Source organism: Pantherophis guttatus, chromosome 2 (genome assembly GCF_059756535.1).
Source record: "Pantherophis guttatus breed Tessera chromosome 2, ASM5975653v1, whole genome shotgun sequence".
Classification (NCBI taxonomy): Eukaryota; Metazoa; Chordata; class Lepidosauria; order Squamata; family Colubridae; genus Pantherophis; species Pantherophis guttatus.
This window is the reverse complement of record NC_142064.1, coordinates 123488466-123559523: the sequence shown is the minus strand read 5'-3', so window position 1 is coordinate 123559523 and position 71058 is coordinate 123488466. Positions and strand designations below refer to the sequence as shown.

At 38.8% G+C, this 71058-nt stretch overlaps 1 protein-coding gene and 2 long non-coding RNA genes across 4 annotated transcripts; 2 read left to right on the top strand and 1 right to left on the bottom strand.

Moving 5' to 3' along the window:
- Window positions 1-33016: 33016 nt before the first annotated feature.
- On the bottom strand, window positions 33017-67488 carry LPAR2 (lysophosphatidic acid receptor 2). Of its 2 annotated transcripts, none has more exons than XM_034419366.3 (4): window positions 67003-67488; window positions 47343-47421; window positions 46122-46873; window positions 33017-35030 (listed from the first exon to the last, which is right to left on the bottom strand). In XM_034419366.3, exons 3-4 carry the CDS (start codon window positions 46852-46854, stop codon window positions 34729-34731), a joined length of 1035 nt encoding a protein of 344 aa, XP_034275257.1. In that variant the 5' UTR covers window positions 46855-46873; window positions 47343-47421; window positions 67003-67488; the 3' UTR covers window positions 33017-34728. The 2 variants fall into 2 exon arrangements, with proteins under 2 accessions (XP_034275257.1, XP_034275256.1); XM_034419365.3 differs by having other exon boundaries at window positions 46122-46915; window positions 67003-67331.
- LOC132711039 (uncharacterized) lies at window positions 56603-63989 on the top strand. Its single transcript, XR_015732370.1, has 3 exons — window positions 56603-56659; window positions 56750-56805; window positions 63835-63989. It is a non-coding gene; the product is annotated as an uncharacterized LOC132711039 (long non-coding RNA).
- LOC148115307 (uncharacterized) lies at window positions 65888-68924 on the top strand. Its single transcript, XR_009621814.2, has 2 exons — window positions 65888-66016; window positions 68873-68924. It is a non-coding gene; the product is annotated as an uncharacterized LOC148115307 (long non-coding RNA).
- Window positions 68925-71058: the final 2134 nt, after the last annotated feature.

The following is a 71058-nucleotide window of genomic DNA, read 5'->3' as shown; positions in this document are numbered from 1 at the left end:
ATCTGGCACATTAGCATAGTAGTTATTTGCTTATATAGTAATGTCTTTAGCTTCTAATGGTAAAGAGTCACTTGAGCGTATGTAATGTTTTTTCTTTGACAACAATGTGGAATTGAGTTTTAACTTTCAGGATTTTTAAAATTCTTTTAATGTGATTTTTTTCCCCTTTTGTTAAAAGTCTTGATACATTGTATTTCAATACAGTAAAGTTTATATGACATTCAAGATTATAGTACTGACATTTTATTATTTAAATAAAGTATTGAAAATACAGGGGAGAAAAAAATAAGATATTCTGTCAAAATTAGTTACAATTTGTGATATCAATATGTCAAGCATTTATTTATTTATTTGTTTATTTGTTTGTTTCAATTTGTATACCGCCCTTCTCCAATAGGACTCAGGGCGGTGAACAGCCAGAATAAAAACAAAACATACAAAATTTAAAAACAGTTTAAAATAATTAAATATATTTGGCCGCAATTTAAAACAAACCCAATTTAAAATCAGTTAAAATTTAACCCAAAACTGTGGGATCAAGCCAGCCCGGCTAGTTGAAATAAATAAGTTTTCAGGGCCCGACGAAAAATCCGGAGGTCTGATATTACATTAAAATTGTAATAACATTATTTAGGTTTTTTATTTAAAGTTAAAGGAAAGTCAGCTTCCCAGTATAGCCAAAAATCCTGCGGTTTCCTGGTGGTCTTTCATCAAAGTACTAATTAGGACTAACTTTTGTTTAGCTATTTCAAGATAGGCTAGGGGAAGCCTGGTGCTGTTACCTTCTCAAATTGTACTTCTATTATATAATATACTTCTGTTAATGACAGTTATTAATATATAGTGGTCGCGTTTCTGCACAAAGATCAGCTATGGAATTGTGACTTTTGGCCTGTTATTTTCTTTGAGACCAATATGTGTCATTAACAGGCTTGCAGCAGGCTTCAAATTGGGGACAATAGGAAGGACATACTAAAGAAAAGGAATCCTTCTGGACAGCACCACATTTAAAGGAACAAGAAAATTGGAGAGAGTAGGGAACCTTAGTCTCATTCCTGGCTGCATTCTGCTCTCACAGGGTAGTTATTGGGATAAAATTAGACAAAGTACTATAAATGTCAGTGAACTCCAGAAAATAAAATGACTAAATCTAACAATTATAACTAGGATCTCCAGGTTTCCTATGGTTATTATTAGATACAGGAAAAAATCAGGAAAGGATATGACTCTTAGTGTCTTGATCTGTTCATAATTGATGCATGATGAGACTAGCACTAAATAAACTCATTTTCCAGAGCACTGCTCCTGCAGTCCATGGACTGCAGTCGCAGTGCTTCGAAAAGGAACATTCAGGTAAGACAATGTTCGTTTTAACTACTGTGTTTATATTTCTTGTTTTATTTGAAAGTTTGACTTGTTTTATAGTTTACCTACAAAGTGGAACTAGTAAAATAAAATGTGATATCTTCTTAGTAATCCAGTCAAAATACTGTATCCTCATTCCATTTGTCTCCCTTTAACTTTAGATTTTTTTTCCCCCAACAATCAATATTCCACTTTGGGATCCTTTGCTCTTTTTTTTCTACCATATTTACTGAATTAAGACCAGCCTGCTAATACATCTTTTTTATTTTTGTACCAGCATTTATGCGTGAGCCTCAGAATAAATAAAAAATAATAAGAGTCCTGCCCTGTTTGAATAAAAGGCATTTTGTTTCTCTAGCCTCCAAGCAGAATAAGAGGGCAAGAGCTGGCTACTACTAGTCTTATATCACCAATAACTAGTGTTCCAATTTTTCATCTATAGTTCTAGAAATAATACACAACCATCAGATCTAGCAAATGCTTGGTGAATTCATGTTAGTAATCATTGTGTAATTCTTTTTCATTCTTAATTATTGATGTTCATTTAATTTTTAAAATCTCTTTTAAAACCATTAATATAGTGAGTATTAATACATTATGTACTAAATTCCATAGTTGTTTCTATGGAATTTGTTTCCTAGCTTTTTAGTCAAAAGGATTCCCAAAATCACTTATATAGGATAGTATTGTCATTATGAGTGACCACGCTGTTAGGCTAACTAACTAAAAGACACATAACACACAAGGAAGGATCCAGGAGAGGGGGAAAGTTGCAAGACACCCAATTTTAGATTATGGGCAAATGACAAACTAGATTACATACTACAAGTAGTCCTCAATTTACAATAATTTGTTTAGTGACCATTCAAAGTTACAATAGCATTGAAAAAAGTGACTTATGTTTTTCACATTTATGAACGTTGCAGCATCCCCATGGTCATGGGTTCAAAATTCAGATTCAAAATTCAGCTTGAGAACTGGCATGTATTTATGATGGTTGCAGTGTTATAAGATCATGTGCTTACCTTTTGCAACCTTCTGACAAGCAAAATCAATGGGGAAGCCAAATTCATTTAACTGTGGCAAGAAAGGTTGTAAAATACGGCAAAACTCAACAACTGTCTTGCTTAGCAACAGAAATTTTGGGCTCAATTGTGGTCATAAGTTCAGGACTACCTATAGTCAATCATATTTAGCAGATTGTATGAATCCACCCCATGTGACTAGTTTATTATTCAGTGTGGTATGAATATTTTTAAAAACTACGGTTAAATTAATCACAAATAACTAAGTTATCTTTGAAAATTACATGAAACTTCAGATGATATGAAATGTAGCAGATAAAAGTTATCACAAGCACATAGCACCGGTTCTATGAGCTCTATACAGACTCGTAATACATTTCTGGATGCAGTTAAAATCTTGTTTTAATCTATTAAGTCAAGTGAAGCTGATATCTCTGATATGTTTTTCATTGGAGAAGCTATTGGTGCAGTTAAGTGATTGCCTCTGTCCTATAGAACCGCCTGCCCCAAAGCCAGGCTGGGACATTCTGATGGTAAACTAAAAGTTGTTTTAAGATTAAAGGGTTTCATTAGAACTTTTTGACAATAATGGAGTGGATGCCTTTTTATTGTAGTTTGTTAGATTGGTTACGAGTTTTATGTTAATGTAAATTGTGATGTTATGGCTCATGAAGTTAGCACCAGGAATCTATTATGTGATTATAAAGGTAGACAAAAATTGCAAACAAATAACTCATTCAGATGAGAGAAACAGTTCAAAGAGTCTAATGGAATTATTGCCACTAGTTGAGAGATGGTGAAAGATAGCTGATGTTACAGCAGAATCATGGAATTGCAAACTGTACTTTCCTTTGTACTTTGTTAAAATATCATTTTATTAGACTAAATATATGTCTCCCTTCACAGGACAGTTTGATTTCATCAAGGAAGACAATAAAAGCATATACAGTTTCTTTATAAACTACTGCATAAAGTATTAAGAAATCTATGTAACCATACAGGGCCCCTGAGGACCAAGAAAGAGATATCAGCATTCTTGAAATAATCCCAAGGATTACAAATGTAAAAGAAGAGACCTAATATGGTTATTGAACAGATTTTAGAAAATGATATGACATTGGGCCACTGAAGGGCAGCCTTCCATACTATAAGATTATGAAGTAAGTCTCACGTGTGACATATAAAAATATAGATATGTATTTATAAACACATTAGACTTTTTAAAGACTCACTGAAGTTTCCTGATTTTGCCTGTTCTTTAAAATATTCACTTTTTCCTTTTGTAATTTGTTTTACTTTAAACTTTATTTTTACAAAATATGATGTGTTTTCTGGCCTATTTTACTTTTTGAATTATGTGTCACATTTTCTAAATGCTTCTTGAAAGTACTGGCTCATTTGCCAAAGCCTAGTCAAACGCAGGGTAAAAATACAATATTAATTGTGACTTTCCAAGTTCTTTTAGAACAGTGGTTCTCAACTTTCCTAATGCCGCGACCCTTTAATACAGTTCCTCATGTTGGGGTGACCCCCAACCAGGGGTGGGTTCTAATTTTTTTTACTACCGGTTCTGTGGGCGTGGCTTATTTTGTGGGCATGGCTTGGAGGTCATGTGACTGGGTGGGTGTGGCTAGCTGGTCATGTGACCGGGTGGCCATGGCTATGTGTATAGGGACTACTCAGAGGGCTGAAAAAAGTCATTTCTGACAGGTCCTCGCACTTATGACTGGTCCTCACACTTATGACCATCCTCACATTTATGCCCGTGCAGCATTCTTAACAACCATGTCACTCATTTCACAACTGCTTCTCTTCACCATGGTGACAAGATAGGGCAAAAACGTAAAATGTGAGGACAGTCGTAAGTTCGAGGACTGGTCAAAAGTGCGAGGACCAGTCAAAAATAACTTTTTCAGCCCTCTGAGTAGTCCATATGCACAAAAGGACTACCCAGAGGGCTGAAAAAAGTGATTTCTGACAGGTCCTCGCACTTTTGACCGGTCTTCGCACTTATGACTGGTCATCATTTATGCCCATTGTAGCATTCTTAACAATGTGTCACTCATTTCACAACTGCTTCTCTTCACCATGGTGACAAGATAGGGCAAAAACGTAAAATGTGAGGACAGTCGTAAGTTCGAAGACTGGTCAAAAGTGCGAGGACCAGTCAGAAATAACTTTTTCAGCCCTCTGAGTAGTCCATATGCATAAAAGGATACAGCAATAGAGAGGGATAAAGGAAGGGAAGGGAAATTAGAGTAGGAGTGAGGGTAAGAGAGGGAGGAAGAGAGGAGGAGAAGGAGAAAGGAAGAGGAAGTAGGGAGGAGAAGAAGAGGGTGAGGAAGAGAAAGTAAGAAGGAAAGAAAAGAGAGAGGTGGTAGGTTTGAGGAGAAAGATTGCTGTACAATAAAAAAGATGAAAGGGAAGAAAGCCAACCCCAAACAAATATAAAGATATTAAGATAAAGAATGAATTGTTAAAGTTTAAAGAATAAAAGAGAACAAATATGAATAAATAACAATAATTAGAAACACACATACAAACATACAATGTATTTTCTTTGAACAGAGTATTTGGCCGGTTCATAAATTTAAACAGTGTTTAGTCATTTCAATTAAATTTACAATTTCTATATTTCCTTTTTGCCATATTTATTCCTCATCTATTTTGGTAAAAAACCAATATTACCCTTCATCCTCATCTCTAATCTTAATCAAATTCAATTTTTCCCTTCTATTCTATATTATACCCCTTCCCATTGTCAATCTATTTTTATATCCATCCTCACATTGGTTAATTATGTAATATTACAGTTGTTTAATATGAATTCAACATTTTAATATAAATCTATTAGTTATATAACTACCTTTTTTGTATATTAATCAATATGAACATGAATATTCCAATTATTTCCATGCAATCTAATTTCTTACAAATCAATTAATTATATTTACCAATAATAATAAACCAAATAATTTCCCCCATATATTCCTCCAAACCACAACTTAACCATTTCTGCTTTCAACACAATATACAATTAATAGTATCTCAATTATTACAATTCCCTAGTTAAATAGAGCTTTTTTTCTTTTGTGTTTTAAAATCTCCTCCTTTTCCCTAAATTTCCCATTGTTTCCACCTACATTTTTTGGTGAGGAAAAAGAAAAGAAATCTGCCTGCCTAATTTTCCAACGTGCAAAGCCAACAGCCTGCTTTACTTTCTGTTTCGTTTTTCAGTATAGCTAGGGGGAAAAAAATCAGCACTCTTTGCAAGCAAGGAGCAGAGCCCTGAGCAAAACAGCTGAGAGCAAATCAGCTGGGGGTCGGGAGCCGATCTAAGCAAGGGCTAATTAGCCTCTGCTGAAGCTCCGGGGGCCAATAAAATTACAAAAAAACACCGAACCCTTTGTTAAATTGCTGGCTCCCCCGCCCCTCGCCCACCACTATTGATTGGCAATAAGTAGTGGTGCGGAGGGGCAGGGCAAGCCAGCAATTTAACAAAGGGTTCGGCTGCACCACTGGCTCTAGGGCGGCCCTTTGAAGCCCCGTGGCAAGAATTTAAACAGTTTTTTTTCCTCTAGCCATCGGAGGCAGCAATAGATTGGGAGTGGGTGGGGTAAACGAACGGCCGGCGATCCAACAGAGCAGAGAGTGAGGGTGAGTGAAGGCGTGGGGGGGGGGCAAGAGAGGGCTTTGGCGACCCCTGTGAAATGGCCGTTCGACCCCCAAAGGGGTCGCGACCCCCAGGTTGAGAACCGCTGTCTTAGAACATTGCAACCAGATTTTTAAAAACTTTAAAATGCAAGAAAGAAAAATGATTTGATTTTTAGTAACAAATCTAATATTTTAAGATAGGACTGAAAACATTAATTCAATTCAACAGAAAAAACTGTTGGGAAAATGTAAAATTGGTTACATACATTAATAAGATTTCAAGCTGCTGATGTTTCTATGTTGAGATAGAATTTAAGTTACTTGATACAAAATATTCCTCAGTCTAATTTGTTTTCAGTAATGGGTAGCAAATTTCAGATAAAGCTGGGAAATATACTTGTCTTACAAATAGAATAAAAACATAATTTTACCAAAATGTAATAAGCATCAAAATGAATTTTTATAAGGGGATGACAACAAAGTATAATTCCATTACTATAGAAGACTTAACATACATCTTTTTGCTTGTACTATAATATTTTGAGCATGCTAATATTTTAATGTTTTTCTTTATTACTTTATTTCCTTATTGTATACTATTATTCTAATATACATGCAATAAAATATTTGGACAAAAAAGATAGAAATCATATCCTACAAATAATCTGCAGTAAGATATTTCCAAAGATTATCAAATACAACCATTACATTCCTATGTATGATTTCTTCATGTTCTCCATTCTTTAACAGGAAAGTGCCAGTACTTACTGAGTCCAATAAAATGTATTTTCTTGCTTACTCTCTTTTATTACTCCTTTTCATTTACAGTATCTTCAATAGATATGTTAGAACAGATCATACTATCAGCTGTGGAACTCATGCTTCTTACATTTCCACATTCCCCCCAAATTTGGGAGATCTCTCATTTAAACCACATTTTTCTAATGTCTCAAATTGTATCTATTACTTGCATTTGCTTGGCACAGATATATAAGAGTTAAATGTTGCATATTTCTATGAAGTTCACTAAATTCATATTTTTAATATAAACAATATTTTTGAATTACAAGGGAACACAGTTCTATTCATTCACATTAGCCCAGGTCCAATTATTATGGTGAGAACAGAGAAAGCTAACTGCTATAAACATGAAGGCTTGATTGATTGAGAACATTACTCGTGGTTATTGTTTTCCCTATAGATTTGAAGCTTGAGTCAGTTCAATCAATAAATGCACCAATATTAATAGGAAGGTACAGCACTCTGCCTGGAAACCAAACATTATCCTCTGCAGGGAAGCCTGGAGTGTGCTGGGAACTCACTCAGCAACTACTTCTGCTGATTCCATGAAATTTACTACATATGAATATTAACAGACCTCTAGCTCAAAAAGGTAACAGGAACTGCAGTTTTTCCACTTAGGCTACTGAAATCCTGTTAAAAAAATGAAAATGAAAATATTATTAATTAAACAAAGTAGGTGCAGGTCATATTCATATATGCTGTAAGGTCCATCAAGTCCAGATGTAGCTATGGAAAATTTATGATACCTTGAAAAAATAAAGCATTTTGAATTGTTACATGTATATGGAGTAGGAGAGAATAGCAACCATAGTTTCAAGCTAAATACATAGCTTCAGTTGTTGAATTCACTTACTAGATTTTAAACAGAACCTGTCAACTCTCCACATGTACATCACTTCATATTAAATCAACTGTAGTAGTAGCAACAGCAATAATATTTATGAAGCAGTTGTGAATTAGATTAGAATTTGGCACAAGGTTTAGGAATGAGAAAGTTTAACCGGGATGAAAGCAGGTGAGGTGGATTTTCTGTCAAATCTAAGGTTACAAAACCTTTTCAATCATATGTTTAAAGTCATTTAGTTACCTTGGTAACATGCTGAAAAACTAGAGAGTACAAGGCTATCAAAAAATTCTGATGGAATAGTAATAATAGTACAGTTCAGTTGAACTGCTAAAAGTAGAGAATAGTACGGTGTAAAAACAGGGCTAAGCAACGAATGGTAGTGCCAGTATAATAAAGAGGGGAGGGAGAACTAACATGACTAATGGATGAATGATAGTGAACAGGTGTGTGGAGAAAATGAATGTTTGTCAATTACCAAAGAAGAGCAATAGCACTGGTTGAAGCTGTTCCTAGTAACATGTTTTGCATCTACCTGGGTGATTGATGGCTGCAGTGGACAAACTACTATGGCAAGCTGTAGAACATGTCTGCGAATCCAAAAATGGTAGCCAGAAAAATTGAACCATTCAAGTTGGTAATGCTCAAGGAAATGTATAGGTTGTTGTCAGATTATCAGTGGACCACAGTTAACCTACCTATAATTTCTAATGATGGAGATGCAGCAGTTGCTAACTACAGAATTGAAAATGCATCCAACAAAAAATATTAATAAAATATATTATTAATCAGAAATCCCAAGAAATGTGCCCAATTTCATCAACTATTGAGACTGCAGTAAAAATAAAACTACAGTAATATTGTTCTAACAACACCAATATACCCCACTGAAATTTGGAAGATAACAACACATGGATAGCACACACAAAAAATCAATATATTCCATTGGTGCTGCTTATGAAAGGTTCTTGGAATTGGCTACTTTGATTTAATAATGATATTGTGCAAAAAAATAGCCTGCATATGCTACAGGATATTTTCATAGGCAGCTAGATATACTTTTAATAGCCACATTCAGCACTGTCCCAAGATACCTATGTATTGGATGCCACCTAAAGAGAAAACAAAGGGAGGCAGACCTTCCAAAAAGCAGCAAAAAATGCTACAGAAGATCTGCAAAACATAAGAACTGTCCGGGAAGAAATAGAAACTGGTGCAGCTGATCAAATGGTTGGAGAGCAATCATTGCCCAAACTGCTCTACAGCACAGGCAGATCTGGATGGACAATTCATGAGTCAGGGACTGCCTACAAGTTACCATTAAAGCATGACTTCATGGTGCAACAGAAATAGGATTTGTTTCCAGAATTTTGGGTAGATGGACATACATTATGTAAAATAATTTTATCACTCCTTTTATTTCATTTTATAATAAGGACCACTTCTTAAACTCAAAAAAGTTAATCTGCAATAGTCACCAATTTCTATCTTAAAACCAGGAAAATAGACAACATGCCAGAATATGAACTGGGTCTTCCCAGCATATATCCTCTACTTGAAACAGTTTGTTTAGTGATCAAAGTTACAACAGCACTGAAAAAAGTTGAGTTATAATCATTTTTTACATTTACCACCATTGCAGCATCCCCATGGCCATTTGATCAAAATTCTAACACTTGACAACTGACTTATATTTATGATGGTTGCAGTATTCCTTGGTCATGTTATCACTTTTTGTGATCTTCTGACAAGCAAAGATCAATGGGGAAGCCAGAATTGCATCACAACCATGTCGCTAAGTTGACAACTGCAGTGGTTTATTTAATAAGTGTTTTATTAGATACTAATTTCCATAATTTTCTACCTCAAATTATGAGTTTTAGTATATGTTTGGATCAGTGATGAAATGTAAAATTTGTTACTACCGGTTCTGTGGGCGTGGCTTGGTGGGGGATAATGTGACTGGGTGGGCATGGCCAACTTTTTTTTTACTTTTAAAAGCATTTTTTCTACAAACTTAAGAGGTTGAAGAAAAAAATGCTTTTAAAAGCCTCTGACGATCCCAGCTAAGCCGCGCAATCATCAGAGGCTTTTTTAAAAAACTTTTAAAAGCATTTTTCATCCGAAGAGGTTGTAGAAAAAATGCTTTTAAAAGTAAAAAAAAAAGCCTCTGATGATCGCGCGGCTCAGCTGGGCATGGGGTGGGGAGCAGGGATTTTTGCTACCGGTTCTCCGAACCACCCTTCACCATCGTTACCGGATTGGGTGATCTGCTCCAAACTGGGAGCATTTCACTCCTGGTTTGGATCCTGATACTGTCCATCAAACCAAAGGTGCTATATATGTTTTTTCGAAAATTCTCAAATTGGAAACTTAATGCCAATTGTTTCCAGTTTTTAGTACTTGACAATAGGCAGGTATGATGATATAACTTCAGATTCAGAAAATTGAATTCTCCCTTGCTTATCAGTAATTGAATTTTTGATAAAGATATTCTTATAATTGAAGAACTCCATAGATATTTTCTAAACAAAGAATGTATGTTTTGAAAATATTTTCTAGAAATATAAACTGGATTTATAAATTAATCTGGGAATAATATTCATTTTTAGAATGTTCACTTTTTCCTCAAAGGTTAAGGTTTAATAACCCCCATCAATTGATATCTGGGGGGAAAAATTTCTATATTTTATTACATGCTACTGAGTTATACCGTTTGGTATACACATACTTAGACTTTTAATGGATTTTATCACTTGCATTTAATTAGACTTATATTACAGTTATACCAAAAACATAAAGATAACACTCAGTGTGCTAATTGTCCTATTTCATTGATTAATGCTGGTACAAAGATTTTAATAGCACTTTTAGGAAATAGATTACAGCAAGTGATACATTTCCCAACTAGTGTATATATTTATTTTGTACTGTTTTTAGTTGTTTTAGAATAGTTCACCACCCAAAGTCAGTTGTTTGAGATAGGCAGCTATAAGAGCAGTGGTTAGAATACAGTATTACAGGCTAACTCTGTTAACTGCTAGGAGATCTAACACTGAAGGCTAACACTGATCACATTGCCAGGAGTTTGATTCCTTCAATTCTAACTGTCTCAAGATTGACTCAGCCTTCCATCCTTCCAAGATAAGTAAAAGGAGGAGCCAGATTGTTGGGGGCAATATGCTGACTCTGTAAACCGCTTAGAGAGGGCTGAAAAGCACTGTGGAGTGGTCTACAAGTGCTATTGCTATTGCTATAGAATTCAAATGAAATAAAATGAATGAATGAATGAATGAATGAATGAATGAATGAATGAATGAATGAATAAATAAATAAATAAATAAATAAATAAATAAGGCAAAAAGTTGAAAAGCCAAGATTGGCAGGAGTTCCTACCAGTGGGAAAAATTACCTATCCCTGCTTCACAGGGAGGCAATATCAAGTTGTGTTCAAACACAATTGAGCTAAAAGTAAAGCAACTGAGCTAACCAGTTTAATGATGATATGAGCTCATAGGGACTTGGTACCAATCTGGGAGCACTGCCAAAGCCCTATGGCCTCACTCTGTTCTGCACAAGGATCAAAACAGGGCAATATGGGCTGCTCTCCAGCAGATAATAGCATTTTTAAGCAGCAACTAATAACATTTGTTTATGTACCATGGAATTGCATGTATTTTTGTAAACGATACCCCTCATTTTGCAGAGTAAAGGAATTAAATCTACTTTACCGTACTTCACTTTGCACATACTGTACAGTGAATAGATCTAATTTGTTTAGATATGACCCCAATTACAGAGTAAATACACTTTTTAGCCAGTTAAATCTAATCTCCTTTGAGTATGAACAATAATAATATTGGAAAATCTCTGAATATATATTGGCATTAAAAAAAATCACTGGGAAATTTGAAAAAGCTTATCATTTATATGGAATTTACTTTAAACGATAGAAAATAGAGTTGATGGGATGGTGATACTGACTCATTGTGAAAGTCTTATTTTATTTTTATTGACTTTTTAAAAACAGCCATTTGTAGGGGGATAATAACAGAATAACAGAGTTGGAAGGGACTTCTAGTTCAACACCCTGCTCAGGAAGGAAGCCCTATACCATTTTAGACAAATGGATGTCCAATCTCTTCTTAAAAACCTCCAATGTTGGAGTACCTACAACTTCTGGAGGCAAGTTGTTCCACTAATTAATTGTTCGTCAGGAAAATTCTCCTTAGTTTTAGATTGCTTGTCAGGATAGTTGACAAGAATTAAAACCAATAGAAAATTGAAATGATCTTTTAAAAAGAAACAAAGCAAACAGGTTAAGCTTGTGACAAAAATATTACCACAAGCAATTGAGTTGTTTTCCTCAGCTTTCTTTGGTCCTTGAAGAAAATGATATTTTACAACCAAGAATAGCTGAGACTCGGTAGATTCAATAGTAATACTAAAGTGCAAAGCCATAATGGTCTGAATAACAACTGGAATATCCCTCAGTGTTCCCTACAGCCTTTAAAAAAACCCAAGAGGCAACTGACTCTATTTCCCTATCCCACAGAGTAACCAGGGCTTTGATAGAATCTTTAGTTTCATGATAGAAAAAAGAATCCATACTTCTTTAAGCAAACATCAAACCATGTCCTGTTTAGCCTAGCATTATCCTGATTAGTGACAGGAAGACTAGGAAGCCCCAATTCATTCACAGAATGGCTACTAATGATTGTTGAAGTCTTCCAGAACAGCTAATCTTGGGTACCATGTTTTAAGGTTTCTTGGCTAACTCATTTGACCAACAGCATGGATAGTATACAAGAGAATCCACATTCTGTCCCAGTTAGCTACCCTTACCCCAAACTGGCAGATTGAACAGAACCTGTAGGAAGGATGATAGAAGTACAATAAACATTAGCAACTCTATCTAGTGTTCCCTCGTCCTACCGTGTCTTTGTTCATGCATTTGGAGAGAATTCTAGTTAACAGTGCAGGAAAAAATTAACTCTATCATGTTAATGTGTATTTTGATAATATATGTTGAACCATCTTTCTCCTAAATAATTAAATCTGGGAGTCTCGGTTGCTGATCTGGCATTCAAAGGGAGTAACAACACTTACATGTTGATCATTAAATTCTTTGATAACTGACCTTTCAATTTATTTTTCACAGCAGTTTTGTCAATATTATTCTTGTAGTATAAACGAGATGTTTTACATTATTTTTCCCTTTTTGATTATTTATGATACTTGCAATTTCAGAGAATTTGCCAGATTCTTCTGCCTAGCATAATTACTTTTTTTTTAAAGCAAAAAAATCTATTGATAAATGCCATTAAAAGCTGGTTGCAAGCTATTCTACTATTGGATTCAACTGATAGAAATGATGTAATCAGAGCCCATATGGGTTTACTCAACCAACTGTTCTCCCAATTTGACTCTCCCAAAATGAAAGCTTCTGTCAATTAACTTTGGCTGGATTATTGCTATTTTATTTTTTAACAATGTGTATAAATTATGAGGCAGCTGATGTTGGGTTAGAAACAGGATTTATAAACTGAACTGAAATACAAAATCTGTGCTGCATTCAGAACATCTTTTCCATTCCAGCTGTGAAACAAAAGACATGTTGTATGACTGCGAGATATATTTATATATATATACTTATAGTATATTTCATCAAATTTGTCATCTCTGAATTAGGAATCAGAGGGAATAAAAATGTTGGATATATATTAAAGATTACACAGCTACCCCAGATCATCCTCTAAACAATCTGCTGGGCTTAAAATCAACATGAACAGAGACTGGAAAAAAAAAAAGAAAGGCATTTTTCCATCTTTTTTATTGCTGCCTCACAAGTTTATTTTGAAGTAGCAATTCTCACTTCTTTGTAAGACTAGCAATAAGTTATATAGTAATTGTTCTTTCTATTAATTTCTGTTAGAAATCATAGCATATTCTCCTCAGCACTGGCTTTCTAGAAGTTTTTTTTTTCTCTCCTCCCCCACCCCACCCCCCACCCCCTTTGGAAGACTATAGTAAGACAAGCTTTACAGAACCAAGAAATAAATGCAATGGAACCCAGAAGGAGGCAAAAAAACCCCAGTTTTCAAAGGGACATAATATATGCCATCTATTGTAGCTGCCAAATCTAATCTAGTTCTTAGTTAAATAATAGCTTTCATATACTTTCCCCGTTTCAGGTTATTCTCTAGGTGTTTTACACTATATTCCCTTTGCATGGAGTAGATTAAAATGGCTATACCTAAACCATCTTTTTCCTTCCTCATAGATAATCATGTATTAGCTGGATAATGAAATGAAGAAGAGTTAAATTGTAGGGCAATAGTTCACACTGATAGTGCTGAGAGAGCAGAGGGGAATCATTTTCTAGCTTGTGATGAATTACCAGCGCTCATAGGAAATGGACAAGGGCATAATTAACAAGAGAATTCTTGCAGGTCAGCATAAAGGGAGGCATTTTATTTTCAGGTGGAAGCTGGAAGCCTGCAACTGACCAAAGGACAAAGACCTGTATTTTTATCTTGTAGATTCACTCTTTTCTTTATGGTCTTATCTCCAGGAGTTTCTATCATTTGAATAAGTTTTGGAATAACAGGATTAGGGCTTTGACACTGACATGAAAATGATTGTATATCATTTTGATGCAACTGACCCATGCAATTTGTTAGAATTTCCATTATGGATAATTACTGCTATCATGAGAAATGATGCGATACACTATTTCAATAAAGCACATCTTGCTCCATGCTTGCTTGTGCAGTTTGGGGATGTGTTTGGATTATTATTATTTTTCCTGTCCTAGAAAAAGACTCAGGAACTTCTAATGCAGACCTGCAGGGTATATAACTTTAATTAATTGAATGTGAAATAAAAATTTGATGTGAGTTTTAATTCCTCATTTAAGGCCACATCTGCATAAAACAAAAGGCAAATGGAACTGAATTGGACATTGTCAGAGTTGTCCCTACAGTCCTCTTGCCCTAGCTCTGTCCTCACATCAGAGCCTCCATCTTGAGATCAGCCAGGCACTGAGGCAGGCTGAGGCTACATCAAAGAATCCAGGAGGAACCTAATAATTTACAGTTTAAAACAGAGCAAGTCCTCTATATAAATATGCCATATGACAAGAAAGAGAGTGAGGAAGTTTGATGAGTTGGGGGGGTCCACGGCAGGACCACAGAAGCCTTTGTTCTCACCTAGTTTGAATCTTGTTGAGGCAGAGACAGAAGAGGCAGGGTCCTGTGACTTCATTGCCATTTCTGCTTTGGCTGCCAGAGAACAGAACCATGTCCAGCAGCCAAAGCCTTCTTATTTTGGGTCCAGTCGGAATATTCCACAAGGTCAGTATCTCCAGTAATCTCCACCATAGTGGTAAAGGTCATCACAGTGAGAAATGGTGGCAAGGAATCCACACCTAAGCCTCCTATTCCCTGCTTGCTACCCCAGCAGCAACCACTGAAACCATTGCCCTTGCTTTTGTGTGAAAGTAGCAACTCTGTCAGAAGAGGGAGAATAAATAGCCAAGAGAGATATTCATGGAAGGAGGAACCCTTATCTTACCATGAATGTCCATCAAGTCTAGGGATGCAGAACTGCTGGCTTTCAGATAACATACAGCATTCCCCAAACTATTTTGCCAATTCTAAGGACTTCTGCCAAAATTTCTGCTGAAATAAGAGATACTATTTCCCACAGTATTTCTGTTTTCTACTGTTTTTTATATCCCCTTTCCACTTCTATTCAGAGATTTTATATGTTTAATATTTTGCATCTGCAGTCCTTGACTGAGAAAAAAAAATCACCATCTCTAGATCAATCCCATTGAAAGAATTTTAAGGCTATGGGTTTTCACTATGGCAATCTCAACTCTGAACTGAGAGTTATGTTAAACATTACACACACACACACACACACACACACACACACACACACACACACACTAAATCAGAATATATGACCACCTAATAACAATTTTTCTCCAGTTTCAGTCTGCAGTTTTTTGTATTTGTTGTTCTTCATACTTAGTGATGCTTCAGCCTTTGATCTTATCTGTGCACATTGCTCTTAAAGGGGGGGGGGGGGAAGGCCACTGTCACCACAGTAACATTCCTCCAGATTTTATTATGCATGTTTTAATCACAATAATAGTATAAAAGGAAATGTCTTTTTCAATGTGGAAAGATAACTCATTGCACAGAATTTAAATCATACCAGTTTTGATGTTTAGACACAAAAATGAAAGACTGCATCTTTGCAATGGACAGAGTAAAAGGTATAGCTAAACCACATATAAAATCCCCTCACCAATTACTGGATGACAATCCATTATAAGCAGAAAAATAATATTGTTCAGCTGCCCTTCTAGTTTATGTAAGATGGCTATTGAAATGAAAACAACTAACGTGAAAGTTTTGCTCATTTTTTTCAGAAAAAAAAAGTACCATATGTGCAACAGATTTTACCCTGCTTTTTAGTGGCAAATGGGAAGAAGGAATAGGTTTTGGATCAATCTGTTTAGGCTGCATCTTAAAATAAAATTAAGTGCAGGAAGGAATGTTATGTAGAAATTATCATATTACCCGTAAAATAGTGAAATAAAGTGAAGGTAGGGTTGCAGAGACCCGTGGAGTAAAATTCTAGCACAACTTATCAAGTCAGAGTACAGTTTGTTGGAATTTACTTATTTTCAAACTCAAATACAATTTACCACCAAGGTTCAGGTAAAATATTGTCAGGTTTATACCTTGGATTTTAGAACTTCCCAATAGCTAATGATAACAACCCGAGACAAATAATGACAAAGAACAGGACAGCATACCATGGTCCCTTCCCTTACTCACTTTCTCATCTGCTTGTCATCATAAGTCACTGTATATCAAAGTATTTATCATATAGTATCTTTACTTTCTTCATAATGTTCTTTGCCATTGTTTTGCTCCCACAAAATTGTTTTTATGGAATGGTTCTGTTGAAGTAGATTATCCCCAAATCCATGATAGAGTAACTTATACTTATAATTAGATAGCCCTCTACTTGCAACCCCAATTTAGCCCAAAATGTCTGTTGCTAAGCGAGGCAATTGTTAAGTGAGTTGTACCTCATTTTTAAAACTTTTTTTGGCTATAGTTGTTAAGCAATTCACTGTAGTTATTAAATGATGCAATTGTTAAGCACACCTGCCTTCCCCCATTGACTTTGCTTGTCAGAAGCTGGCTGGGAAGGTTACAGATGGTGATTACAGAACAGTGCAACTGTCATAAATACATGCCAGTTGCCAAGAGCCCAAATTTTGATCATGTGACCATACGGATGCTGCAATGGGCATAAGTGTGAAAAATGGTCATAAGTCACTTTTTCAATGCTGTTGTAACTTCAGTCACCAAACGAATCATCGTAAGTTGAGGACTACCTGTACTATATTATAATAAGACATACAACATTTGTGTTTTTCAGAGTTGGTTATTACAGTGAGTGGTTTTTTGTTTTTTTTTTAACACGAAAGGCTTAAAGCAAGGAAAGATTATTGAGCAGTACTGCATTCTTTGTCCTAACTAATTCAAGGAAATAAAAGGAGTATTTATTGAGAATCATGTGGAAACTTTAAATAGTTGTTCGAACCATTCAAATATGAAAAATTTGAAAGATTTCCAGTATCCGAGTTTTCCTTTTGGCACTACCATTATCCACCTGCCAATGGAGCAAGAAAAGATGATTATAGGAGAAAATCATCGAGAACAAATCCTAAACAATTGTTTCTAATCTATCCACCCTGAGAGAATAGAGGCAGCTGCCTCTGGTTTATAGTTCAACAGTACTTGACTATCTTATCTACCAACAGGGTATCATTACATTCCCCATAAAGTATAGAAAGATAACAGCTGCCAAAAGTAATTGTTCCCCCAACTGATGTTATAGTAGCTGTTTACTATGCATGCTTAGATGCTTTTCTAGCACGGGGATGGCAAACTGGCTGCCTACAGATTAGATCCGGCCCAGGAAAAGCAACATTATCCACTATCCAGCCCCTGGTAGCTCTTCCTAATTTTAATCAAAGTAAAAAACTTGGATTCATTTCCAAAGATGCTAGCTAAAGGCACTGCACTTTAAAATTGCACCTTTTGGATTTTGTATGTACTGTCCCAACTAAAACCAAGTTCATGTACTTTTAAGACCAATGGCACAATAAGGGCCTCAGCACCAAAATTCAAGGCTAGTGTTGCCATAACAGAGTTGGACGGGACCTTGGAGGTCTTCTGATCAACCCCTTGTTCAAGCAGGAAACCCACTGCACATTCTGTACAGCGAATAGATGTAGTGTGTTTAGATAAGTCCCCAATTATAGAGTATTCACATTTTTTATCCAGTTAAACCTAATCTCTGAGTGGGAACAATAACAATACTGGAATATCTCTGAATATATATTAGCATTTTAAAAAAATCTCACTGGGAAATTTGAAAAAAACCTTATTATTTACATGGAATTTACTTTAAACAGTAAATAGAGTTGGAATGGTGATACTGGCTCATTGTGAAGGTCTTATTTTATTTTTATTGACTTTTTAAAAGCCATTTGCAGGAGTATAATAACAGAATAATAGAGTTGGAAGGGACTTTTAGTTCAATCCCCTGCTCAGGCAGGAAATCCTATACCCATGATGGCAAACCGATGGCACGCGTGCCGGAAATGGCACACAGAGCCATCTCTACGGGCACGCGAGCCATCACCCATTGCTCTTCCGGGTTCTGTTCTGTCCCCGTCTCACACACACACACAAACAGATAGTCAGGGGTTAAATAAAACTGGCAGACACAAATTCTTTCGATAAGAGGATTGGCAGCAACCCAGTAGCTGCTTGCCAAAAACTTTACTCATAGAGGGAGGGGGGGTTCCTCCGTCAGATAAACCCAAACAAGATACACACAGTTCAAGAATTGTCAAGTCCAGTCCGTATTAAATCCAAGGCAGATAACGTTGATTCAAAGATACAATGTGACTCGCTAGTAGTTAGTTTTGTCCGTCACAGAGTCTGAATGGCCACCTCACCCCCTTTTATCCCCTGTGGGGTGTGGTCCAGTGACTCAGCTTAATCTCTGGCACGCCTCCTTTTCTGCTGCGTGCGCTTGTCTCTCCGACGCTGGCGTGGATCCAGCCAAGACTTATCTCCGTCACTGTCCGACTGCGAGGAGATACCTGGCTCCTGGCCAATCTCTTCTCCTTCAGGAGACACCTGAGGCATTGCCAGAGAGGAGGGTCCTGGAGGGGGAGGCCTGGCCAACTCCTCTCCTTCATGTTCGGAGCCTTCTCCCTCCGATAAGTCGGCCTCGGGGGTCGGAGTCACAACAGGTTCCAGCGCACCAGCCAGCTGCACATGTGCACGCTGGGCGGCTGCTCCTTCAATTTCCGGTACAGACATGCACACCGGCCACCTGGTCTTCCAGTTTCTGGTGCGCATGCACACACGAAGACCAGCTAGCCGGTGCACATGCACACGCTGGAAACCGGAAGATCATCTTCCTGGCACGTGCATGCGCACCAGGCGGCTTCTTTTCTGCTTTCCTGCATGCGCCTGCCCACCAGCCAGCTGGTCTTCGCATGCGCATGCATGCCAAAAACTGGAAGGCCAGGTGGCCAGTGCGCATGCGCACTCTCCCTTTTCGGCACTCAGTGCCAAAAAGGTTCACCAACACTGTCCTATACCATTTCAGATAAATGGCTGTCCAATCTCTTCTTAAAAACCTCCAGTGTTGAAGCACCTACAACTTCTGGAGGCAAGTCGTTCCACTCTTACAGCTAAGCAATAGGAACTATATCTTTTGAGTGTTTGGGGCAATAGTATATAAAACTTTATTGTTATCCTTGCAACAGATAAATACAAGTAGTCCTCAGCTTATAACAGTCCATTTAGTGACCAAAGTTACAACAGGATTGTAAAAAGTGACCTTGCCAAAGGTTTGAGGATTTACTGTTCCAACCCACTGGCTGGCCCAAGAATAGGAAAACTGCAATATGTAATCAGGAAAAAAATTGCCTGGGAAAGATTTTTGTTTGATGGAGCATTTCTTATACAGCCCTAGAGCTGAGCATATCTATCCCTGTTTCCCATTCCTCAACTTCTACATTATAAATTCTATACCCAATTTACTACAAAAAGTACCTCAATTCACAGGCATTCTTTGCCTACAAGGATCATAAACCTGCCTCTGGAATTGTAGAAGTGAGAATACGAAGTAATTCAATACTCACTCATGGGAAGTTTCCTCTAATATATAACTGAAATCTTCTTTCCTGCATCTTCAATCGTAATGCCTCATGTTCTGTACTAACCAACTACTGGGAACAATCCTTCTCACTTTATCTTACTCTTGGACCATCACAATGTTCTTTTGAATGTTCTTGATTCTCTGATAAAATACACAATTGCTTAGATTTTCCTAATGTGAAAAACCCTGTGTATGCCCCCTAGAAATAGGATGTCTAGGGAATAAAATTAATTGAACTAAATTAGACATTCGTGTAGAATAAACCTTGCTAGAATCAGGATTCATAAAATGTATATAAACATGTAAATAATTTTAATCAGTTTTGCTGTTCTCCTTGGAATTGTTTTTCCTTAATTTCCTTCCATTTCTTCTATGAATTCAGATATAATAATGTTTTCATCATCTGGAGTGTTTTTAGGATGATGGTGTTAATTTTCGTCTACAATGACAATAGGATTTTATTATCACAAACCTCCTCATGGCTCAGTTGCTTGCTAAAACATTTTTCTAAAGTATTAAGAGCTGAAATGTATTTGCTGTTTGAAAAATCGATTAGTGGAGTTTTCAGGTCCAAAAAAGACGTCCTAGCATTATGGCCTAATCCTTGTCAATGAAATGATTATGACGAATTCAGTAAACAGTGGTTAAAACAAGCCATGCTTTAGCATGATGCATTCTTCTCTTTCCCTTCTACATCAGTCTTCAAGGGCACTTGAATCAAAGGGTACACGATCTCAAACCCCAGTTCCCAACTTCAACTTCTAGCTGAAGAAAATTCATAACTGTTGATTCAATTCATGCGGCCCACGTGTTGCTCATCCCAGCCATAAACAATGGATTCCAAACTAGAAAGGTTGGATTAACTCCATATCCTAAACCAAGCCAAATAAACTTAATTACAGCATAGCATGATGTACAGATCCAGGCATGTCAGTATGCGTGGGTTTTCTCTGCAAAGTTTCTTTCCCCAAATAAACATATAGAATATTTTAAACAGTTAGTACTCTGGGACCTTTGCCGAGGAACTGGCTATGAGAAATACAAGCCTCCTGGCATACTTTCTCCAGGCCCAAATCTCCTATGTAAGGATACTGGGTCAACTGAAAGATGCATACAGTGCTGTTTACTTATACCATTTTTTAAAGTACATAGCATATTTGGCTGCATTATCTGTTTACACAGCATAAAACTATGAATTCAGCTGTCTGGGAAAATGGGATGATGGCCATTGATTTTGTTGGTTTTAATTTATAAAATCTAAGGCTACCACAGACAGACAATTTGATATAGTGGTTAAGGCACCATGCTAGAGACTGGGAGACAATGCGTTATAGTCCCACATTAGGCAGAAAAGCCAGCTGGGTAACTTTGGACTCTTAACTCTGTCTCAGTCCTAGGAAGCAAGCAAAGGCAAACCACTTCCAAAATCTTACCAAAAAAACTGCAGGGAATTAGTCGTCCAGGTAGTTAATCATAGGAGTCAAGACTGACATCACACACACACACACCCAAGGCTACCAGGGGCTAGTACAGAGGTAGGTTTCAGCAGGTTCTGACCAGTTCTGGAGAACCAGTAACAGAAATTTTGAGTAGTTCGGAGAACCGGTAATAAAAATTCTGACTGGCCCCACCCCCATCTATTGTCTGCCTCCCAAGTCTCAGCTGATCAGGAAGAAATGGGGCTTTTGCAGTAACCTTCCCCTGGAGTGGGGTGGGAATGGAGATTTTACAGTATCCTTCCCCTGCCACACCCACCAAGCCATGCCACACCCACCAAGTCACACCCACAGAACTGGTAGTAAAAAAATTTGAAACCCCCCATTGGGCTAGTAGTCATAATGGCTATATATTATTTCTAGGAACAAAAGTGCTCAATGTACTTTGTTCTAAATTAAGAGTAGGGGAGGGCTATCTTTGTGTACTGTGGCCTTTCTACAGAGGCTTCTGACCACCTAATATCAGAATCAAATAAAATTCAACTGGCTATTGGTATGTTCTAGCAGGGCTCTTCTTCCTATGAATGAATGTCAATATGTTCAATTCATAGGCCACAAGAATAAATTGTGCCTTCCAGAAATAGATGACATTAGATTCCAATGCATTTGATTTGGGCCTATGGTACTTCTTGAACTAGTAAAGTGGAAAATAGTTTCAGTAGACAGATGATTTTGGATGAATCATTCAAGGAAATATAAGGAGTTGATAGAAACAGACAATAAAAAAGACAAAATGTCTTTTGCTGCACAACCTTCTATTTTGTCATCTGTGATATATAATGATTTTTTTTTAAAAAAATAATAATACACCAACAGTGGAACATTCATAAGGATTTTTCAATAATAATCTAATCTATGGAAGAAAATATTTCAGCTTCTGTTTCCTGTGCATAGATTTGATTATTATTCCATAAAAATAATATTATCAAAGATTCAAGCCCACCCTGTACAGTAATCCTCGATGTACAACCCCAATTAGAACCAGAATTTTTGTTGCTAAGCAAAATGGTTGCTAAGTGAGTTGCACCCAATTTTATGACTTTTTTTTGCCATGGATGTTAAGAAAATTACTGCAGTTGTTTAGTGAATTACATAGTTGTTAAGTGAATCTGGCTTCCCTACTAATTTTGCTGGTCAAAAAACAACTGTCACTGAAGATGATCAATGACCCGAGATTCTGCAACTGTTGGTTAATAAATACAGAATAAATACATGTCAGTTGCCAAGCGCTTGAATTTAGATCATGTGACTGGGAATGCTGTGATAGTCATACGTGTAGCACTGGTTGGAAATTACTTTTTTCAGGGTCATAATTTCAAATGGTCACTAAACAAATGTTTGTAAGTCAAATACTGTATACTTTCATACAATTATAAGGCGTGATGGGTAACAGTCTAACAGCTTATTTCACAGAATGTTTCAGTTGAGCTTGTTTTTTTCCTAATGCCCAGTTTGTGCTGCTGAAAACATTTGCTGTCATTCTAATCAAAAAGCTACAGGAACAAAATTTAGATATCCTAGTTTAGCTTTATGTTGGGCAGTTCAGATTTTCTTTCAGCAGGATCAAAAGAAATGCATGGATGGGATGAAGAAAAGTGACTAAAAAAAGTCCTTGTCATAATAACATGGAGCTGTATGCATCAACATCTTGGAAAAGAGGACAACATAAGAAAATGTAGATATCAGTAAATTTAGAGAAAGCACATGATAAAGTGAATAAACAGAGAGTAAAACCTGAATGTGTGATATCCCCTTGATTGGATAATATCTTTATGGATACTTACTTTCAAGAGATATTGTATGTTCTGTTCTGTCGTGAATGTACATGTTTATATATGCAAATATTATTTAGGTTGTGTGCTGCAACCAGGGTCAGAAAATTGATGTATTAAAACCCAAGCTAGTTGTGTTTGACAGATAGAAACAACTCAAGTAGCATTGTCCTTCATGGGAATAAATGGAAAAAAGATAAGGAAAGCTTTAATGACCTGATTTGTATCATGGGCTGCCATGGTTTAACCAGCTCATTGAATAAGTCACAGTTAACTGCTTCAAACAACTAGATCACAAATCAAGATTTATAACCCACAACAGTGACATGATGGCCATGCTCTTCCTCCCAAAGCAATCTGGAAAAATGCACAAAAACGATAAAGCCATTTTCCACAAAAATGAACGCCCATAACGCAAAATATAAAGCAATGAAAGAACATCAGTTTACAATAGCATTTAGTTAAAAGATAGCCTAAAAGTCCATTCTAGGAGCAATTATAATACAGTAGTACTGGGTGAATATTTCAACTGACATTTAAAACAAGACAGTTGGTATTCATCATATTTCCCCTGGCATGAAAGATCCCAATTAAGGTGTTGTTACTGAGAAGGCCAATAACTGTAGCTACTCTCCAGCAAACCAGAGCTATCATCAACACTATAGTGGGTCTCCCTGATTATTGACTTCAAGGTAGAAACATGGCAGATTAGCACACCTCTGTGAAATAGAGGGATTGATGCAGGGGCAACCTCCCCCCCCCACCCCCCATGAATGAAGCCTCTCTGGACAAGGAGAAGCCATGAGATCACTTACATGTGATCTGGGAAGGGGAAGCTCCTCACCAGGAAGCCTGAAGTATCAGGCAGGACCTTGAGTAGAGCACTGGGCAGAATACTAATATTGTATTGTCTTACTCCAGACAGAGTCCTGGTGGATTTATCAGCGGAAGTTGGGAATATAGAGCAAAAACCAGTGTGAGGAAAACAAGTTCTTGGGGGAGTGGAGAGTGTTAGCAAGATAGAAACAAAGAATGTGTGGTAACTGAGGCATCCTTGAAGTGCTCAGTTCTCAGTAGCTTGTATCAAAATTTTTATGGCAGTGTAACTGATACGTTTCTTTTTACTAAAACAACAATTCTTTCTTGAGGATAGTAACAGTAGAAAGGCAGGGAAGTAACTTGAAGTTTGCTAATCACGAATATCTATGCTTACGTCATCTATTATCTATGTCAGGGGTGTCACACTCACGTCGTCACAGCGGTGTCAGGTGACGTATAGGGACTTTCCCCCCCTTTGCTAAACCGGGGGTGGGCGTGGCCAGCATGTGATGCATTCGGGCTGGGCCGGGAGTTTGACAGCTCTGACCTATGTATATGTATGACTGCATCATTTTCTCCCCCCTTTACTGATATCTATAAATATGTGCATCCTTTTCTATGTAGGAGTCCGTCCCATTATTTTCTGTAGGAAATTCCTCCAGTGCATACTGTTAAATAAATAATTACTGCAGTAAGCCTTGATTATTGCTTTTTCAATCTTATATTTGATTCCACACAAAGAAAACACATTATGGTCACTTCAGGATAATGTTCAACACTCAGGTTTTCTGCATGATTTGATAGATGTTACAAATGGATCTACTGTAATACTGACTTCAGGACTTAATTGAAGAAGTAAACAATTGTGTTCTTGGGGCTGAATTGTTTTCTTACAACTATTTCATTAGGTAACATCATCAGTATAAGAAAGAATAGGGTTTGCTGGCTGTTTATATATAGGAGTTTATTGTGCCAGTCTTGATGGCAGTGAAAAATCAGAGTTTTCTGAATTTCTTTGCTGTTATATAATGGCCATCTGGATTTTTGTAGGCTATATCTAGTAGCCCTAATATATCAGACAAACACAGCAATGTTTGAAAATGGAATTGATTTCTAAGACCATTTCTCAAAAGCAGAAACTTAATTATATTACATCATCCTAACATTCATTAGGATCCCAGTAAGTAATAATACTAGCAGTAGCACTTAGACTTACAGTATATACTGCTTCATAGTGCTTTACAGCACTCTCTGAGTACTTTACAATGTCAGCATATTGCCCCCAACAATTTGGGTCCTCATTTTACCAACCTGAGAAGGCTAAGTCAACCTTGAGCTGGTCAGGATCAAACTCCTGGCAGTGGGCAGAATTAGCCTGCAATACTGCATTTTAGCCCCTGTGCTACCAGAGCTCCTGATGATAATAAACCAAAAGTTAGTCAGCAATCAATACTATTTAAAGCAAGGCAGCCTTAATAGTGTTAATTCTAACTACTCATTTCAGATAAAATGTTAAGGGAAAAAGTTCTGTCATTAGTTTTCTCACTGAACAACATAATTTTAAATCTTTGGGATTTCCTTTCATAGTGTTCAAAAACTGGATTTTGGATTCCAGGTGAAGCAATATTTGCAGTTCAGGAAACATTTCTAAATTCCACTAAATGCATCTATAGGTATCACCTAGCAAAATGAACAGTATTTGTCTTACCTTATTTTAATCACATTTCAAGTGCAGTAAAATGTAATTAATGATTACTTCTTTTCCAGCTTCCATTCCTGATCTGTAGTCTTCAGGGGTGGGTTCTACTTACCTTTACTACCGGTTCGCAGCGGGGCTGCGCTCACGGACTCGCGAAGCGTTTTGGTGACATCGGAGTCGGTGGGCGGAACCTCCTGCCTGTTTTACTACCGGTTCTAAGGAACCAGTGTGAACTGGGGGCAACCCACCACTGGTAGTCTTCCTATATAGATCAATCCTTGTGGACGAATGTTACCTGAATGTATGTCTTATAGGTGCATTAGATAATCCCATCCTTCTGAGATGGATAATGGTGCCACTATAGAAGTGGCTCCCTTAATGCAGCCTTGTCCAACCCAGTGACCTCCAGATGGGCTGGGTGACCAATCTCTTCATTCCCCAGCAGCAGAATTGTCACTCAGGATGCCATAAAATTGTCACTCAGGATGCCAAGGCATTCAAGATATTTTCATGTTCATCTAAAAGAATTCCTGACTTTAGAGTGCCCATCTAGCCCAGATAACAGCATCCTTTTAGGATTAGGAGGAAGAAAAAGAAGAAAGAGAAAATGAGAGAAAACTGTAATTGAAAAGGCAGAAATAATAACTTTTCATTATTCCACAAGTTTCTTCTCCAATAGGTGGTAATGCTGCCATGGAGCATTTTTCTTTCACTTGGAGCACTTATCCAACAACCACTTGCAAAGCCCATCCCAGCCTTACTTTCACTGTGACTGCTTAATCCTGGAATATCCCAAGCTAAAGTACAGTATATTTCTCTCACTCCTAAAGAAGCAAGTGTAACAGCAATGAAGAGCAAATCAAAATGAACTCAAGTCACAACAACATTCTTCATTTTAATGACTGGAGCATCAAACCAGAGTACAGAGGTAGTGAAGTGTTTAGCAGGTGCTTTCTAGCATGGATTGGTTTACACAACAGAGAGGTGGAATACAGAACCTCCTAGTTTGCTAGACTTTTGACAGTAAACTAAACAGTGATAAGATCTATGTTTCAAAGTGCCAGTGCTGTGATGGAATGACCTTATTCATAATTAACTTCACCATGATTTACAGAACTGAATTTTCTACATTTGCACAACACTGAATCCTTGTGTACAATACATGAGGCTATAATTATATGATATACTGTATATAAGCCCATCCCTGAGTTCGACTACCTGTTATAGGGGGTGAATCTTTAGCCCTCACAGAGAGGGCTCACAATCTGGGCGTCCTCCTGAACGCACGGCTGTCTTTAGAAGAGCATATGACGGCCGTGGCCAGGGGTGCCTTCTATCAGGTTTGCCTGATTCGCCAGTTGCGTCCCTTTCTGGACCGGGATGCCTTGCGCACGGTCACTGACGCCCTTGTTACCTCTCGGCTGGACTACTGTAATGCTCTCTACATGGGGCTCCCCTTGAAGAGCACTCGGAGACTCCAACTGGTCCAGAATGCGGCCGCACGGGTGATTATGGGTGCAACCCGTTGCACTCATGTAACACCTCTCCTGCGCGAGCTGCACTGGCTCCCAGTGGTCTTCCGGGTGCGATTCAAGGTGTTGGTTACCACCTTTAAAGCGCTCCATGGCTCAGGACCTGGGTATCTACGAGACCGCCTTCTGCCACCTATAGCCTCCCACCAACCAGTTCACTCCCAGAGAGAGGGACTCCTCAGGGTGCCGTCGGCCAAATTATGTCATCTGACGACACCCAGGGGGAGAGCCTTCTCTGTGGGAGCCCCTGCCTTTTGGAACGAACTGCCCCCGGAAATACGCACAATCTCTGACCTCCGAGTTTTTCGCTGTGCCCTCAAGACCCTGCTCTTCTGACAGGCAGGGCTATCTTTGTAATGGAGTTTTAAATTTGGAGTTTTAAAATTTTTGGGTTCTTAACGAATTTTGGCCGCAAATGTAAGAATTTTAATAATTTTTAAATTTAATTATAATGTTTGTATTGTGTTTTTACTTGGCTGTGCACTGCCCCGAGTCCTTCGGGAGAGGGGTGGTATAGAAATAAAATTATCTATCTATCTATAGAAATAATAGCTATTTCTATTTCTGTTTTAATGTGCTTGTGTATACTGTTGCTGTTAACTATTTTTACAGCTGCCCAGAATTGTGTACATGGCAACCACTGTAGAAATTTAAATAAAATGTAGTTAATGCAAAATGTATCATGTGAACACAGCCAATGACTCATCGTATCTTGAAGTGCAATTTGAAGCATTAAAAATGGAGAAATGCTGGCAGAGAAATTAAAAAAACACTAATTGCGTATAGATAAATGTCCTCATTTCCCAATATACTTCTGTATGCAAATGGTAAATTAAGATCTAGTGATGGGTCTCTGATGATTTGCAGTAGGTCCAGAAGGATTTTAAGATCTTAGTTATTTAATAACAAAAACAACAAAGTATTTCCTTGCCACTCCTTGAAACAATGCTGCTGAAATGGGGAAACTTAAAAATGGAAACCTGAAAGCATTGAGATCTCTGTTAGAATCAGAATTTTAGAATTTTAGAATCCAAAACAATGTCTTGGGTTCAGAAATTCTTGAATTCCAGTATATTTAGCATCAGCTAAAATTGATTTCATGGGTTAAATCCCACACAGTATGATAATTTCTTGGTTATGTTAGCTTAACTTGAATTATTATTCACCAAAGTGGAAAATACTGAGAAGTGGATAGTTTGAGGTAAGGCTTTGTATCAGAAACTTTACTTTAAAAAAAAAAGGAGCACCAGAATATATAGATTTGGGGGGGGGGGGGGCGAATAAAAAGGCAATACTGTAACAAATGAAAGTACCCAATGTAATGTGAATTGCAGTTTTTGATACTTCATAAGTGGTTGGTTGTATGAGTTCTGGATTCTAAAATAAGTGCAAGTGCATTGATCCAACTGAAGAAAATGTTAATGTATACCCACATTCTCAGACAAATATCAGTCTAAGGTTTAATAATCTGGGATGCAAATATCTCTGGCAGCTGTGAAATACAGAGTACTTAGATGGGATAGTATTCCCTTTATCGCCATCTGGTGGGCATCTGAATTTTTGCAGCTCTATGGTGCAATTACATCACAGAGCTGCGTTTACACCTGGGAGAAACTTGTGGCAAAAGGAATCAGTTCTCCATGTGAGGATAATGTGTTTGTAAATATACAAGTGATGTAAGTATATATATGTGTGTGGTGTGTGTGTGGTATGCACATATATTGTAATCAAGTAAAACAACAGCAGTCTGATACATTTATTCAGACATCAGAATATGAACCATCTTACTGGATCAGATCAATGGCTTATCCTGTTTAACATCCTATATTCTGAAGTAGCCGATCAGAAGCTCATCAGATTTCAAAAGGAACACATAAAAGAACTGCAGATCTTGCTTTCAGTGGTCCAGCCAGTGGATATCAGAGGAAATTCCTTTTGAGTTTGGAGCTTGTGTATGGCAATGAGGATTAGCAGCCAACTAGCAATTAATTCTATATTCATTTAATTCCCTTTGATGTGGTCAGTCATATGCTAGCAGGTCTCCTGTCTGGGCAATCTAGATCACTTGGAAGGACCATTTTTGGAAATCGGAAATCTGCTGGGCTCCAAATGCTGCAGGACTGATCTCTTCCCTTGGATCTCCAAGGTCCCTTCTAACTCAGTTATTCTATATTCAATGGGACCAGTGGGCTCTGCATATCCATGGCCCTTTTGTATATGGGGAGCAGATAATGTACTTCACTGGCATAGCCTGATTCTTCCCTTTTTTAAAATTGTGATTGCTTGGGCAGAAGAATATTGATTTCATGGGAAATTGATTGAAAATTTTCCAAGGGTTCAATATTCGTACTGGGCGACAAAACTAAAGGCTCCACAGGACCCAGGCGGCAGTGCCCTGTTTCCATCATACCCAAGGCCTTGAGATGTTTCTCGTCTTCTGGAGGTTGGCAATCTTGTATTATTTCTTTAGAAGCTGAAAGTTTTAAAAAAGTTGAACCAATCCATGCCCTGAAACTATGCTGCATTAACAGTGCCCACAGGCAGCAACAGTAACTGGCTCCATTATTGAGGAGGTAGGCTGGGGGGCAATGCTTTTCATACTGACATACTTTCCTCCTACCTCAATTATGGGAAGAAAGCATATTATTGCTGTTACGAAGAAGACTCTTCCTCTCCATCTCCAGGGAGGCATAAAGATCCTCTAGTCTCCAATATCAACACCATTATAGTTGTGGCTGTATATGCACTTAGGTGTCTTCAGATCCCCTAGAACTATTTAATGTAATATGTTAGGCAACAATATATCTTGAGTGAACCAGTAATTGGCAACAGGGCCAAGGAGGTCAGCTTCCTCTATGTGTGTGGAGGAGTTATATGGTGATGCTAAAACCTTAGCCCAAATCAATTCAGGGCAAGGTTAAGGTCTTTTCACTACAAGTTATGGATCATAATTTACTGCACTAGTGCAACGTGGATTGGAAAGTACAGGAGACTTTTTTTCCGCTTTGCACTCTAGGGCTGTGAGTGGGTGTGGTTGGCCCAAAGAAATCAAGTTGACTTCAATGTCTAGGGGAAGATTACCTGGGTCTGTCCTCTCCTGGTCCAGAATCTTAACCCCTACATTATAGTGTGTCTTTCTCCTAAATATAAGCTATTAAATGCAGAGGAAGATGTTGACACAGTTGTCAGCAACGTATCTGAGACTATGCCTTGGCAATCCCTATTAAAATGTATGAGAGCTGTTAGGTAAAGGAGTCCCTGCATATTTTATTCTGCTAGTTGTTACAGATGAGGGCAGGGCAGTGCTCATCTCCATTTCAAGGAATTGGGCCAGCTCTGTCCAAAGACATTTATGTGGTCATATGGCCAGCATGACATCATGGAATGCTGTTACCTTACCACCATAGTGGTACCTGTTTATCAACTCACATTTGCATACTTTCAAACTGCTAGGTTGACAGGAGCTGGGGCAAGGACAGGAGCTTACCCTGCTGCATGGTGCTCAGGTCTCAAACCTGAGCTGTCAGCTTTCCAGTCGACAAGCCCAGAGTCTTAACTGCTGAGCCACCATGAGAGCTGTGCCTATGTTCATATACAACTCCTGTTCATTTCAGTGGGACTTGCATGGGAAAGCATACTGCACGGGGCATAATGCTTCAACCATCAAACTTGAAGCAGGACGATAACGCAACAGCAAATGACATGCACTGTGGCCAGAAGACTTTAAGTTCTCTCTCCAGCTTTTTCCATTAAAGGCATCACAAAGCAGGGCAATGCAAAAGATGTCTGCCTCTTCAAATCCCTATAGAATTAATCCTGAACTTTTTGGCAGCTTCCCAGATTCATACATAAAGTGAACCAGGGCAATGGTTTTGGAATCTGGCAGAAAGCCATCTCCCCAAGGACTATTTACAGGCAAATGGAGATTAGTTGAAGGAAGCATGATTCATTTTTATGAAGAGCTAGTAAAATTGTTATTACGCTAATAAAGTATTATAGAAGACTAAATGTAAGGTAGTTAAAAAAAAAGATGCTTGGGGTGTAATGCAAATCTTTTGAGCCATGTCATAGAGTACGTTAATGAACACTCCTATCCCAAGGCCAAAAGAGAGGTCTTTCCTTATAGGTCATCAACTACCTCTTGCTCTATCTCTGTCCCAACTTTATTCATTTCTAGGATGCCTCCTGGAGTGGCTTTAATTGTACAAATACCTTACATCACTCACAGAATTGTTAAACAAGCTTTTCTATGAGTAAATCCCTCCTCCCTATATTTTCCCCATCACTTCCTGGGGGTAAAAGTCATTAAAATAGGAACAATAGCAAGAGTGTGCAATGCCTTTTGACTGCGAGGAAACTTATATTTGGGGGTGCGATCTCATCCATCCGCTTCTCTTTTATCTACAAATGCATTGGCATTTTTGTACTAAGCAGGGCTGAGAGGACAGACTGAGTTTTAGAGCTCAGATGGAGCATGTTAAAGCTTCCCAGCTGCCTCTTTTTCAAATGTGATATATTGCATATTACTTCCTGTCTCCAAACAGTCCAACAACAAGGGACTTCATACTATGGGGAAATGCAAGAGATATGAAGGAAGAGGCTACAGAGAAAAGAAAGGAACAAGGCAGATGACCGTAACTGGTTCTAGGCTAGCTTTCCTTAATGTGTTGTCCAAATGTCGTCCACTTGTCATTCCCAACATCTACAGACAGCAACACAGGTGTAGACTGACTATATCCAGAAAGAAGCAGGTTAGGAAAAATTGTTCATGGCCATGAAAACTCTTGCAATTGCAAGTGCAAATCAAACTAGTGTTAAAGATATATGAACAGGTCAGATTCTTTTTCTGGTTAGCTGATAACCTTCTTCACTGCTTTCCTGAATTCAAAAGCCTCGCTCGAGGGAGGGGGATTTTTTAAAAACAAAAATAAGCTTCTTCCTGTACCAAAGGTGCTTTTTCAAGAGGCAACTGGACTTTCTGGTTTTTCTTTGAAGATGTTTCACTTCATCCAAGAAGCTTCTTCAGCTCTGAGTGGATGGTGGGTTATGGAAGGATTTATACTCCTTGCAGACAGCTGGTCATTTGCATTCCTTCCATTCCCCACCATCCAGTCAGAGCTGAAGAAGCTTCTTGGATAAGAAGCGAAATGTCTTCAAAGAAAAACCAGAAAGTCCAGTTGCCTCTTGAAAAAGCACCTTTGGGACAACCATGACCTGGATGACTGAGAATCTCCATAGACACTTCCGCCCATACTTAACAAAAGACCATATTATGTACAAATATAGCCTAACTGACTATTGTCAAAGGAAGAATGAAATTCTCCTTGGTTGTTTTAAAAGTTTGAATAATTCTATGGACAAATAGAGTGAGGGGTGATAGTGGGACTTTGAGTCAGATTATCACATTAAGCAATATAGAAGAAGAAGATAAAAAACAATGACCAAACAGCAAGATGCTGAAAGAGGAGTGAGCTCCAACTTGTAACTAAAGGAAAGGGATGAATATGGAAGGTCAGGAAAACTGATTTAAAACTCTCCCATTGTTTCTATCAGAATTAGAAACAGGAACACAGTTAAGCGAGTGCCACTGTTCACCCCTATCCCAGCAATGGAAATCCAGCAAACATCATCAATAGCTGGGACTAAAGCCATGTTTGCCATTGTAAGAGCAGTCTTTTTCTAAGCCCAAACCACTTTTCCCCTCCCAAAACACAACTCATTAAGCCAGTCTTATTTCTAAAACAAGGTTTAAGGCTGAAAGCCCAGTTAACTGTTTATTCATTTAAACCATGGTAAAAGTACAACATAGCATAGTCTAAAGTCAGCCACTGTATCGTGGCACTGGGCGCTTTTTGAGAGTCAGTACATTGTTATAAATACAGAGATGTTAATTTCTTGGTCACTAAGATATACAGATTTCTTGTTTCAGATGGATGGGTCTTGTCAGAAACTCTGAGGTACTTTCTTTCAGGAATTTCAGTTTGGGAGATCTACCTCAAATAGCCAAGTCTAGATGGGAAAAATGTAGACCATCGCTAGATGGCAACAAAGTCATACAAAAAACTCTTTGCTGTCATCTTAATGATTATTTGGATTTTTTAAAGCCCAGATTTGGGACCCCTAACCTTAAGCCCTAGACCTCAACCAATGCCTGAGAGAAGAGGTCCTCCATTCTGTGACCACAGAGGAGTATCATATGGAACATCTGCCATGGAACATTTCAAGGCCCCAGAAGATGCTGTTTAACGATTTCCTAAACAGCACATGCTGCCACAGCTAATCTCTGGGAAATGACAACCCCGTGAACAGATACAATCTGTATGGACACTGCACCTGAATATCAAGAATACAGACATAAATTTCTTCCAGAGAGTAGGAAATGTGAGCATAATCAACCATGGCTGGAAAGGTTACCTGAAATATTAAATTGTGCTTTAGTGGTTACCTAAACTGTATCACAACACCTTTGAGCATCACATGGTATGTTAAAAAGTGGTCTTTATGCATTGAATTATTTCATGCATCTGTTGTGCTATCAGATCCGAGTTAGTATAATTCTTCTCACTGCCTATAATTTACCTTGGAGTTAGGTAAAGCTGGTACTGTGTTCTTAATTTCAAATCTCCCTGAGTTATACAGATGGGGTGGGGGTGGGGAAATAAACGTTTAGCAGAAAAGCTTGTTCAGTTTGCAACAAATTCTTAAGGGTACAGTACAGAAAACAGAGTACAGGTTTTGCATCTTCAGAGAGAAGCCATGCTAACATAAAAGCGAGCAGCAGCTGAAGAAAGCCAGGAGAAAGATTCTTTATCCTTCACAGAAGTATTTCAGAGATGTGTTTTGATACGCCGGAAGATACAAACCCTCAACTAAATCGACACAGCGGTTAAAAAGAGCAGTTCACAAGAATGCATACACATGTACCTCCGTATTTTAGTTCCACCAGTTTGTAAAGTTTGTCCAAATATTTGTGTTTAAGAAGCAAATAACGTTTATCTTAAGGGGCCACCCATGGTTTGTTAGATAAGAGATACAGCAAGCTTTGCTTGTTAGCCTGTGGAACGAGAAAAAGAAACCCTTTAAAAAGCTGTGGTGGAAACCAATTCTGAACTGGTTCTCAATGCAACAGTGTTTAATGTGTCTCTCAAGCCTGTAACAGGCCAAATGCACTAATTCCATAGCTCAGTTGACTGACAGTCACTGTATTCCAGACATGATTCAACAAGAGTTTTGGTACAACAGCTTCTGCTAGGTCACACACCCCGTTGCAGCGTGGAGCTATAGATCAAGAATGCAGCCCTCTATCCCCCCAAGCAGTCCACAGGTAATAAAACTGTCCAAGCCTTGTAGGCCTTGTTTACCAGCTTCGTACAAAAGGGCCACCCGCAGATCAAAACCAACAGCTTCAGATAATCATCAGAGAGCAACCTGAAACTGCAAAGTTAAAGCGTGGAGTCCATCACTGGATGCCCATTCTGAGACAGGATCCGATGCTCTATGGTGCTAGATTTCATTGAGGCAGGGGAGTACTTTGGCATCCTGCGGCAGGCAAAGCAAAGGATCTTCCGGAAGGTGCTTCGCATCTCATTGTCCCGGTAGGAGTAGATGATGGCATTGATGAGTGAGTTGATCTCTGCCAGCAACAGGAAGTATTTCTCCACTGCCAACACATTGCAACTCTTGCAACCGAGGCCGTCCAGCAGAAGAACCACCTGCCCTGGCGTCCAGCAAATCACAAAGGCACCTAAGACAAGAGAGAGGAATCCATGAAAAAAAAAAAAAGAAATCCACAGCAATTCACAAGGCTTTAAGCAGTTGCACATTCGCCAAGGAGAGAGAGGTGAAGTGGAAGATACTGCTGCCAACTTGTTCTAAATGCTAAAGATGTATTGCTAACTACAGTATATTACCTGATTCATGGCTTTCCCAGTCAGATATATATATAGATAGATATTATAGCTTCAATACTGGATGGGGACTCTGGAAATTCCAGTCACAGCATATCAGGAAAGACTAGGTTAGACTTTTGCCAGAAAGGAGGGAGAGACTAGCTGGAGGCTAAGATTTAGGCCTGGACCCAAGGAGGCAGAGTCTCCCTTCAAAGGAAGGAAGAATGTATATTCTGGCACTTCCACCTATTATCTTTCCAAAACAGACAACCAAAAATGATTTAAAAGACTATCACATATAGGCTTTTTAATTATTTCTGGATTTTTAAAAAATCCTGCCTTTATTATTTGTATAAATAGCTCAAGGCAACGAATATAGCTAATACTCACTCTTTCCTCCTCTTATTTTCCTCACAACAATAATCCTGTGAGGTGAGTTGGGTTGAGAGTGACTGGCTCAAAGTCACCCAGCCAGCTTTCATGCCAAAGTAGGGCTAGAATTCACAGTCTCCTGGTACCTTAACCACTAGACAGAACTGCCTCTAATTTGATTTAGTTTAGATTAGAAAGGAGGTAGATGATGGAAGAAAGTGATGCAACATGACGGCCAGGGAAAACATGGGCAGGAAACATTTTCTCTTTCTCTCATACTAGTGGAACGTGAAACCCATTCTCTCTTCTTGAGAAAATTCAGAATCAATACAAAAAAGCTTTCTTCTCAATTTCTGATGAAACCACGGAATTCAGAGCTATAGCCATCAATTTAGAAAGTGATTTCTAAAAAGTAAAGGGGGACCGCAGAGGCAATGAGTGCACCGTTGAAAGACCTGAAAAAACAGGTTAGGGACAGATCTTCATGGAGAAAACTATGTGGTTGCTCAGTGTCACAAATGAATTGATGGCACATAATCAATGAATGAAATCAATCAAAATTTATGTTAGACTATCAAGAGCTAGTGGCTGTTATATACTATTTCCAGAATCAGTGCAGGACAGTCTTAAATATCTACTACTAGGGAGCAATAGCTAAAGTTGGTTATTACTTTTCCATAACGTATACAAAAGTTTAAGAGAGAATGCTGGATAACATAGGCATATTGCACGATCCATCGGGGCTCTTAGTATGTTCCAGTGGTGAAATGTACAATTTGTTACTACCGGTTCTGTGGGCATGGCTTGGTGGATGTGTGTGTGAAATATGACTGAGTGGGCGTGGTGAACTTTTTTTTTTTTTTTTTACTTTAAAAAGCATTTTTTCTACAACCTCTTCGGCTGAAGAGGTTGTAAAAAAAAATGCTTTTAAAGCTTCTGATGATCCCAGCTGACTTGCCTGGCCGGCTGAAGCTTTTTTTTTAAAGCCTCTGACGATCCCAGCTGACTTGCCTGATTGGCAGACACTTTTTTTCCTTTTAAAAACATTTTTTCTATAACCTCTTCAGCTGAAGAGGTTGTAGAAAAAATGCTTTTAAAAACCTCTGATGATCCCAGCTGAGCTGCGTGATCATCAGAGGCTTTTTTTTTCCTTTTAAAACCATTTTTTCAGCCAGAGGTTGTAGAAAAAATGCTTTTAAAAATTAAAAAAAAAGCCTCTGATGATTGCGCTGCTCAGCTGGGCAATGGGGGGGGGGGGGGGCAGGGATTTTTGCTACCGGTTCTCCGAACCACCTGCCTCCATCCCTACCGGATCCGGTCTGAACCGGGAGCATTTCACCCCTGGTATGTTCCCATAATGCAAATCAAAACTATGTTTATTAATCACATCTTCTGGTTGCCTGCTTGTTTTGCTATAAGGAGAGAAACATTTTATGTTACTATTTTATTAAGGAACCTTATATGGCCACCAAACTCTTGGTGACTCCTGGTGGCATACACTTCATGAGTGTGTCAGGGTGCAGCCCCGATTCCTTTCCATGTACACATTTTGTTGGATTCATGAACGCTAATAAAATCTATGAAGAGATATAATTTTAAAATAGAGTTGTATCTAGAGGAACTGTTTAACACTTGGCAGCACTCTAGATATGTCGAAAGCCAAATGGCTCTAGCTTTAAACATTCTTCTGGGACATGAGAGGACAACCAGAGGTTTATGGGCTGAATGTGACTGGCCTCCTCAGCTTCTTCCTCCTTGACCTTGGATAGGATGAGCAATAAGGATTTTGAGCAGTTAATTCAGAGTTCACAAATAGCAATAGCCCTCAGATTTATATACAGCTTCACAGTGCTTTACAGCCCTGTCTAAGAGGCTTACAGTCAGCATATTGCCCCCAACCATCTGGGTCCTCATTTAGACTGTACGATTCAGAATTTAGACACAATAACTGATATGCAGCAAAAAGAATTTTAGCAAAACTATTAAGTTTATATGAAATATTAGAAATGGCAGGGTACATAATGTTTTACTGCTGGTATATTATTTCAGTTGCTAAAATGGACATTTTCTAAACAAAAAAGGTTGCAAAATCGAGTCGGTCACATGGACAGGCTCCATTACAGTTGTATGCCAAAAAAAAGCGATAGTTTTTTTTTTAAATGAAGGAATTCAATTTTCCCTCTTTTATCTTCACATGCTCTCAACTCCTTTTTTAGAAAAGCATATTGAACCGAACATTGCGTGGGATTGAATAATACAGCTATACATCCCTGTTCATTCCTCTATTCCTGCTGTTCCCATCAACAGCTTCACATTCATTATTCAACTGAACCCTACATACCTAGAATGACCTTGTCCCAGTGGTGAAATCCAATTTTTTTTTACTACCGGTTCTGTGGCCATGGTTTGATGGGCGTGGTGTGTCATGGTGGGCGTGGCAGGGGAAGGATACTGCAAAATTTCCATTCCTACCCCATTCCAGGGGAAGAATACTGCAAAATCCCCATTCGCTCTCCACTCCTGGGGAAAGGATATTGCAAAATCTCCATTCCCACCCCACTCTGGGGCCAGCCAGAGGTGGTATTTGCTGGTTCTCCGAACTACTCAAAATTTCCGCTACCGGTTCTCAGAACTGCTCAAAATTTCCACTACTGGTTCTCCATATCCTGTCAGAACCTGCTGGATTTCACTCCTGCCTTGTCCCTAATGCTATAAGCTATAAATCACTCATTTCACAAAGCCACCCTGTCTGCTTCAATTTCATCTGCTTTCCAAAGGGAGCCCACTCAGGAGCCACCTTTCCAGAGCTATCAAGCAGTTTTAAAAGGCAGTTGAGCGTACCTATAAGACATAGATTAGAGTGATCCGGCCTTTGGCTTTTGAAAAATTCTGGTTTTCCCAAAGCTATTGTGGAAACATGTTTACCTTATTTATTAATTAGGTTTATATCCAGCCCCAATCATAAGATATAAGACACCTTACAATAATAAAACAAAATAATCCAGCAAAAATATCTTATAAATATTTTAAAACAAAAGAGACCCCAAAATCCCTCTAGAAAAGCTTTCTATTTTTCCCCCAGAAGGCAGATAGTATCTACGGGCTGACATCTCACAAGAAGACATTCCAGGGGCTCTGCTCCACCAAAGAAAAATGCTTCTAAGCTACCCCTTAAGGGAGCAAAAGGAGCAAAAGGAGCAAAACCCCAAGCATTAATCAGCACCCACAGACAGGAGGTGATTTCCCCCCATTGAACAAATTTTTATAAACTCTTTATTGGTATAAGCATCATACAAAGTTATGGAGGGCTTTAAACAATTACAGGTTGTCCTTGACTTACAACCAGTGACCATTCGAAGTCAGTGAAAAAAGTCACTTACGGACCACTGCAGCATCCCCCGCCGTCACGTGATCAGAATTTGGACATTACACAACCAGTATATATTTATGATGGTTGCAGTGTCCCAGGGTCATGTGATTACTATTTGCGACCTTCCCAGATGACCTTCACTAAGCAAAATCAATAGAGGAGCTGGATTCACTTAACAACTATGTGATTCGCTTAACAATCCTGGCAAGAAAGGTTGTAAAATTGGACATGACTCTCTTTACAATCACCTCGCTTAGCAACAGAAATTCTGGTATCAGTTGTGGTTGCCAATCGGTGCCTATCTGTAAAAGAGATGCTCTGACTGAATTACGGAATGCCTCCTAGAAAGTTTTTATCTAGCTGCACTTTGGGGAAGACCTGGGACTTTCAAGAAGACCAAGGAGTCCCAAAGGAAGGACACTAGTGGAGAAGACAGACCCACTTGCTGAAAAACTCTTAGATTCAGTTTGTTCTGGAAACACTTCAGTATCTATCCTTCAATTTGTGACAGCATTGTATCCTGGTCATGTTTTTAATTATTAAAATCCATATACAATTTATTTACTACTTATTAATAGGATAATACAACTGAAAACAATCTTACTGAGTTCAGGAAGATCATTGGCAGATATGAACTGCCAATTCACTTAAGCAAAAAGTAATCTTGGAGAACTCCAAAGCTAGATATTTTAAAGCTTCCTTAGCCGTACAACTCGAGCCTAGCAAAGCAAGAAAAAAGAATTTTTTTCCTTCTTCACTAGTTTATTGGAGGTTGAGAAACCTTTTAAGCCAGATTCAAGGCTGCCATAAATTTCTCACCAAACTGGGATGAAGATGAACATAGTAGAGTTTTCAGCCAATGGGGTCTATGATTTTCTATCCATTGGTCTTGAAGGCTCCCAAGTCCAAGATGGGATGGACTCTTCTCTCCAAGCAGGAGTATTTTCTTTCCAACCTTGCCAGGGAAAATATGAGAAACCGAGGAACTGAATGATACCTGTACACGAAACCTCAGATAGGATTACAGCCTGCAGGAATTATATCCAATGAGCTCGTCTCAACTAGTCTTATTATGAACTATGTGGTTATTTCATTGTCCTTTACTCTTAAAAAATACTGTATACTATTTTTTTTTCCCAAAGGAAATTGCTCTTGTTACCATAAGGTAGAACTGAGCCCTTTTGGGAGGAGTTCACTTTTGAATATTTCCTATTATAAAGATTCTACATCCAAGAAGAAAGTGTCAGGAAGTTTGAATAGAACCTACACTTGCAGAAATAATAATAAAAAAGGATCTTATATTATTATTATAATAATTATTATAATTTATTTTGTATACCGCCCTTTTCCCGAAGGACTCGGGGCGGTGAACAGCCAGCAAATAAAATACAGAAAATACAAAAATTAAAAGAATATTAAAAACCAATTAAATTAATTTGGCCCACAGTTAAAACATCCCCATATTAAAAAACCCATAATTTAGCAATTTAAAATTAAAGCAACTTAAAAAAATATGGTCAGGTCTGCCCAGCTTGATGGAACATATATGGAATAGGTCAGTTTGGTGTAGTGGTTAAAGCACCATACTAGAAACTGGGAGACCATCAGTGGTGGGTTGCCCCTAGTTTGCACTGGTTCTATCGAACCGGTAGTAAAACCAGGGGGAGGCTCCGCCCACTGACCCTGACGTCATCAAAACGCTTCTGTGCATGCGCAGAAGAGGGCTCGCGTGCAGCCCCGCTGCAAACCGGTAGTAAAGGTAAGTAGAACCCACCCCTGGAGACCATGTGTTCTAGTCGTGCCTTAGGCCCCTGATTGGCCTTGGGTCATTCACTTTTCTCAGCACTAGAAAGGAAGCAATGACAAACCACTTCTGAAAAGCCTTGCCAAGGAAATTGCAGGGACTTTTGCAGTGCTAGTAGTTATTTTCCGACATTCTTATCAAGATAAAGGTTTTTTCCCGTCAAATATCCTAGTTGTTTATGAAATATAGCCTTGAGCAATCACTTGTGGAATAAATCCTGCTGACAACCATGCAACCTTTAGAAGGTTAGATGGACATCATCTATCAATCCATTCTGTAGCATTGTAGGCATCGGGAAGGGACTTGGTCTGGATGATCACAGGAGGTCACTACTGAAAAACCACAACCAGAGTCAAATCAGTAGTGGGTTTCAAATCCCGGCACTACAAGTTCACTATTGGGAGCGTGTGGGTGCGTGCACTTGCTTTGTGAGTGGTGTGGCACTTCTGTGCATGCGCACAAGGTTCTGCACATGCGCAGAGTGTTTTTGATGACGTCTGGGCGGGTGGGCGGAGCCTCCCACTGCCGCTGCTACTGATTCGCCCGAACCGGGGTGAACCGGTAGCAGCCCACCGAGTCAAACCCTTATGACCTACTTTTAGTCTAAGACTTTTTCCCAGTAACCTTATAAAAATTTTTAAAAAATTTAAACTGTGAAAAGTTTCACCTGCCAATTTCTGTACAAGCTGCTACAAAAACTGAAAAGAACAAAAACAAAAGGAAATCCCAGACTACTGACACCTTTTCTCACTGTTCCTATCTCCCTCTCTACAGGGTTAACTTCGCAAGAAAAAAAATTCAATTTGGTATTTAATCCCACCGCTAAACAAGGCTAAACAACATGCTTACAAAAATGTCTCATAAATGTAATAGCCTATGAAACTACAAGGCATTCTTCATCTTGTCTATTTCAAAATAAATAAACCAAAGTATAATTTTTTTTAAAAATGTGAACAGCATGGGCATTTTCCAAAGAAAAAAATTGCTCCTCGTGAAGAAGACCTGTTTATTTATTTAAACACCTTTGCATAGTTGCCCATCTCACACAGTGATTCCGCTGGTTGATATTGGGATACCCCTCTCCATGTATAAAAAGTAGATCAAGCTGTTATTGAAGACATAGAATATTGCACCTTTTAAAAACTGTGGTATCAGCATACAGTATATGTACTTACACAAGAAATCCAAACATACACAAAAATGACTGCTCTTGCTAACCTATTTTTAGGTATTTCATTCGGTTGACTTTTGTCTTCAAGGCACCCTCTATTTTGACACAATGCTAAATTATATTTTAGTGCTCATGTTTTAGAAGAGTCCTCACTATCCTCTCTGTTGATGCAGCTGCAATGACTTCAGAAGTGCTGCTTTTAACTAAGCACAATTTACTATTATGTACAAAATGAAAAATATGGTTAATTTTAATCATGGTTTATTGAAATAATCCAATCTGAACCTATCATAAAATGAATTTAACTTAGTATACCATTGTTAAGTGGTCACAATTTAGGGATCAAAATAAAGACAATTAATTATTGTGAACGCTTATGGAAATACTTTCACATAACACAAATTCTGCCATGCCCCATTCATAATCTGCTCTACTGTAAATCAAGTAGAGTGGAGGCTTCTATCTACCCCCACAACTGCAATTCATTTCTGCAGATAATATACTGGATGAAGAAGGCACATAATTTTGCCTGTTCTTCAACAAAGCACAGTATTTTTTGTACACCACCATACCATGACTGAATTCGTATATCACACTAAACCAGGGTTGCTCAGCACACTAATTCAGAAACCACCGTTAAATAAAAATGGCTTATATAAAACAAAAAATAAAAAATTCTCAGCATCTGTGCATGTAAACCTAACTTTTTGGCTTCTTCTAAATGTCATTCTTCCTTTATTGTCTAGTTCATTATTTAGCTATTCTTTAACAACAGTAAATATTATGGATCATACATTCTAGGGGAAATTTTCATTTACTTCTTGATTTTATTTATTGGTGGCAGTATGGTCTAATAAGGCAAAACTATCAAGGCCTAAATATACAGTAGATGGCACTAAGTAAGAACAGCAATAAAGCAAAACCACAGACATTCAGATCTGAAAGCAACTTCTTGCATGATGGGGCAGATAATAGGGCCAACAACTGTTATTGTAGCCATCACAGCAGAGGTGAAATGCTCCCGGTTTGGACCGGATCACCTGATCCGGTAGCAATGGAAGTGGGTAGTTCGGAGAACCGGTAGCAAAAATCCCTGCCCCCCCCCCCCCATTGCCCACTGAGCCACTAATTTTTAAAAGCATTTTTTCTACAACCTCTTTGGCCGAAAAAATGTTTTTAAAAGGAAAAAAAAAGCCTCTGATGATTGCGCGGCTCAGCTAGGATCATCAGAGGCTTTTAAAAAAAGGAAAGAAAGCCTCTGCCGATCAGGCAAGTCCGTTGGGATCATCAGAGGCTTTAAAAGCATTTTTTTAACAACCTCTTCAGCCGAAGAGGTTGTAGAAAAAATGGTTTTAAAAGAAAAGAAAAAAAATTGGCCACGCCCACTCAGTCATATTACCCATCCACCCCACCAAGCCACGCCCACAGAACCGGTAGTAACAAATTTTACATTTCACCACCGCATCACAGCTACTGCCACTTGGATAAATGGGCTTGATATCAAGGGACAATCTGGAGCCGCACAACTAGCATATACTGGCTGGCCTCACCTTAAAAATTCAGTTCCTCTTTGAAATACCTCTTTGAATGTCTCTGAAGCTGGCAGCAGTAATGTGGCAGTCAGACTGACATGCACAAAGCCCATGCAAAGTATCATAGCTGGAGAGTTTGCAGTTGAGGAACAGTTTACTTAATAACCCCATTACAATTTATGAAATGAACTAGGACTGAAACTTTCAAACGTTAAAAGAATAATCAGCCAAAGCAAGCCCCAAAGCTGCCATACTCGGAAAACAATACAGATCTATTTTTTTTCTACTTCACATGCAGATTGTTAAGAAAAGCACATTCCTTCCTTCCTTCCTTCATCCATCCATAGCAAAAGAAAGAACAGTTCAGGTTTCCATTTGAGAAATGATGTTAATTTGCCCTCTGGTCTAGTCATGCATTCCTCCTTCATCCTCTCTCCCAGCAGGAACCTTGCCACACCTCCACATACGTCTACACAAAGCCAAGACAGCTCATCATAACAGAGGGAGCAACCCCCTGCATTCTTCTGGCTGTCTCTTAGTCCTCAGGGAATGATACAGCATGAGCAATTATCAGTTAGAATATGGCTCAGTTCCCTGTAACTTCAGCTAAGGCAAAACAGCCTCCTGCTGCTTTTCTTGTGCACGGCAGAATAATCCATTCAAATAACACAATGAAAGAAAGAAAAAATGTAACAGATTTACTGAAGTATAAAAGCTAGTTGTTCTGATTACTTCTAGCTTGGCTTTGACTCTCAAGTTATTTGTTCAAAAGATTCCAATAGCAACCATTTTTCAAAGAGCCTTGATGGGATTACATCTTTTAAATATGGAAGTTCTTGTTTCCGTCCCCAGTATTTCCATTTTTAAAAAATGAGGCAGTTGTGTTCTTATGTAGCTGTCTTCTGGCATTCCCAAAGCCATCATCATGTCTAGGATGACATGTGAAGAGAAAAAGCTAGCTCTGCTCGTATTAATGATATTCCAAACATCCTGTTCTCATAAAAAACAAACTCTGAAGGAGGAATATTTTTTATCTACTGATATGTTCCTTCTAAAACAAAAGAAGCTAACTGGCTGAATATAAGAACATTGTGTTATATAGAAGACATGGGCCTGGAAGGAGTTATTTAAGAACAGTGTGGAAAGCAAGAACATACAAGGTCAAGAATGCCATCTATGGAATTGAATACAAGAGCGAGTGATCGTTTAGAGAATTGCAAAAGTAATACACAAAGGTAGAATGAATAAATTGGGAGGAAGGAGACAACTGAAAAAATCAGTTAGAGGAAGCTGATGAAATTCTTAAGAGGTGACAAGAAGCAACAATGGTTTGTAGAGACACAAAGTTATGAAGACATAAAGTGAAGGGTGTTCCTAGGGGTAGTCCTCTTTCAACGACCATTCGTTCAGCAACTATTCAAACTTAACAACAGCACTGAAGAAGTGGAAGTTACAATAAGTCCTTGTACTTAGGGTCGTCACATTGTCCCATAACTCAGATTTGTGACCTTCCCTGCTGCCTTCTGACAAACAAAATCAAAGGAGAAGCTGGAAGAAAGTTGCAAATCACAGTCGTATGAGATCCTTACTTAATACCTACATAGGTAAAGGTAAAGGTTCCCCTTCCACATACGTGCTAGTTGTTCCCGACTCTAGGGGGTGCTCATCTCTGTTTCTAAACCGAGGAGCCAGAGCTGTCCGAAGACGTCTCCATGGTCATGTGGTCGGCATGACTAAATGCCAAAGGCGCACAGAACGCTGTTACCTTCCCACCAAAGGTGGTCCCTATTTTTCTACTTGCATTTTTACATGCTTTGAAACTGCTAGGTTGGCAGAAGCTGGGGCAAGTAACAGGAGCTCACTCCGTTACGTGGCACTAGGGATTCGAACCGCCAAACTGCCAACCTTTCTGATCGACAAGCTCAGCATCTTAGCCACTGAGCCACCGCATCCCCTACATAGGCAATGCTTAATGAGAGCAACAGGGACTGCTGGAATTGCCATCACTAAGCAACTCAGTCACATGGTCTTTTTGACATATGATTGTATCATTTAACAATGGAGTTTCCAGTCCCAATTAGCATTCTTAAGTGAGAATGACCTGTATAGGTAAAGGACTCTTTGCGGATTTTATTCTGCTAATCGTTGCCAATTATAGGGGGTGCTGCTCATCTCCATTTCAAGAGCCGTTGGGCCAGCTCTATCCAAAGATGTTTCTGCAGTCAACATGACATCATGTAGCATTGTTACCTTCCCACCAAAATGGTATCTATTTATCTATTCGTATTTGCATGCTTTTGAGCTGCTAGGTTGGTAAGAGCTAGGGCAAAGAGCTAGGGCAAGGACGGGAGCTCACTCCATCATGGGACACTCAGGTCTCTAACCCGGGCTGTTAGCTTTCCAACCGACAAGCCCAGCTTCTTAACCTTTGAGCCATCGTGCCGCCCGTTACCTGTATAAACTTAATTTAATTCCCTTTTCTTTTGTCTTTAATTCTTTTATTCAGTACCTCTTATACTTTTTTCTGTATTTCTCTACATTTTCTGTACTTCTACAAATGATGTTTATCCTAAAATGGAAATGTGTTGTGTATGTATGGATTCATATGTCTTGCTGAAGGAAAGAACAAGCATTTGCATGTGTTCATAAAGAAACTCTGATTGAAGGGAAACTGGAGATAAGAGTAATTTTACTTACTGAGGATAATGATGACGGTCTTGATGAGGTTGATCATAGTTTCCTTGTAGCGTGGGTGAAATGTGGTATGCTTAGACATCCGAGCCATCTTCCTCTTGACGTAGATGAATATGTGCGTGTAGACAACCACCATAATGAGGAAGATAAAGAGATTGGAAAGTGCCCAGAAGGTCAGATACCTGCGGCTGTAGAGAGGAGCCATCGTAGAGCAATCATTCAGCTGACACAAACAGTGCCAGCCATATGAAGGGATAAGACCCAGTAGCAGGGCTGTTACCCAAATGCAGCCAATGAGAATAATTACCCTCTGATTGGACATTTTGCTATGGAGCTGCATGGTGAAGATTGTCTGGTGACGCTCCACTGCAATGGCCAAAAGGTTGACTACTGAGGCAGTCAGGCTGGTGTCCAAGAGGCTCTGCCTGATAAACCAAGTCTTGAGAGAGAGCTTAGCTGTCCTTGGCCCAGTGTGAAACATCAGGAACATGTATGCAATCCCAGCAAAAAGATCAGCTGCAGCTAGATTCCCCAAGAGGTAATAGATAGGATAGTGGAATCGCTTGTTGATAACAATAGCTGTGATGACCAGCAAGTTGGTGAGCAGTACAATGATGCTGACTGTCAAGCCAAGGGCAACCACCAAAATATCTTTGGGTCTCCATTCATGGAATAGCTCTTTTCCACTGTTGTTATAGAAGAACTCCACTGTCATATTATAATAACACACAGTCATCTTTTCAAACAGTCAAGTCCTGATTGGGAGAGAGGGGGAAACGAAATGACACAATCTGAGCCTTTAAAGAGAGAACAGAAGATGGGGGGTGGGGGGAGAAAGAAATAAAGACTTTTGTTTACACAATCTTAACTTTTAAAGAGAGGATAAAAGACATCTCTAGCTAATGTCAAGTTTCTCTGCCCACATTGGACTTAATTTACTCGCCAATCTTCCACTCAAGAAAATCCCAACCGTTAAGTATTCCCATGATACAATTATTACCAAATGTCCCAATTCCCTGAAAACCAAAGATTTTCTCTTCTACCAATAGTTGAGAACGATTTTGAAGAGCACCCACATCATAAATATTATACCTCTTCCATGTACGTAAATTAGAGGAAGGAAATCCAATACTTTCCAGTTATGTATCTCCAATTAGCCAGGCTAATTGTAAAGTATGATGGGTGCTGTAGCCTAAAGGATTTGGAAAGTGCCAGGTTGCATACCTCTGCTCTGTCCAAGACTGGCTGTTGTTTACAAAAGCTTCTTATATGTCAGGACAAAAACAGCAACATTGCCGGTGACCTACAGAGAGCAAAAGAGAAAATAAAGAAGAGATTTTCCACATCAGGGTGATGTTAACAATATACTGCAGGTAGAAAACCACAAGTCTAATCGGTTAGAAGTCTTCAACCTTCTTAGATTTGGGACACATGTTCTAAAAAACCTAGAACCCATTGTTTCTTGTGATGCCCTTTTTTTTTTTTCCCTTTTCCCCTTTTCAAACCTTCTGGTTTCTGGAAAAGCAAGTAAAAGGAAATTAAGATGATGATTGTAATACTGTTCTGATCCAGCACAAGTGCTCAGTAAACAGACCAAAAAACTGAATGCTAGTTAATTAAGTTGTGCAACTTTTTGCCAGAGGTCATTCTTGCAAAAATGTAAAACTCAACCTTCCTATATAAGAGTACAAGGAAATGTGACAGTTAAATTCAGTCTCTTTTGTATTCTAATACATTATACAAGACCAAGTTTTAAAAATCTGTTTATACAGAATCATTAGTTCAGGAAGTTTATTGTTTGTGGTTTTACCATTATAATTATGCAGAAGAAAGAAATAGTTAAATATAGTTCATGCCACCCTTTTGCTGTCCATTTTCTCATTTAAATCTTCTCTGTGGACATAACCAGGTTTTTTAGCCTGCACACGTCTTGCACCAAAATCCAGTTATTTTTAAGGCCTGGAAACAATTTGATCTTTGGAAGAGGCAATGGAGTAAATTAGGTAAAAAGAAAGAGAGAATGGTAGTGGGTTTCATGTTGTTTCCTAAGAAAAAGTAATCGTGATAAGGGAGGAATTTAAGTAAAATAAATTAGCCCCTGAAAAAGATACTACTATGACTAATTATTATAACCATGCATAAATTAGCCAGCACATTTCCTACTTTATTTTGTAGTTGGTCTGGAATGGATTTGGTTGTATCCTACCTCTCCTAACAATAGTTGGATGATGCACTATATCTTATTCTGTTACTTATTTAATAATGGATGTAACAGAATTAAATTTTTATGGACGAACGTCTAATGGGGTATATGCATACCATGTTTATTACAATCCATTTAGTATTAGGTCAAGCAGTTACAAGCAGGAATACAAAATGTAAATACACACACATAAACACACATATATCTGTGTTCAGAATAAGCATTGCAGATTTAGTTAACTCCAGTTAGAAACTGGGTATGTGATAACATTTCCTATGCTTTGGCAGAGATGCACTGTAAATCTAAGAGGAGCAGAAGAACTGGTGGCGCGGCAGACTAAAGCACTGTTATTAACATCAGCTGCCTGCAATTACTGCAAGTTCAAATCTCACCAGACTCAAGGTTGACTCAGCCTTCCATCCTTTCTAAGGTAGGTAAAATGAGGACCCAGATTGTGGAGGCAATAAGCTGACTTTGTATAAAAATATACAAAAGTATGAAGGCTATTGCTTAACGCATTGTAAGCCGCCCTGAGTCTCCGGAGAAGGGCGGCATATAAATTAAATTTAAAAAAAAAACAAAAACTGGGCACAGTGGTGCCTTCTCTGCGTGCACGCGCGCGCATACACACACACACCAGAGGTGGGTTTCAGCAGGTTCTGACCAGTTCTGGAAAACAAGTAGCGGAAATTTTGAGTAGTTCGGAGAACCGGTAGTAAAAATTCTGACTGGCCCCTCCCCCACATATTTTCTGCCTCCCAAGTCCCAGCTGATTAGGAGGAAATGGGGATTTTGCAATAACATTCCCCTGGAGTGAGGTGGGAATGGATATTTAACAGTATCCTTCCCCTGCCACGCCCACCAAGCCACACCCACAGAATTGGTAGTAAAAAAATTTGAAACCCACCACTGACACACACACACATTTTAACACCAATTTGTTTTCTGTACTTTCTTAGCTATCAAGCGTTTTGCAACAGCTATAAGTAAGATTTCTTTCTTTCTCAAACTTTTCCAAGTCTGATGCTAGATCCTCAACAACCCTTTGCCCACATTAAAAGATTGGAGAAAGAGCACCATTTATATCAGCAAGATACTCTATATAATGCAGGCTACTGTGGATAACAGGCATTGGTGTGAGCAAACTCAGCTGCATACCCTTTTGCACTATACCTGCAAATTTAAGAGTTGACTATTGTAGGCTATAAAGAAAGCTGCTTGAACCAGGAAAGTAGTAGAAAACTTCTGAAATATGTCAGGTGGCACTTTTTTTAATTAATTATTTTTATTAAAGGTTCTAAACTGCCATGAACTACAGCTCATTATCAGATGCATAGAATGGCTAGACTAAGGCAAGGTTTAAATTAGGATTGCAATGGGAGGGAAAAGGGAGAGAAGAAGTTATATAGATACAGTTTACATGCATCTTTTCCAAGAAGGATTGCCAGTATCTTATCAATTAGCAATTATAATGGGTTAAAAGTCCACTGTACTTGTTAAGACCTTCTGAGATTGCCTGAAACCCTTTGATTTTGGGGTTAAGCAATTTAAGCAAAAATAAGCTCCATGGTGTTTTAAAGTCAGATAAAGGTTTGGTTTTTTTTGTCAGTCCCAAAAGGTGCTATCAAACTCCTCCTAACATGATCCTCTTACAATGTCACCTTCTGAAACAATCTCAGAAAAAGAAAAAAACAACTACCAGTTTCTACTCTGGGAATACAATGAAATTGCAGGATGTAAATGCCCAAAATATATCGATTTACAACTAAAAAGAAATACCTAATAGAAGTAGATGGGCCAAAATGGTAGAGATCAGAGAAACACTTGAACTGTAAACAGACCAGATGGCCTCTCTCAACACCCTTGTGCCTGTGATTAGCAGGCCCTGTTGGAAGGAAGGAAGGAAGGAAGGAAGGAAGGAAGGAAGGAAGGAAGGAAGGAAGGAAGGAAGGAAGGAGAGCTTACTGATATAGATTACAAAACTCATCTTTCTCAATGTAGAAATTAAATCAATTAGACCAACTATGCTGCATAGTGCAACTATGCAGCATTTCAGACTTGAAGACCAAAAGATACTTTGAAATGCACTGAAGTACTCACATAGTACATACTACTTAAATTTCCTTAAAGCAGCTACTTCTTTCATAAGATGCATGGCTGTTCTCTGCAGCTACAGCATGATCCTGGGGAAAAACGCATTTAAACTGTTGCAGTGAAGTCCTATACGGGCACCCCCATACTTTCCAAAGGAGTTTTTAGCATTCTACAATAATGAAAATGTATGCCTTATTTAGTAATATCTGATAGACACACAAAACAACTCCAAACCCATTGTTATTGCTTTCAAAAAGAGAAAAACTAGTGCAGACTAATATAAAGTAAGACAAGAAAAAAAGAAATCAAAGAGAAAGTTAAAATTGCAAGTGGGGGTTGGGATGGAGACAAAATAGAGCTTTTGATCTTCTTTACAGCAATTGTTGTCCAATTATAAATTTATGTCTTACTCTATGGTTGCAACATAACTCTTTTCTTTCTATAATCTATTCTGTCTAATAACCAAAACCGTAAACTTTGCCTAAATATCTAATCTGTAGTTAGAGGGAATCAACTAGACAAAGTGTTTTCCAGTTTAGGCCAAAATGTTCAGATTTGAAGTAGTAGTGGAGAAGCGCATGAATAGAAGGATGTGGTTTGCAAAAATGAGAAGCTGATAGGAGATGAGGAATAACGGGGAGTATCACACTAGCCTTCACTTCATCCACCAAGTTTTGCTGAAGATGCAGAACCCTTGGGATAAGACAGAAGCCAAGCTGGGGTGGGGGAAATGCCCATATCTGATAAGAAACCCTTCCTCAGAAATATTTCCTCCCTAAACTTGGTATGTAGGAGATGGAGATGCTAAAAGATTTTCTGCAACCACAGCTGCTCTGACTCAGAAAATGTCAAAAAATAATGCTGCGAGTTTTGTTTATCATTCTGTAACGAAACTGCCATTCCAATACATTTTCATGTATTTCCAGCTGCAACCGCTACCCTTTTACTGGCACTCATTACAAGTTAGTAACTCCCAAGTCAGATGCCTGTTAAAAGTCTCAAAGGGTGAAAAATATGCAAATGGAATGCTGCAATTGCAAAAAACAAAACTAGGTATAAGGTTTTGGCCAGAGTTCTCCTTGGTTAAGAATGTTGACAACTGTAGTCTTAATTTCAGGCTGGACAAAACTAGCTAAGTGTAATTGCTAAGTAGTTCTAGAAAACCTACAACCGAGTTTATGCTGCTTGCTAAGCCAACATTTGTATAACCATGATTTATTGAACAAAGTAGCTTGCTGGATTGATATACTGAACTAAAACAGAACCAGACAAAGGATCACGATCATGATCCAGATCCATGACCCTGAACATTCCATTTCCAGATTTTGTCTTTAAAAAAGGGAAGTACTGAATTATGAGCATCTAATCCAGCGCTGTCAAACTTATTTCACGCCCACGCCCAGTTTAGCGAAGGGGAAAAAATCCCGATATGTCACATGATGCCATCGTGATGCCATGAGTTTGACACCCCAGATCTAATCCGATAATTTCATATTGGCCTAGATTACTAGGTAAATCAAGGATCTCAGGATGTAGAGTCCGTAATTTTGTCACGCTGGTTAGTTAGGGGAACTAAGTAGAATCAACCACAAGTTGTCCTCAATTTGCAACCACAATTGAGCCCAACATTTATGTTGCTAAGTGAGATATTTGGTAAGTGAGTTTTGCCCCATTTATGACCTTTTTTTTGCCACAGTTGTTAAGTGAATCACTGTTAACTTAGTAACCCCGGTTATTAAGTGAATCTGGCTTCCCCACTGACTTTGTCAGAAGGTCAAAAAAGATGATCACATGATCTCGGGACACTGCAACCATCACAAATATGAGTCCTCTGCATTTTGATCACGTGACCATGGGGATGTTGCATTGGTCGTGTGAAAAATGATCATGAGTCACTTTTTTCAGTGATGTAACTTGGAACCATCGTTAAATGAATTGTTGTAAGTTGAGGACTACCTAATTGCTCAGAAGTTATGATTTAAATCTTGAGTTAAGCCTTGGTGGTCCATGGCCACAAAAGGTATTTAAAGGGGGTGCGTGGTGAAGAAAAGGTTGAGAACCACTTTACTAGGGGAAACTGTGAACTTGTTTGAGCCAATAAGACTACAGTAGAACCTCTGGTCACGGATTTTTTTTTTTTTAATTTGATTTATATGCCGCCCTTCTCCAGAGATTCAGGGTGGCTTACAATGCGTTAAGCAATAGCCTTCATACTTTTGTATATTTATACAAAGTCAGCTTATTGGCCCCACAAACTGGGTCCTCAATTTACCTACCTTAGAAAGGATGGAAGGCTGAGTCAACCTTGAGCCTGGTGAGATTTGAACTTGCAGTAATTGCAGGCAGCAGGTGTAAGTAGATGTTAATAACAGTGCTTTAGTCTGCTGAGCCACCAGAGCTCAGAATTCTTCTGACCACGACCAAATCGGGTTCCGACCAAAAAATTCACAAAATTTTAAAATCTGGTCACGAACACATACTCGGGTGGCGATCAAACACAGCTTCAGCAGATTTCCCATTCCGCACCATTTTTTTTGGTAAGCACCAAATTTCCTGTTGTTTGGTTAGGGTTCAGGTCACGACCAAATCAGGTTGCGACCAAAGTTATGGAACAAATTATGGTCGTGACCAGAGGTTCTAATGTATGGCAGAAGTGAAACTTGAGCCCTGCACTTTCAGTTTTGCACTTATAATAATCTATATATTTCTGGACAGTCAAAATAGTTAACTTAAATTGAAACCAGCATGCAATGTTCTCCAATGATACCTTTGTGGGGAGGAAAATTAAAAGATTTAATCCAGTTGCACAGAAGAATGCCTGAGTTAAGCATCTCATTTCCGTCTTCCATTTGTTTACATGCTATGTTATTTCACAATTTTACAAAATATATTTTCATAGCCTGATTAGTTCATCCAGAGCTCAGACAACTCAGCAAGGGCAAAGCCAGATGCCAAGGGAGAATTTGAATAAACAGATTCTGGGATGACTTTGGGGATGACTCCTATTACCCAATATGATTGTATCATCGTCCTGGGCAAAGGAAAGAAATTGCAATTACAGGTAGTCTTCAACTTACAACTGTTCAAAGTTACACCACCACTGAAAAAAGTGACTTGTGATCATTTTTCACACTTGCTACCATTGCAGTATCCTCATGGTTCACGGGATCAAAATTTGTAAAAAAATTTTTTTTTTAAATTTATTTTATATACAAACAAACATTTAATACATCATCCCTTCCGTGCGACACCTCAGTGTTTTCTCTGTGACTTTTTTGTTTTGTTTTGTTTCTTCTGTCTTCATTTTCACCAAATCTATTACAACATTTCTCCAAAAGTACACTATTCTAATTATACCATTTTCTTACATAGCTATTAATGTCCTTGTCTGTATTTCTTTTCTAACCAATGGTAGAATTGATCCCATATCTTAAAGTATTCTGAATCCTTGACAACTGGCATGTATTTATGTCATGTGATCTTCTGACAAGCAAAGTCAACAAGGAAGCCAGATTCAGTTAACATCTGTGTTACTAACTTAACTGCACTGATTCACTTAACAACTGTGCTAAGAAAGGTCATAAAATGGAGCAAAACCCACTTGTTGTCTTGCTTAGCAATGGAAATTCTGGAATCCATTGTGGTCGTGTGATCCAAAGAAAAACATTGTGGTTTAATGTAATGTGTGAACCCAGCAAGTGGATGTTTCAGTTAAATCGCTGATTAAACCCAGGAATCTGAAACTTCAATCAATATTTCGGATTGATTGGTCCTCATCAGTTAGAAGAAAGCAAATACTTAGCCTCTACAGGGAGGGAATATATGGTAAGGGTGTGGCTAACTGATGAGGACCAATCAGTCCAAAATAGATCTATATTAGATCCCTCTCTCTCTCTCTCTCTCTCTCTCTCTCTCTCTCTCCCTCCCTCCCTCCCTCTCCCTCTCTCCCTCCCTCTGTCTCTGTCTCTGTCTCTGTCTCTCTCTGTCTCTCTGTGTCTCTCTCTCTCTTGGAATGATAGCATCATAATCCTTTTCCAGGAACTGATAGAGCTGAAGTTCTCCCATATTAATATTTTAAACTCTTCTATCCACTTAATATCATTTTGAAATTAGTTTTATGTTTGCCTTTGTCTTATCTATACTTGATAGCAAATACTCAACAAGTCTTTGAATCTCTATTATAAAGCAAAGAATAGATTTTATGTGAGTTTCTGGTAATATCTCACTCTTTATATTTCTTTCAATCAGGCTATACATGGGGTCAGGACTGATGGATGCCAAAAAGGATTAAATGGGGATCTGTGACTAAGTATGGAAGAAGGACATCATCTGGATTTCCTTTTGTTTTGTGTTACTGAGGATCATCTTCAGAGGACCTTTGAGGTTTCAGAAATGGATTTGTGTTACAATGATTAATAGCAAAACCATTTGTTATAGGCAGAGGTGATGTTCAGTTTATAGGTGTGGTGGAGTCCAGTAGTGTTTCATTCTGTGATCAGAACGTTTAATTTGTAAACAATATAAATTATATCTCCAGAGAAAAAAGAGCTGGTAGAGGTTTTGCTCTTAGACATTTAGGGGATTCTTGGATGTCATCCTTGATTTCTTCAAGGTTTCACAAACCTCCTAAGTCTACATCATGGCCCCCCAGGTTGAGAACTACTCTGCCCTAGAGGAAGTATAATGAACAGGCTATAATGTGAAAAGTGCAACAGGATTCTCACCAGGTGTGCTATTCAGCAGGTTCTGACAGGTTCTGGTAGTGGAAATTTTGAGCAGTTTAGAGAACCAGCAACGGAAATTTTGAGTAGTTCGGAGAACCGGCAAATACCACCTCTGGCTGGCCCCAGAGTGGGGTGGGAATGGGTATTTTTCAATATCCTTCCCCCAGGAGTGGGGCGGGAATGGGGATTTTGCAGTATCCTTCCCCTGCCACGCCCACCAAGCCACACTCACAGAACCGGTAGTAAAAAAAAATTGAATTCCACCACTTATTCTGTGATTGCATCTGAATGGTATCAGCGACATCAAACGCCTCAAGACCATTTCCATAGCCATTTACACATTTTATTGATCCCCAGGAAACCTTCCCCCCCCCCCTTTATCTCCATATAAAATGAGATTTTCAGAGTTAAATTCTGGCAAATAAAGCTGTTAAAATTGACAAGGACATAGTGTAGGTTGACAATTCCACCCCGCAAAATTCCCCCCCGGGTGCAAAATCAGTGTACGAATGGCATGCCACATGTAGTGTCATATGTATGTGTCCCCAAAATTTAACTTTAACCCAGAGGAAACATTTTAACATAATAATGCAGGGCAGTGCCTATAGAAGCCATCATTGCTGGCCAAATGACATTAGCTGCTCTTTCTCTCCAGCCCTGTCCTGGGATATCAGCTGATGCCAAACCTGAAACCCAAGGAGATATGTTTCCAAAATAGTATACCACAACCCAGATCTCAGTGCCATCTCACCCAAGACACGAGGGAGGGCCTATTGCAAGCAGGCTTGCCCTAATCTAGAGAACAAGGACAGTAACAATCCAGATTAGGGCCCTTAACTAACAAATCTGCTGCCTTTTCATGTCCCCCAAGAGACAGCTTCTCAGCAGGCATCTCACTCTGATTAAAGGGAAGAAAGCTCCTATAATGCATCTTATTCACTTCTTGTATAGAAGTGTGCAGCTTGTAATCCAACATTAGGACATAACACATTTTGAAGCAATACTCATTGCCCTCTAAAGATGCACGGAGAAACATAATTAAGCCCAGAATCTGAAATTACCTCATGGCCACTGGCTATGCAGTATTGAATTTTCTTTAGTCATCTACTTTATTTGGGCTTTCTCTTTGGCAGGCTCTGCAATGTGGTACAACACCGTTTCAGTCAGCAGAAGAGCATCAGCCATTACTTTACATCAACTGATTGTTTTCTTTTTAAAGTGCTGAGTGAGTTATGATGAAAATAACTAGAAAGGGCCAGATGGGTTATTAATACCTGACCACCCCTCACAGGACTTTTAAAATCTACTGTCTCTTTTCCCAAGTTGGCAACCTCCAGCTGTCCCAGCACATCTGGAAGATACCAATAGGGGAAAGGTAGATCTTCCTAATGCCAAGATAATGCTGGACACAAATAAGAAAAATGGCTTTTCTTGACAAAAGAGATTACAATTGGTTCATTTTCCAGTGATGTCATAAGGGAAGCAGTTGTCAAAGGGATGCGAGTAAAGGGTTTGGTGAGGTAGGCAGATTTACTTTTAACTTAATATTGAATGGACAAGGATTTTTTTTTTCTTAAACTAGTCTTCTAATGACCTTCTTTTTAATCCAGAGAGTCCTTTGGATGGGCCAATGCCACCAATTCAGAGAGGAAGAAAGGACAGATGAGTGAGTAAGAGTCTTCCTAGAAATTTCTTTCCCTCCTTACTACCTTTTCCATTAATGTAGTGGTGAAGAAATAACAAACCTCCAAAAATCAGGATCTCTTTTTATCCTATTCCTGGCTTTTATTTTGTATGAGGTCTCTAGCCATCCTTTTAGGATGGGAAAACAAAATGCCGATCACAGTGAACACAATCAACCCCAACAGTGGTGAAATCTAAAATTCATTACTACCGGTTCTGTGGGCATGGCTTGGTGTGGTGGGGGTAATGTGACTGGGTGGGCATGGCCAATTTTTTTTCCTTTTAAAACCATTTTTTCTACAACCTTTTCACCTTTCTAAAGGCTCTGACGATCCCAGCTGAGTTGCCTGATCGGCAGAGGCTTTTAAAAGAAAAAAAGCCTCTGCTGATTAGGCAACTCAGCTTGGATCATCAGAGGCTATTAAAAGAAAAAAAGCCTCTGCTGAACAGGCAACTCAGCTGGGATCATCAGCTGACGATCCCTTTGACGATCCCAGCTGAGCCGCGCGATCATCAGAGGCTTTTTTTTTTTACTTTTAAAAGCATTTTTTCGGCCGAAGAGGTTGTAGAAAAAATGCTTTTAAAAATTAAAAGAAAAAGCCTCTGATGATTGTGCGGCTCAGCTGGGCATGGGGGGCGGGGCAGGGATTTTTGCTACCGGTTCTCCGAACCACCCACCTCCATTGCTACCAGATCGGGCGATCTGGTCCGAACCGGGAGCATTTCACCCCTGAACCTCAACCAACTCATTTCAAAGCCAAGCGAAGCAAAAACGTGAACAATTTGCTGAAGAATTTGAATCTTCAGAGAAGAAGCAGAGAAGGGCCCAAGCTTCCATTTCACAGAAGGTTAAACTGTGGAGGCTAAAAAAAAGAAGCAGCAGCAATAAATCCAGAATCATGCATAATAGCAAAGGTGAGGTCAGAAGCTGGAAACACAAACCGGTATTTCTGAACCTACAACTTTTCCAGCAGCGAGTCATTTCCAGAAAGGCGTGAGACAACTAATAGATAATTAATTTACACGAATATTGGAGCAAAGGATTTGGAGGTAAGTTTCCCAATTGCTATGCCCCCCCCCTTTTTTTTACTAGCTCTTCTATAGTATGAGTCCTTTAGCATGCAAATAGTTTGTGGCTGGTAAATGGGTTTCCGTTGTGATTTCTGTTGTGAGAAGCACTGAAGGCACTTTCAAAGAAGTTTCATTGCCATATTCCTACACATCCCACATTTTCCTCTGAACAGGTTTTACTGGGGTGATGGCGGCGGTGTTAACATTGATTTCATTTTCCCTGAAACCTGCCAAACATGTTTAAACAGAGGTAGCCCCAGAACAAGATGTACAATACACCAGTGCTACTCCACCCTCCACACCAAAGGACATTCCTAGTTTGTAACCAATGGCTTCAAAGCTTGAGGAACCCAAAACTGCAGCTGCAAAAAATGGAGGCAGAATAAATGGACAAGGAATTCAGATATCCCCCTTTGAAATGCAGGGAAGGAGAGATAAAAGTTGGAATGGAGCCGGAGGTTGTTGACAGGTAAATCCTTCCCTGATTTGCAGGGATGCCTATCCTTGCTTTGCAATTAGCAGCAGCTGACCTTGGGACTTAGCATAGAGTGGGGGTGGCCACAAACAAGACTAGACTCAACAATAAAAGGATCTAACTGGAATGATATGACAAACAAAGAAGCCGGAGCTGCTATTCAAAAACAGGCTGCTCAGTTCTAGTTTCTTAGATGTAGTTGAAAAGAACAGACAGTTTATGGATTTACAGCAGGACTTGAATCCCAATGTGGCTGAGAGGAGTAAAAACAAAGAAAATTCTGGAGTTTATTTTTTGCCGTGCTGGAACACAGTTGTTATTCAATGATTGTTTTTTTTTTAAAAAAATATTGTTAACTCAGTACTAAAATATTTCAAAGACTCATGTATCCAAGGTATTTCTAAGATATTGGATACTTTGTATTCCGGGAGAGTATGAATACACAGTAATTTGGGGGCTTTTTTACATTAAATGTTAAACCTGATACTTCTGCAAAATATTGCAACTTCTTTTTTCAGGAGTGTGCTATGCTTGAGAAAGTTAATATTACATACAACTACAGATGTTATAAGTTAATAACATCTCCCTATATTTAATTGTCTGATTTTATTATTCATGAGTTAAGTTTCTATAATTTTACACTTTTTTTTTTTTACTATATACAGTACTTATATAAATAAGAAAAAAGGGACAATGAACATTCTTCTACTTTAAAAATGCTTTAGAAATTTAGGGAGATATTAATTTCAATATCAATTTTTTTAAAAAATCTAAAATATCCAATCTTTCTCTTATTTTTAACTTTTCTGGAATTTTTTGGAAGCCTGTCATTTATTTTGTCAATAAATTACTGTTTTCCAATCAAGATTTCATTAACTGCTAATTGTAAGGGCTTCTTTTTAATTATTATTCTCTGGTTTATGCATTCACCTTGCAGTAGTTCTTTCAGAGCCTTTCATGTTATTTTAAAATTTGTTAGCTTTGTATAATTTTTTTTGTTCTGCTTGTTGATTAATATAAGATTAAAACCCTAAACACTAGAACAAAAACCTGTGTCAATATTTAACTATAGAATTGCTATAGGTAAAACAATGGCCTTTTCAAAATTAAATGTCTTATGTCAGGCCCTCCCTATGGAGATCCTAGAAAAAGTTTTTCACAGAATGGAAAAAGAATGATGAAACACTGTATTTAATTCAAAAACAAATCCAACGATCAATAGAAAGATAATCTGTAGTTCTCGGAAAAAGAGAGGGGAATCTATCTCTAACTTATATTCTCAAACTAGGTCATCCCATCCCATCCATTTTGAAAGATTTATTTATTAAATTTATATGCCAGCTCTGTCATTATCCAAAATAACATCAGTGAGAACAGTGGCTAGATGTTGAAAATATGATTTGAATAAGTACTTAAGCCATTTATTCTTTAAAAAGACAAGCAATATTATGAAGAAGTATATATGTAGCAATTCTATAACATGCATCTAGTTTAATATCCCAAATGATCTATGTGAGTTTTACAATCGATACAGAACTGGCCAAATAAGTTGCTTGAGCCCGTGGTGATACAAGGGGTCCCGGAAAGGCTACGGCGGAGGAGGCAAGTGGCGAAGGCCAAATATGATAGATCTGCAAGAGACTTGCCAGAGTTAAAGGTGGGAGAACGAATTCGGATGAGACCACTGCCTGGAGATCGGACTGGCCGTTGGGAAAGGGGTACCTGTTTACAACAAGTGGCACCTCGCTCCTATTTGGTGAAGGTTGGAGGAACCCGATATCGGCAGAACTGTGTGGACTTGCGTGTGGCTGAGCAACCAGACTTGCATGTGGCTGAGCAACCAGACTCCTCATATCCAGTGGGTGGGTCAGAGCCAGTTGCCAAGCCAAACCTACTTAAGGATAGTAATGAATGCTCGTCTGACATTGATGATAGTCCTGAGCAAGTTGGTGCGTCTGGTGATAGCCAAACATCCGAGGCTTCAGAAAATGGCGAGCGAAGAGATCCGGCCTACGTGAGAGAGTCAGGTGTGAGAGAGCCGGTCGTTACTCGGAGTGGTAGATGCTCACGCCCCCCTGATAGACTCAAGTTGTAGAAAGTGTTGCTGTTATTAGAAAAGGGGAGATGTTATGGGGTTGTGTTGCTTTTAATCTTTATCTCTATGTGCCTCTATGAGGTGTTTCCGGTTCCTGGGTGTTGCCTTTGAAGACGCTTTATAAGTGTTGTTTGTTAGTTTTACTTTGTTAATAAAAACTTATCCGAAACCTCAGTGCCTTCCACCGTGCCCTTAAAACTCACTTTTTCCAGCAAGCCGGGCTGGCTTAAGAAGAAATTTTTAAATGTTTTAATTGGTTTGTGATTTTTAATTTTTGGGCCAAATTTATATATATTTTAATTGTTTTTTAATATTTGTATTTCATGTTCTTAATTCTGGCTGTACACCGCCCTGAGTCCTCAGGGAAAAGGGCAGTATATAAATTGGAAATAAACTAAACTAAAACTAAACTAAACAAATAAAAATCAATTTAGATAGTCCTCAACTTACAACCATTCATTTAGTGACCGTTCAAAGTTACAATGCACTGAAAAAGTGACTTATGCCTGTTTTCACACTTACAACCATTGCAGCATCCCTATGGTCATAGGATCAACATTTGGGCACTTATGCATTTATGATAGTTTCACTATCGTGGGGTGATGTGATCACTATTTGCAACCATTTGGAAGCCAGCTTCCAACAAGCAATCAATAGGGGAAGCTGGTTTCACTTAATGACTGCATGAATCACTTAATAACTGCAGTAATTCACTTAACAACTGGGGCAAAAAAAGGTTGCAAAATGGGGCAAAACTCACTTAACAACTTCCTTGCTTAAGAAACAGAAATTTGGGGCTCAATTGCGGTCATAAGTCAAGGGCTACCTGTGTATAGAATAAGATTTTTATAAGAATTCTTTAGCTCATAGTAAAGAACAGATAGAGCAGCAATTAGAATATAAAATATTGTGGTTTTGTGGAATCATATGAACTATTTTTGTGTAATAAAGTTAAAATAATTCACAACTCACCCGTAAACAAGTTTTGAGAAATTACTATTAAAAGTTATCTTTCTCAATGTAAAACACAATCTCCAAAATATCTACCGTGTTTCCCCGAAAACAAGACCCTGTCTTATATTTTTTTGAACCCTGAAATAAGCGCTTGGCCTTATTGCCATGCGCTCAAAAGCACAATTGGGCTTATTATCAGGGGATGTCTTATTTTGAGGAAAACAGGGTATGTTATTACTGGAAATAGATAACTGTACAGAATTTGAAAAATGCATGGGAGATTGATCTGGAAAGCAGTTTATATAGTATTTGAAAAGTATGCGTCAGTGGCATTTAAAAGCTTCATAAAGCATTGCCCAAATATCCCAAAATTACCTCAAAACAACAATAGGAATTAGCTTTTTAACTTTCATGGGTATATGACAAAGTATCCAATTTTTGGGAAAAAAAAGTTCTTTGATAAACTGAATGTTATAATGAAAGAAAAAAATAATTTTACATCAACAAATGTACATATACTTGTTGGAAAGGATATGGGGTAAAGTATTTATAAGTATAGTGGTTAAGGTACCAGGCTAAAAACCAGGAAACTATGAGTTCTAGTTCCACCTTAGGCACAAAGCTAGCTGGGTGACCTTGGGCCAGCTCTCTCTGCCTGAGGAAGCAGGCAATGGCAAATCAGTTCTGAAATCTTTCCACGAAAACTGCAGGGACTAGTCAAGGCAGTCGCCAGGAACTTTGGTAACTAAATTATTAATTGCTCAACATTGAAAATAGTTGGGTAATTTATCAATTTAAAAAAAATTGAAGAATCAAATTTGGTCAATAGTTCTACTTGAAAAAATATAACAAAGTTCCTTACTTGAAAAAACTGGATGACAAACCCTCATTTTGCAGGCTCTAGGGGGAGAATAATTGATAATAAATCTTCTGTCAGCTGGATATGTGGAAATTATAATATGATTTGTAAAGAAACTAGAAAACGCTGATGCTGAACTGGTAAAATGCCAATCGAAATGTACAGTTGATTAAAATAAAATATATAAAAAAGAAAATGTCAGAAAGAAAGAAAGGAAAACAAGTTTTGGAGACCTGTGAACTGCATGTAATTTTATGGTTGTTAATTTAAACTGAAAAGCGTAAATGAAGAGGAACTTTCTTACAGAAATGTTTAACAATGTATCCCAGAGGTTTCTTATACTGTGCACTTATGAGAGTTCTCTTAAGAAGATGGATATTATTGCATAAGGTTTTCTACTAACCAATCCCTGTAACATGTTAAAAAAATCAATCCAGTTTACTTGAGGTTTAAAATACCTGGCCAGCACTGGTGGTGAACTGAGAAAATGCCACTGAAAATGCCACCCCCACCCGCAGGTCGCCACTACCGGTTTGCCCGAACCGATCTGAACTGGCTCAATACCACCATTGTTCTAATTCCAGAAATAGGTTGTAAGTAACTTTTGGGAGATCCGCCATAATTTCAAACGGTCACAAATCAACCAGTTGAAAATCAAGGACAACTTGTGCATGATACGGTACATACAAACATGTATCCTATACAATTTTATTTCAGTATTCCTGTTTGATAGCATTTGGTCAAATACAAAATGCCACTCTTGTTTGTTACTTCCTGGTGTTTGATTATTAGCATGCATTGATATTTTACACGTTTGTTTGAGCAGGTGTCAAAGAGGTATTTCCATAATCTGCCAGTCTTCAAAGCAGTGGTGAAATTCAAATTTTTTTACTACTGGTTCTGTCGCCGTGGCTTGGTGGGCATGGCAGGGGAAGAATACTGAAAAATCCCCATTCCCTCCCCACTCCTGGGGGAAGGATATTGCAAAATCTCCATTCCCACCCCACTCTGGGACCAGCCAGAGGTGGTATTTGCCAGTTCTCCGAACTACTCAAAATTTCCGCTACCGGTTCTCCAGAACCTGTCAGAACCTGCTGGATTTCACTCCTGCTTCAAAGCATTGAAGAATCATAAAATATATGCAGTTCAAATCTGGGGGTAAAAATGAACTTTCAAACTAATATGAAGTCAAACTTGAAAACCTGAATGTTTGAGAACATTTGTTTCACCCCCAAGGCAACTACATCTCAAATACAGAGAAGTGTGAAACCGTAATGAAATTGACTTATACTATAAGGTACTTGCATTTATTTGGTTACCCTCCCCCAGATGTTTGCTCTTTTGCCCATCTTTGAATCATATTTGTCACCTCAAATGTTGTGGTAAATAATGTTGTGGTAATAATCCATTCCTACAAATCCTCCCCCCCACCCCAAATATGAATTTTATCATTAGAATTGGAGATGGACAAGAAATAATTATATTATTTATTTTCAATAATGAACATTTTTTTTCTCTTTCTCTCTCACACAAATGAAAGGCTTCTACAATTCTGCAGTATCATGAACTGCCCAGTGCAGGCCAAAACTTGAACAAGTTTTGAACTCTTTCATAAGTTTAAAACAGTTGTGAATCCTTCTCTCAGTTGCTTGCAACACCTTGGGAATCACAACTCACTGTTCAAGAAACCCTGAATTAAAAATGTTTCCAATATCTTGGAATTCCTCTCCTTCAATCCTAGCTATGAGGGTGACATATCTATCGCTGTCTTAAATCAATTGATTAAATTATGAATTTATGGTTGTTTGAGGAGTTGCAGCAGAAGTATTACTAAAGGTGATAAATTCATCCAAGACCTCAGTATGAACCTGACAGATGATGGAAGACCATGGAGGATGTGTTATGAGCCAGATAATATTCATTACTGGCAAATAAGAATAGAATGTTCATTATGTGGGGTCAGAAATGCTTTTGTTGGCTCTCAAGAGAAATAATGACCTTTGGTGATTTTTTGGAAAAGGACATAGGTAGGCCTTTTCCAACCTAGTATCTTTCAAGTGTGCTGGACTAGAATCAGGGTGAATAAAAATCAATGATTTTTTTTAAAAAATCAAAAAAATCAGATTTTTTTTTATTTTTATTGAATTTATTTTAATAAAAAACTTTTGGGGTAAAAATCTTATCGTAAGATAGTTTTCTATTTAAGATACATAAATAATTTAGTTTATTCAGCATGAAATGGAGCTTGGTTATATAGCATGAGGCTGTATATTCTGCAACACTGGGACTATCGGTGAGTCAACAGTGGGTCAAAGGAGTAGCAGAGATGACAGTTGCTCTTTAAAAATTATGATTTAAATCGAGTTGATTTAAATCACGCCTTTTTACTAGTGATTTAAATCATGATTTAAATCAACTCAATTTAAATCAAATCCACCCTGACTAGAATAGTGACCCCCCCCCCCCTTTTGGGCACCAAGGACTGGTTCCATGGAGAGTGTTTTTTTATGGAATGGAGGGGACATGGATTGGCTTCGTGTGCGGCCTGCATCCTGTGAATAGAGCGTTGCTTGTTCACACGGCCCAGTTTCTGGTATTCTGCAGACTGGTGCCAGTCCTTGGACCAGGTGTTGGGGACCCCGGACTAGAGCTCTGACCATATGACACATGGGGATGATGGGAATTCTCCAACACATCTGGGGAGTGCTGGCTGAAAAAGACTGATGCCAAATAAAAACATGCAGCATATATGGATATAAATATATAAAGGCTAGTTCAGGATAGTTTCCTCTTTCTGGAGAAAAAAAACCACCACTCTCTTATTTCACGTTACACCATTTCACCTCTCATTAGAATGAGCAAATATTTTGAAAAAAATTAAAATAAAATTGAGTTAATCGCTTCACATCAACAACTATCCTAACTGGTATCAACTATTTGAGTACTCAACTCAATTAATCAGCTAAAGTCTTCTTCATATTGAGTGTATTCAGCTATGTGTAAGGACAGACTCATGTGGATGAAGAAAGAGAGTAGGAAATTAAAAGAGAAAATCCATGTTCAGACAATATACCCAGCTAGGCCCTGTAAATCTGGTAAAAGTAAAAACTAAGAGTAAGGCATGAAGTCACAATTGCTTTTACCAGACTGCACTCCTTATGTCCTTCAGAGAAGGGTTTTATCCAAGAGAAGGGTTTTATCCAAGGCAAATTCTTCTTTCTGGCCTCCAAATACAAAAAGAAGAAGCTACAGCAACTCCTAAATAGGTTTAATTTAGGTACAGCATCTCTTCTCCTTTCCTTTGTTCATGGAGACCTCCCTTTTATGGGCATGGTGACCAGAGGACCTCACCACCCACAAACAGTAAAAAACAGTATTTTTTTTAATCTGAAAAAAAAAATTAACCCAGGATTCAACCGTAATTAGTCAATGAAGAAATGGTTGTGGTACTGATTACACCAGGCCTAGCTTTGATTTCCTGATTTCCTGATTGCCAGAGCAGTGGGCATATTCATTTATTGATATATTTCATTTACATCCCACTTCTCCTCTAAACAACAGGACTTCTACTTTATCCCACAGCAACAATCTTGTGACACAAGCTGGGCTTAAGAGACAGCAACTTGCTCGAAGTCACTGTGGGATTCCATGGCTGAGGGACTCCCTCATGCCAGCCTAACATTTAAAGTGCTACCACTCAAGCAGCCGAGATATATCGCATAAATACCTTCTTCCCCATGGTTAGTACCATATTACCTTCAAACTTTGTGCGAACAACACACCCTAACCTTTTGAATTAGCACCTGTGATTCCTGGCTCCATTGTAACCTTCAGCCAAACCTATGCCTAAAACTCCTGCCTAGCTGGCAACTTTCTTCCAAACAAACTTTGGATTCAATGAACAAACAAATCATGTTCTGCTCTAAGTGTGGCTTCCATTATTATCTTTCATGCTATCTTATTGCTGTACATAGTTCTGCAACTCCGCTTGTTGGAAAAAAATAACACACAGAGGCGAAGTGTGGAAATAAGAGAACTAGGATTGTTAGCATGAAACTTCAGTGTTTGAGGGAATGATGGATGCAGATGTGAGCGCTTCCCCCCCCCCCATCAGAATAGTGCCATCACCCAATGAAAATCTTCACCCATCTCTACTAATCATGTGGACCAGAAACATTTTTTATTTTATTTTTTTACAAACCAACCCTGAGATTCTTAAAATCCCAACCGGCTGGGAAGAAGCCATTTCTTGTCCCCATGCCTGATGAAACCAAAATATCTTTCTTCTTCCTGGACCAGAAGAACTGAAGCCGTTTTTTTTTTTTTTTTAAAGCTGTATTTTCCCTAAGCGAGTTAAGACTCGTTTTGCAGGGCTAACCTTTCAATTAACACGAATTTCCCTGCCCTTCCTCCTTCCCGAGTCGGAGTTGCGAGACCAGGTTCTGCGGAGGAAGACCCAGCCAGCATCCCTCCCTACTTTCTTGGAATCGTTGGGGAGCAGTGCTTTCCCGAAGGAGGAACCAAAAAACAACAACAACAAAACAATAACAACAACCCGAGAAAAGAGTTCTCTACCCGGCAACAGGCAGAGAGGCTAAAACAAATTACAGCGGGCCAACTTTCATTGTTTCAAAGCAAGCTGAGGGCTGGCTGGCTCTTGCCCGTGCAAACTTTCCGTGCCCTGCGACCCTCCCTTTTTCTTTGCACTGAAGCGGAAAGCCCTTACCTGAGAACAGGAGCACACCTCCGACGCTCTGGTTTGGCCGTTTTGTTCTGTGGTGTTTTGTTTTACCGCTGATCTCCCCACCCCTGGGAGTGAGGGTGCTTGCTTGAAAGGGAGCCCCTAGCCATTGGGTGGGCAGCTTCGGCCTCTCCTTTATCCTCCTTTCCTGGCTTTTCAACAACAACAAAACAAAACAAAACAAAAAAAAAAACCTGGAAGGAAAAAGCCGCCACCACGCCGAGTAACCTCTTGTCACCGTGGAAGCCTTTGGAAATGGTGATTCTGCAAGGCAATGTTGCAAGCTCCCTCCTTCCTTCGGCCCATCCCTCTCCGTGGCCTCCCCGAGGCCCGCCTTCCCCTTCGCCTCCTTAGCAGGAGACCTGAGCCACCCAGGAATTGTAACCTGAGTCTAGTTTTAACTGGACGGCCTTTATATGATTTTTGAGGTAGCTGAGCCTCTGTGGTCTCGAAGATCGTCCAGTTTTGCCTGGAAATCTGGAAAGTTTTTTTTTTATTATTATTATTATTTTTTGGGAGGGGAGCGCTCTGCGAAGGAGCAGGGAGAGGTTCGGTATTTTGGCTGGCTTTGGAAGAAGATGGAAGGGGGCTCAGTGGGTAACTGTAACAAGCCTGGAGGAAGAGATGAACAGGGCTTCTTACTAAATGAGGCTGTGGAATGAAATGGAGGAGAGGGTGTAGGAATCTCTACTCAGCAGAGGGGTTTGGTGGGCAGAGGAAGAAATGAATCCGTGGAGACATATCCACCGGGCGGGATTTTGATTCTGCTCCCAGGTTTAGAAAGCAAAGGGTTTAACCTGAGTACTTTAGCTGGTCCTTTAAGGTGTAATGGACTACAAAACCCATCATCTCCAACCAGTTGGGCCTATGACCATGCTGGCTGGGAATGATGGGTTTTACTTCCAACACATCTGTATGTGCCCTGTTGGAGAAGGATGTTCTAAAGAATTTTGTGTGACTACGTTTGCGTGACACATTTACCCCTGGTTAAATTTAGTTGAATTCACCAATATTCTGAGTCTCTGTGACATACGCTAATCACAAAGGTTTGTTTTGCACTGTGCATCATGCTAAAATATCATTGCCTAGTTGTGGTTCAGTGTGTTGGGTAAACACAATGTGTATGTTGAAACAACATACAACAAACCATAAGTTATTAAACCTGTGGCTGAATTCACATAAGCCAGATCCAAGTAAGCCATATTATGATTCATAAACATGATAATATATGAATCAGTCACTGTAGATTATTCAACAAATCACCATTCAAACAAATTAGTACTGTGTATCAGCCTGCAAAGTAGCTTATTCTTCTGAGGTTTATATCCCTTAAATTTATGTTTTAAAAAGTTATGTTGATGGGTTAGCACATCAAGGAAAAGCATGGTGCAATCTGGTTTTGTGCATTGTGTTTGTATGGACTTTTCCATTAGGTTCTGTAGGAAGTTAGCACCCACCCCTTTCCTGGAAGAGTGAAATATTTTAGGAAATATGAAAAAGGCAGAATATTATATTTCCCTGGATGAGAAATGGATAAGCATGGTTTGAAGCAGCTCCCACCTTCCTGCCCCCCACCCTTTGTCAATGGGCCAGAGGCAGAAACCCAATCCTTTGTCAAAGGACATTTGCAACACAATAGCAACAGAAACTAACACAATGGGCCCCATCTAGCAACCAAAACTCACCATGTGACCTGGGAAGCACATGTGACCATCAACCAGCAAGGCTAGCTAAGACCCCCACCCCCGGGGAGTCTGACAACCAATCAGGATACTCTTTCGGGGCCCCAAGAAATGCAAAGCCAGAGAGAGCATAAAACCCAAGAATTTACTGTATCTGCCCTTTTCTTTTTCAGGAACTCAAGCCATGTGATCCTGTCCACCATTAAACCATCTTTCCAAGCAGTCTCCATGTTTCCAGTGTCTTTTTCCCCACTTGGAGCAGAACCTAGAAGGAGAACCATGAGGCATGATGGCTGATTGAACAAGTTGTATTTTATGTAAAAATACTGTGATCTGAAATATTAGGGATTACCTTGTCCCAAATGATTATGTTCCTTCTCTGAGGTTATCTAGAAACAGCCTGCTCAAGGTTTTGTCCCGAAAAAAATGTGGGACAGAAAACAGGCCTTTTCTGTGGTAATGCCAAAATTGTGAAATATGAGTCATAATATTCAAAAAAGAACTTAAAAGCAATTGTTTTAAAGTAGGCCTACAACATACTGGGATCTGATCACAGTGGTTGACTATTATATTTTATGCTGGTTTGATTATTTTTGTATTGGGGCAGGAGATGTTTTTAAGAGATCACTTTTTACTTTAATAGTAGTGTGCCCACTGCCCAGAATTGATTGAGTGGGATGGTACAAAATATTATTAAAACATACTGTACATAAGTATAATGTGAACTCTTCCCAATTTTTTGTTTGTGTATGCCTTCAGGTCAGTTTTTGATGCCTGGCAACTGCATTGGCTAGTCTGCAGTTTTCTTGGGAAGATGTTTTTAGAAGTGGCTTGTCTTTGCCTCCTTCATGAGAGAGATGGAATGGCCCTGTAGGAAGTTAGCACCCACCCCTTTCCTGGAAGAGTGAAATATTTTAGGAAATATGAAAAAGGCAGAATATTATATTTCCCTAGGATAAGCATGTTTTGAAGCAGCTCCCATCTTCCTGCCCTCACCCTTTGTCAATGGGCCATTAAAGCTTGGGCCAGTCTATTCTACATAACAAAGATCTACCTCCTTCAGGCAGAGCCAAAGTAGGAATTGCCAAAGATCCAACAAAGATAGGATTAGCCCTCTACACAATAGCAGCAGAAACTCACCACATGTGACCTGGGAAGCACATGTGACCATCAGCCAGCAAGGCTAGCTAAAACCCCCACCCCCTGGGAGTCTGACAACCAATCAGGATACTCTTTTGGGGCCCCAAGAAATGCAAAGCCAGAGAGAGCATAAAACCTGAGGATTTACTGTATCTGCCCCTTTTCTGTTCAGGAACTCAAGCCATGTGATCCTGTCCATCATTAAACCATCTTTCCAAGCAGTCTCCATGTTTCCAGTGTCTTTTTTCCCCACTTTGAGCAGAACCTAGAAGGATGTTTCTTCCAACAGCCCAAGTCCCTCAGCTGGCTTCGTGCTCAAGGTGGGACTAGAACACATGGTCTCCCTCATGCCTTAACAAGTTATATCAAGCTGACTTTGCTGCCCAAGGATGCTTCTGGGGATGTGCAGTTTCTTTCTATTTCTTCTAAGAAATCTAGGTTATAGTTTAGCTTCTAGAAAGGCTGTTTTAGGAAGGGTATTGCTGGGAAAAAGAAGTGGAAGGAAGTAAGGGATTAAAGTGGTGCAATCTGTGATTAGGAATTGGTGTGGCTGCTGCAAACAGATTTATGAGTAGATCAGTCATGTGACTGCGGGAAATCCTACATCTTAGGCCTTTTGAAATGTCTTTATTTGGGAATGAGCCCCATATGAATTTCTGAGGGGGAAAGTTATTTCTGAATGCAGGGCTTAAGATCAGCTAAGAAGCCCAGCTCTTTCCCATGTTTGTTTGAAAATAAGCCCTTGCTATTTCAATGGGACAGGCAAGGAAGGCCCATGTCTATTTACTCAGAAAAGTGTCCTGCTGTTCTCAGTGGAGCTAATGTCCAGGAAAATATGCCTAAACACACTAACTTGAAGAAAAGCAAGGTCACTTGAAGAAAAGCAAACTCCGAAGTAAGTGAGGCTTGCTTCCGGATAAATAGATAAGGTCATTGAGTTGAAGTAGCCAAACTAGCAAATTTAAGACTGCAGTCTAATGGTGGATAATGGGTTGTTAGTTTGAAGCAAGACAGTCTGATTTGATTCAATTGCAGTTTTAAGTCCAGACGTTATATGCAAGAATAAAAGAAGCAGTTATATGTATGGGTTCCCTTACCTGTTGATCAGATGCAAGTACAGTAGGCTGAGGAAATTGTGGTCTTTTATACACAGGGAAGGGAGAAAATGCATTTTAGTTAGAAAGCATGGACAGAGTGAATAATTACTAATGCAAGGCCA

Coding starts and splice junctions, on each gene's coding strand:
- LPAR2 (XM_034419366.3), bottom strand. CDS start 46,854: ATGACTGTGTGTTATTATAATATGACAGTGGAGTTCTTCTATAACAAC. Junction 35,031..46,121: donor GACCGTCATCATTATCCTCA/GTAAGTAAAATT, acceptor CTCTTGTCTTAG/GTGCCTTTGTGATTTGCTGG.